This window comes from Lissotriton helveticus, chromosome 2_1 (genome assembly GCF_964261635.1).
Source record: "Lissotriton helveticus chromosome 2_1, aLisHel1.1, whole genome shotgun sequence".
NCBI lineage: Eukaryota > Metazoa > Chordata > Amphibia > Caudata > Salamandridae > Lissotriton > Lissotriton helveticus.
Genome location: NC_136059.1, coordinates 1,491,634,601 through 1,491,706,689, shown reverse-complemented (window position 1 = coordinate 1,491,706,689; position 72,089 = coordinate 1,491,634,601).

Sequence of the window (72,089 nt, the reverse complement as noted above, 5' to 3'; positions counted from 1 at the left end):
CACTTGAGATATTATCAGGGATGTCATCAGTGATGTCACTGACCATGTAATGAGTGATGAAATATGTGACGTCACCAGCAGTGCATTGCGGGGGCGTGAGTTATAGTTAGCTTAACTAACTATAACGGCTGAATTTCTCTGGTTTTCTATGAGTAAAATCTCCAACTAATTTAAACGTCCCTGAAACCTGTGGATTTTTTTCAGTGAATTTCTAAGGTTTTTTAAATGCTAATTTCTAACTATAACGTCCCTGAAACCTATGTTTTTTCAGTGAATTTCAACGCCTTTACGCCAATGAGGTCATTTTCTCAGTGGCCTACCCCCTTACTTCGCTGCCGGTGATAGTGGATGATCTGAAGGCCTTTAGCCAGGTCTCAGGCTTTAAAATAAATATGCAGAAGTCCCAAATGCTCAGTCTTACCGCTGCACAAGCGACAGTCGATACCTTGCAGGCACACTTTGCTTTTGACAGAGTGGCATAGGATATCACTTATCTCTTGCTGGTTCTTTACAAAAACCTGGATAAAACTGCAGAAGTGAACTATATGACTCTCCTCTCTCACATCCGCAAAGAGTTGACCCGCTCGTGGTGATTACCTTTGACGTGGTTTGGGAGGCTGGCTGCTGTTAAAATTAACGTACTTCTCGGGCCTTATATCTCTTTCAAATGCTTGCCTTACAGCCCCCGTTGCATTCGCTCCAACACATACAAGCTGAGATCGAACACTCCGATTTCTCCCCGCCTGCAGAAGTCCCTACTGCAGTGCCCTAGAAGGGAGGGCGGCCTCGCACTGTCCAACATTTCCCGCTATTTTCAGGCCTCACTGGTGGAGTACTTCATGGAGTGGAATTGTCCTATGACGGAGAAGTATTGGGTCTTCATGGACCAGACGGTAGCGGGCCACCATATCTGGAGGGAGGCTTGGCTGCTGCGGTCCGCCCGTACTTGGGGGCTATATTCCACACCGGTTACTCGCCCTACTCTGCTCGCCTGGGATAGGGATTCCTCAAGGACTAATCTCACCACTTTCCCCTCACCGATGACCCAGATCTTCTTAAACCCTTACTTCCCAACCGGGATGGATAGGAGGGTTGGCCAACATGGCCTGGAGGGTGGGTGTTACGCCTGGGACATCTGTTTGACATACAGGGCCTCATCCCTTTTAAATAGTTTCAAGTGAACTACAGCCTTACTGACTCTGATCTCTTTAATATACACAAATGGTTCACTGGGTATCCAGCACCATTACACGATCCTTGGCCATTAGACCTATGCTGCAGTTCAAGAAGGGGCTCCTTTACAAAAAGATGATCACAAACTTATCTCTGAAATATACTCGTTCCTCTTCATGAGCGCTGAGAAGACTCGCTCTGCAGGTCAGAGGCGCTGTGAAGGTGAGCTGGGACGCACATTATCAGACAAGGACTGGGAGCATGTCTTCTATAGGGCCCACCACGCCGCACACTCCATGGGGCATGCTGAAACTGCATTTGAAATTGTATCCTACAGGTATCACACCCGGCCCGCCTAGCCAGGTGGAACCCTCAATGTGATGGCCTCTGCTGGCGTGGCTGCGGTAGCCCTGGTACCCACCTCCACCTATTGCGCAACTGTCCAAAGCTCCCAAGATACTGGGAGAGTATACTTGATGACATAGATAGGGCCTTTGGCACCACCAATACTAGGTTTCCTGCTTATACCCTCTTAGGACTACCCAATGCTCTGACCTTCCCCTTGCGCTCTACCAGAGGTAAACAGATGGCGCTAGCACTGAATGCCGCACACCGGGTACTGTTAGCGGGGTTGAAATCAGACAGGATCCCAGAGCATACGCAATGGCTACATCAATTATGGTACCTTTTAGGCATGGAGACGCTGTCAATGGCTACCCTTGGGAATAAATCAGAGTATGCTAAGATCTGGGTCCCATTTATTTCCATTCTATCCACTGAATTCCGCAAACTGTCCTGCCCTAACCATCTCCGGATTCTGAAATTGATCCCAGAGAATGGTGTGGTAGCATAGTGCAGTCTATCGTTGAAGGGATTCATGACCATCTCTAGCAATGTGGGTTATCACATCCATTAGTTTACAGGCTTTCTTTTTATTTTTGCTCACTGAAGAGGGGTGGGGTGGGGGGTGTAGGGTGGACTTTGTTTTTTTCCTGATGTTCTTTTGTTCTCCTTTTTTAAATGCAGACCCACTAGCACTTAATGGTTTGTTTCAGGCTTTCGGTAGGCTGCTACTCATTCTCCCCACAGCGCATTGGACTCTGCTACTATCCACTTATTGTGGACATTAGGCATACCACTTATCTTTCTTTATAAATGCTGCAGGCCGTGCTTGGGTTGTAGGCGACATGTTGTGTATCAACCTGATAGGGTGAGTCTTGATCCCACTGTCTGCCCTCCTGGCTTGAATACGACTCTGCCGGCCCGCTGGGTTGTAGGTGATACTGTAATGTATTTTCACATTAAGTGTTCTGCTAATAAAAATTGAATTATTACTAAAACTGTCACTAGAGAAAACTTTGATCCATCGCCAGCAGGAAAATGATTCACCAGATATATCTTGACACTTTTATTGTTGCTGAAAATGTAGATCCTAGGTATCGCTTTGTTCGCCGTAAGTTGGCAGGGTATGGCCAGACGTGGGTCCCTAGCTCACTTCGCCACTGAATCCAAGCTAGCATGGCTAATGACGGCTGATTAGCCAGAAACCGGTCCCAGGATACTTGTTTCCACTCAAGGGAAGAGATTGCTTGGCAGTTCAGGCTGAACTGTTCCCTTGAGGCACAGGGTCAGACTGATTTGCATATGGCCATGTCTGAACTGGGTTGGTGGAGTGAGCTAAAGAATGATGATGGGTGAGCCCCAGATCAGTTGACTGGGGGTGAGTGTTTGATTTTTTCCATCATCCCTTTTGGTATTGCTTTGTTTGCCCTAAGTTGGCAGGGTATGCCCAGACGTGGGTCCCTTGCTCATTTTGCCACTGGATTCAAGCTAGCCTGGATGATGACGGCTGATTAGCAAGAAACCGGTCCCAGGATGCTTGTTTCCGGTCCAGGGAAGACATGGATTGGCAGTTCGGGCTGGACTGTTCCCATGAGGAACAGGGTCAGACTGATTTGCATATGGTCATGTCTGAACTGGGGTGGTGAAGTGAGCTAAAGAATGATGATGGATCAAACCCACATGAGTTGACTGGGGGTGAATGTTTGATTTGTTCCAACGCTCCGTTCATCATCCCCTTTGGTATAATGTTTAACACAAGGCAGCATTTCAAATTTAGTACATCAGATTATGATTACATCACAGCATTTATAAAAAGTGGCAGCTTTTAAGTAAACTTAAGAATATTTATGCCCTTCATCCCCCATCGCACCATGACGACAATGCTGTTAGTGTATTAAGAGGCAAAACAGCTATCATATGCGCACACTATATACATGGCAGGCGGGACCAAGCCTCCTATGTGCCTGTTAATAGCTGGAGAAAGAGACCCAATTCTGAAGCTGGAGTAGCTAGGCTATGAGCAATATCCAGCCATGGACGGCCCACAGCTGCAGCCCCTTTACCACAGCTAAGGCATGGATAGCACGCCCTCTGTTGTGTTCCCTGCCTCAGCAGGGCTCCGTATATATTTTTTATCTAGTGCGCAGGGCCATCCTTTGGCATGAGTGAGCTGGGCGTAGGGCACCATTCTCGGCGCCACCTGAGCAAGAGCCAGCATTGGATTTGCAGCACCAAGTACCTTCAAACGGAATATCACAAAATAGATAGTTTTAGCCATTGGTAATGCACCAAGGCATGGCAGCACTTATTGTGGATAGCTGTTGCTGGGGTGCTGGAGGAGTAGTCACAGACCAGCTGCTTGCCTGGCTTTCTGCACCGCTGGACAAGGTCCACGAACTAGAGGCCTTGCAGCGTGGTGATTAGGGGAGGCACGAGGGATGGACCTTTAGGTTGAAAGGAAAGGGAGTGCGGAGGTAGGCAAATACAATTTTACCAGGGCAGTCATTGGTAGCACATTGTGTGCTGCTACTGATTGAAGAAATGCGTTGCTACTGTTTTGAAAGCTTTATAACATTTAACATCACCTCTTAAGCTAGACCTAGTGTTACATTTTATCCCGCTTTCAGTAGCAGTAGAGTGCGGGTGTGAAGTGTTCCCCCGGGAGGCTGGAAACTTGCAGGTGGAGCCACCATCCGAGAGCAGCAGCATATTACAACCAGGCTTACTCTATGAGCCACATGACATCTTACAGGCAGGGAACTCTACGGACCTGATAAAATGTGCTAGGGGGCACTAGTTGATCCGCAGGTGGTTGTTTGGAAACCCCTGCCCTAGAAGAAGCAGATGACAAGATCATCATCAAAAACTTAAAAATCCTTGTGTATGATGGAATAAAGGAAGTGATAAAGCAAATCTCACAGACTTATACAATATCATACTGTGAAATCAAAGAAGCGATGCTGACAGTAGACTGTTCAAGATACATTTTCAATCAAGTGAAACATCAAGTTGGTAAAACTATGGATGATTTTGTTGAAAGACTTGACATGCTTATCAAACACTAAGCTTAATGAGTTTAATGACGAAGAAGCCATGCGCCTCAGAGTCATCAATGGCTGCCTTTCAGTCATTCAAAAGACGCATGTTGAGGGAGATGCTCAGTTAAGGGAAAATACTAATGGCTGAAAGGGCTGATGAAAGAGTGGATTGAAAAGCTGCTGACATGGAAGCTGGAAAGGCAAAGAGTGAATCTGCATTGATCATGAAAAGAAAGCACAAGGTAGACCCACGCAGGTCGATGTCCTCAAAGAAAAAAAAGTTATGTTTCCGATGAGGGGTTTTTGTTTCCCCAGGAGAGTAAATTCCCAGTCATAGGACAAAAATGCAAAGATTGCAGAAAAGAAACACATTTCATAACAGATTGCAAGGCGAAATAGAAACCAACTATGTCACAGAGGGAAGAGGACGCCAGGAGGTTCCAGAACCATTTTTGCCATGCCCACGAGGCCAAAAACAACATCAGTTGGGACAGTGAGAAACCAGAATAAGTCAATCATCACCAAGTTATCCTAAAAAGGCTCTTCGACGTCACTATCAAGCACAAATGAAGAGCATCAATGTGCAATGATTTTATTAACTAAAGAATGACATGCTCATGTAGGACTTTTTCCCGGCGCCACATCTGCGGACACAGACTGAGTGGGTGGTTAATGAAGGCCACTTGGATCCTTAACCCATTGGCCGCGGCGGTAATTCCGCCGCGGCGCTAGGGGGGAGGGGTCCATGCGGCGCTGCCATCCTCGTGACGGAACCACTCCGTCACGAGCCTCGGTGGCGCTGTCCTTATGACGGAATGGTTCCATCACAACCCCGCCCGCTGAATAGAACGCACCGTGCAGGCGCGAAATCAGCGCCACGCAGGCACGGCGGCCGGGCCGTGACGGAACCATTCCGTCACCAGCACAGCCCAACCGTGACTCGTGATGGAATGGTTCCGTCACGAGCATGCAATGGGTTAAAAGAGCCCAGGGAAGATGGCTGAAGTAGTGCGACAACTGAATAAAGCCCCTTTTATTTCATTCGCAAGGTTGCGGGGTTTGCTATGAAGAAGGTTAAGTAATGGCTAGTATGCAATAATATCATCTTCTCCTTTTAATGGCAAGCGAGGAGATCTATAAAAGCTTTATTTATATACAGTCAATTTGAGGAGGCAAGGATTTGCCACTGGCACTGAGTCTATGTATTTCCTCAGCAAGTCTGTAAAAGAATGGGGGCGGTGGCTTTAAAAATGATTCTGTTGAAATAGTTTTATTTCACGGTGAGAGGTGTGTGTGATGTAATTATGTATTTTTCAATGAGAACCCATCCAACTGAGACACTGTTCAAGATAAACGTTCACACGGTTAAACTTAAAAATTCCTTTCATCACAAAAAAACAGAGATGAAAAGTTCAATGCGATCGTTTTCCAGAAAACTACACTAAATGCAGAATAAGAGGGTATGAGACGCACTGACAAATCAGCCATCTGTTTGATGTCCCGCGGTGCTTTATATAACAGAGGTACGTGGTTCTTAATTAGATTTGTTATAGTTTGCGGACAAAGCATGTGAGCAAGAGTGCTGAGAAAAGATGTAAGGCGTTTCTGTAGTTTTACCACAATGTCAGTAAATGACCATAATATAAAAATGCAGAATGTTAATATTAGTGATATGCTAATTTTACACTAAACAGTTTTGCTAAATCTCGAGTAGTTTCATGACATTCAGCTAATGCTGCAACACTGAGCCACTCGACCATAGCTGCCAATTTATAATAGTATATTAATCTCTTTCTTCCTCTTATTCGATACGAGTCCCCCTGTCTTTTTAGTGGAGCTGCTTGGTCACTGGCTTCAGTTTTGGATACATGAAACTAAATGCACTTAAAAGGCAAGAGGGTGATGAGAAAAAAGGTAGCAGCTATATACAAATAATGGACAAGGAGCACATGAAGGTCCAGCATACATGCTCCAATTAGTAACTAAGAAACAAAAAGGGGTACGCATGTTCCTAAAGAAATTAACAAAAAGAACAAGGTCAGTGCTTAAGAGCTGAGAACCCAGATGGGGGCATTCGAATGCTTAGGAGCAAGAGCCCTCACACATCCAGATGGGTGTCATGCTTCATCATAGGTCCTGCACCTCTCAGGGTTGTCGCTGCTATGCCCAACGGGCTCCCACAAGGGGGCTCTTTGCCGTAGAGCTTCATTTTTGCAGTATGTGAAGCGAGGGTGCATGTGTTGGGGCTCTCGGGTGTAGATTGGTGTTGAAGTGAGTGAGTTCAAATAGGCTAATAAGGAGTACCTTATTAGTATTTTTATTTAGTGGGTCCCCTTGTCTAGGTTAATATCAAAAGTAATGGCAGTAACCCGAAGTGGTGGTCTGTATCAGCTCATAAATTAGTGCAAAGGTTGGTCAACATGTTACTTGCCATAGTAGTCGAAATTGATCAAGGGCCATTGATCAGGACCTTAATTTCTAATCTACACAGTGATTGAGAATATCATCTTGATTATTCATCAAATCACTACCATCAAATTGTAGCAAATAGATGATACCTTCACTATTGGTAAAACAGTGATCTATAATGGGAATATATAAATTAATTAAACAACTTTCAAATAGTCAAATTATAGGCATGCATAGCCAAAGGAATACAAGTGCTATTCATGAAACACACATACTTGCGAGCCCACCCTTGGTAGGGAAGGTGCATGGATCACAAGAGTGAAGTACAATCAAACCACAGAAACAAACAAACAAAGTGATACCACATGATAATTTAAACAAGCACTGCGTCTGTTAGTAAAACTCACCCAAATAGGAAAAACAGAGGGCCACCTTAGGTGGATGGGGAGACCAAGCTAAATTTTAGCTGGCTGGAAATACAACTCTAAAAAGTGTTGTAAATGTAGGAATTTGCTTGAGACAAATGACTGGAACAGCTTGAGAGAGACTTACAAGGGGAGAGAAGCAATCGTACTCACTATATCCTAACGTGAAGGTAGGATGAAAACCTATGGTGGATAAAATATGTTAACACTATTCGGGCAGCAATTGGCCTCCCTAATGAGCCTGCTAGCTTTCCACCACGGTACTAAAAGGACCAGCTAAAGCGTCAATATAGGCTATGGGTAGAACAGACCACCTATTCGAGGATTCGTCGTGGCTGCTTAACCTATGTTTTTTAGACATAAAATCCTCGAAATACCTTGAGAAATATCTTGATATTATCAAAGTGCCTGGGGACAGGAAATTGTATACCCAGTTTTGGTTTGGCTGCCTACCCATCAATGCCTTTACCAACCTTTGGCTAAACAACACCAGCCAGCCCAAGGGATGCCCCATCCTTTTTCAAACCAAACTAAACTGTGGGCCATTTCTTTTTTGCAATGCCAGCCTACGACAGACCAAGAAGGAAATGTTTAGTTCCCACTATGCAGACAGTTGGGGACCCATAGCCATCTTGACGCACTACAGATTTTAAGATCGGATACAAGACCATCCTTTGTATGTGCCATTGCAAAATTTCTTGGCTGGTTCTGGGTCATTAGGCGAAGGCTCCTGTGCCAGGGACCAGCTGTAGTAAAAATCTTACGACTCAAGGGTGCTTTAATCCCCAGGATCCTGTTGTTAACTTTCTTCTCAAAGTTTTTATCAAAATCTATTAAAATTGTGGGTATTGTTAGTCATTATTGCACTTTATTCCTGTGTTATCCTTTTTACTTAATTTTTAATTGAGTGCAAACATAGAAATGCTGCATCTTAGCGATTTCCTTCGTGTTTATAATTCTCATTACGTGATACTTGACCTTTTGAACCTGGTGTACTAAATATCTACTTTTACTTGTGTTAACTGTATCATGGGCTTCACTGCTACATTCCCAATTCAATATACGAAAATAAAAAAAAATAATGCTGAGGTTTGAAAATAACACACAGAAGAAAAGACGACAACACTGACAATATCACAAAGATCTAGCTGTGGGATAATCCTTTTTTAGGACAAACTCCCTCACCCACCGAAGGTAGCATGCTTCATCATTTGGGATTCCCTGTATGCCTCTCTCTCAGAGAGGGGGTTGTAGCCTTCAGAGGAACTAGGTTCCTCTGAGAGGAGAATCCCAAATTATGAAGCATGCCCCCTTCGGTGGGTGAGGGATTTCATCCTAAAAAGGGATTATCCAACAGCTAGATCTGTGTGATATTGTCATTGTCTTCGTCTTTTCTTCTGTGTGTTATTTTCAGACCCTAGGATTGTGCTTGGTATTTTCAACTTATTACTGGCACCATATTGGAAGGGGGTGAATGGACTGGGTCTCCATTGGGGAGGTTGTATAATGTGAACCTCCCTTCATCATTAAAAGGTCATGCAAAGTAACCTCCCGAAGTACATGGGAGGTCAGTGGGAGGGTTGCAAAGCGAAAGGTCATAATACATGGATTGCCATGGCCAGTGACCGGCGCCACATAGGGCAGTGAGTACGATGGGCGCCATCTTAAAAGGGGACAAACTAATGTGGGGGAGCCTCTAGAGAAAGTAATCTTGTGTAAAGCCTTACATGGAGAACTCGTTAGGCAGACATGAAAGGCTAAGTATCAATTCGCTGAATGGTAGGAGCTATGTCAATATGTCATAAGAGAACATGCTGTAGTAAACTTCATTGTATGCTAATAAATATAGTTATCATATGAGTTAAGGTACTAATGCTGGTGCAGGTGTGAAAGAGTAACCAAAGGAAGTTGTCAGTACAATGTACATAGGTATATTGTACTGACAACTTCCATAGGTATGTGGAGAGGAGGAAAGATGGTGGCCAGTCACTTGGCTGTGTGAGCTGGTGTTGCTTGCTCTCCTGGACAATTCCTCCTATTCAAGGTTGCTGTCGCCGCTGTGGGAGCTGAATCTGGAAAAAAGTGATTTAAATCTAATGCAGCAGAGAAGGTTTGTTATCCAATGACATGCTTTAGCGTTTGACTCAGCTACAGAAACGATTACCGGCAAAATATCCTGGCTCGGATTACCTCCAAACTGTTTTGGTCTCCTGTGTTCATCTCGGTGTCCACTTGGAATATTGGCTCCGAAAGTGCTGGTTAAGAACCTGAAAGCCTACGAACTGATAGCGTGAGCAGCCAGTCCCGGTAAAGGTGCCAGCGGGGCAAGGAGCTGCAAGCTGCCCGCGGAGTAGATGAGATGGCTGTAGGAGCAGCTCGAAATCTGCAATCGACTGTCGCTGGAGTAGTCAAAGGGAAGTAGTTGCTGCCCGCATTATTCAAGGTACAAGCGGGGAAAGTGAAGACCCCTGTGAGTGGGGAGGGGAACAAGCGGGAGCAACTGGCTGCATTCAAAACGGCAAGCGAAACGGTATCGAAAGTGACAGGCGCAGCTTCCATTTCTGCTGTATGCAGGGAGAGTCTATTTGTTCAACCTCTCCAGCGAAATGGGTCCCCGCATCAGGAGCAGGCTGGGGCTAGCGTATCGGTACCAAGCGGGGATGGCTCAAACAGTAGCATGATGACGGCTGGTGTTAGTGAAAACACTGTTGGAGAACTGTAGTCCCGCACTCGGTAGCTTTGGCCATTTGTGCTCAACAAAATCCTGAGTCGCCTAGCCAAAGTGCTGATTTTTTAAGTACAGCAGCTGAAGGGGCTTGTCCAAAGGATCCTTCTGACGGTAATGGGTTTGTAAAGGAGCCCGAAGGGTTAGACAAATTCTATTCTATGTCAGACCATACAGGGTCATCGGAGGATGAATGCCCGGACAAGGAATGGACGGATGACGACAATAATCTCGCTGATTGGTGGTGCAACAAAGCGTCAAAAGATGAAGTTTCACCCCAAGGGGTCCGTACAGTCCGCAAAGTTATGAAACTGAAAGATCAATGGGATCTTTTGTCAAGTAAGGACCCGGGGTCTCTGGGATCGATGATATGGGATTATTCCTTCTCTACGCAGCCTGGTCCAACTGGGAATGCTGCTGTTGCTGATGGAGCTAGTACAATAGACGCTGCTCAGATGTCTCCTGCAGAAATAACACTGTCAACTATTTATCAGACTATCATGGTGCACCATGAAGAGACGCATCAGGAAGAGTGCTCGTACACAGGGTGCATGTCGCAAGATGCAGAATTCAATCTGAAGAGTGGCCAAAACATGCTCGGATATTGCTGCCAGAATCATAGAAGCTGAAGAAAGGATCTCTACGTTGGAGGACGATTTAGCAATTCAGAAAGGCCTTACGGATTCAATTAAGGCACAAAGGGATGACATGTTGTGGAAATTCACAGATCTGGAAAACAGGTCCAGGGGGAATAATTTAAGAATCTTAGGAATTTCGAAAGGCAGACAGGGGTCGGACATCAGACAATTTGTCATGGAACTTTTTTCCGAAGCATTTTTGGACTTAAAGCAGTGGGACTGGCAGCTGGAGGTTCAACAAGCACATCGTTTTCCCTTCAAGCAAAGGCAGAAGTCTGGCTCAGCTGGGGATAAGCCTTGGGCAATATTAATTTGTCCAAATCATTTTTTGGCTAGGGAGAGAGTTAATGACCTAGCTAAGCCAGACAGGAAGAGGGTAGGGAAAGATTGTGAGTTTTTCCTTAGACCGGATTTATGTCCGGCAACAGTTGAGCTGAGGTGGCAGCTCCATCAGCTAATAGTGGCATTTCAAGCAAAGGGGGCGCAACCCTTGTTGCTCTACCATTCAAAGCTGAAAATAAGTCACCAGGGCCAGACAAGATTCTTTCTATCGGAAATCCAGGCGAAGGAGTTTTTGAATTCTATTTAGCTGAAAAGTCCAGCCTTGGTGGCTCACCATTGCAGGGGTCATTCGATTTCTCAGGAATTAAGACGGGGGCTGAGTTAATGAAAAGGTTTTTTTTCTTCTCTCATTTTGAATTTTTTTAGGTTGGTATTGGCTCAGATCCTCGGTGGTGTGCAATAATGGGAGGAAGGATCTAGGGGAGAGTGGGGGAAGCCAGCCTATCCCATCACAATGACCTAGGTCCTGTTGCCTCATAAGGGGGGTGAAGAGTTGGGGGGGCAGGGGTTGGGGTTGGGTATGGGCAAAGGGAGGGGGTTAAGCTTTGGCTGAAGAGGGGGGACTGGGAGGCTAGCAGGGTTTTGGTCTTAAAATATAGTTGTGACAACTTCAATAACATTTTTGGTGGTATGTTAGTGTTTGTGAGTAAAAATTGTATTTGTTCTGAGTTGAGATTAGGTCTTATGTTCTGTTTAAATGGGGCAGGATAGGTTGTGTACAAGTACATGGAATATTTGTGGCCTAAATGATGGTAAAAAACGAGCATTGCTATCCAAATTTTTACAAACCATGCAAGTTGATATTCTGTGTTTACAAGAAACACATATACCATGGGAGAAGCGGTAGCGTTTGAAAGTCCCTGGTTTTGATTTAGTTAGTAGCTTGCTCTAGACAGTCATCTATGATTAGAATTGTGGCCATACTGCTAAGGCGAGGACTTGGGCTCAATAAAAAAGCCAAAGAGGACAGTCCAGGCAGATGGGCAGTTGCCGAAATTATGATTAAAAGCAGACCCATTTCCATCTGCATGATATATGGCTCAAACTTAGACGATCCAGAAGTTATGAAATGTCTAAATCTTGAATTAGCAGCATGGCTGCACCCTATGGTTATGTGTGGGGATCTGAATATTCATTTGGTAGGCAACTTTAATCTTATAAGTGATAAAAAGTATCTGGGTAGGAAACCCAGAGTCTTTAAGGCTCTTCAGACTTTAGTCTCAGAACACAGATTGGTTGTCGTTTGCTACAGGCATAATAAAGATAATGATGGGTATACATACTATTCTGCCCCCCACAATAAAATGATCCGGTTGGACTATCTCTTTATGTCTGATCAGCTGGTATCGGAGGCCTCTGTTGAAGTACCCCCAAGAATTATATCTGATCATAACTCGCTGATAGAGGAGTGCCCGTGGTGTCGCTTGGTCAGAGCTCCCAGACCGTGGACATTTGAAAGAAAATTATTGTTTGACCAATCTTATCGAGATCACATGATTAAATGGATAGCGGAATTTTTGGGTATGAACAGAAAAACTGCTTCTGATTGTATAGTGTGGGACACATTCAATGCTGCAGTGCAGGGTGAGACTAGGAGCTTTGCAGCCTATCGTTGGAAGACTGTACAGGAGCAGACCAAGGTATGCGTTGAGGAGTTACGGGTTGCAGAGATGGAGTTAACGCGGAATATTACGGATGGCCTTAATATTGATCAGAGTCAACAGGCGGTGGCTATAATCAAGTCTAAATTATTGGAATTTTTTGGTGAAGATTTGGCTGCGAAGTATGTTCAATATTGTACGATGATGTATGAATTTGGGGAAAATCTGGGCAGCGTTCTTGCTAAAAGGCTACAACAGAGAAGTTTGGCAAATCAAATCACTAAAGTTCAGGATCAGCAAGGTTGTATTCAGGACACGCAGGAGGGGGTCATGGAAGTGTTTGAGAAGTTGTAAACATTGCTGTACAAGGAAGAGAGTACCAGATTGCACAGTGAGTCTTTTGCTGAGGGCTTTCTGCAGGATATTGATACTCCTAAAGTCAAAACAGGTCAGAATAAGGCTCTTTCTGCTCCAATTACTTGGGAGGAGGTTGAGCCGGCCATTCAGTCTTTGGCCAATGGAAAGGCTGCAGGCCTGGATGCTATTCCGCTGGAGTTCTATAGGGCATTTTCCCAAGAAATCCATCAAGACGTTTCATCAGTATTTAGGGCGGCACAGAAGGGTGTCATACCTGAATCTTGGCGGCAAACTACGATAGTACTTTTCAAGAAAAAATACAAGTCTGAGCTAAACACCTCATCTTATCGGCCTATCTCATTAATTAATACAGACATCAAAATATACTCTAAAATGTAGGCACTAGACTCGCGGAGGTTATTACTCCTTTAGTGTCCATATGGCAGCATGGGTTTATTCCCGGCAGGGTTACGCTCGACCATGTTCTGCGGGTCATTGCCCTGTTGGATTGGGCGCAGGTCATGGGGTCTCCCCTCGGAGTGATCCTGTTGGACACCGAGAAGGCGTTCAACAGGGTCTCCTGGGGGTTCTTATGGGCGGGGCTCCGCTGGAAGGGCTTTAATATCGAATTTATACAGGCAGTACAGGCATTGTATATTTCTCCAGCTGCAACAATTTGTATCTCAGGGCAGGAGACAGGTTATTTAGTATTGGCAGGGGTACCAGGCAAGGTTGTCCGTGTTCACCCTTGCACTTTGCTCTGTACATTGACCCTGTTCTTAGTAAAATCGAAGGGAATCCGAATATTTTGCTGGTTAGGGTCAATGGTACGGAGTATAAGACGCTGGCCTATGTGGACGATATTGTGCTTCTATCTAGAGATGTCGGTACTGCCTTTGCAGCTCTAAAGACTCTTGCTCAGCAATTTGGCCTACCATCAGGCTATAAGCTGAATGTTTATAAAACTCAGGGCATACAATCAGCCGCTATGTGTCCCTCTGATGTTCTTGTTGTTAAGGAAGCAATATATTTGGGGGTCAAAATCACTGCTTCAGTGGCCAATATCACCGACTTGAATATCCTTCCAGTGGTGGAGTCTGTTAATAATAAGTTAGAAAGATTAGATCATCTGCACCTTTCGTTGTATGGCTACTGCAACGTACTTAAAATGTTGGTCCTCCCAATTTTTTTTTCTTTCTTTAGAACTATCCAACTAGAGTTTTTGCAAGTGAGTCTGGGTAGGGCCGAGGGGATTTGTTTTAGATTCCTCTGGGGTTACCGTCGGTCAAGTAGGGCGGCCAAGTGTATGTGCCTCCCTAGAGACCGTGGGGGATGGGCGGTCCTTAATATTTTATTGTATTATTGGTCAACTATGCTGCAAAATTTTGGAGTATTGTTGGTAGGAGATAGGGCAGAGGTTCCGTTAGCCAACAAACCGATAATTTATGAGATAGGTTTGGGAGAGGCGGCTAAGGGTATTCTAATGTGGATACTTGAACCAAGTTACTTAAAAAAAACAAGGTTCATAGTAATCCGGGCTGTGTTTTGAATCTGCCGGAAAATTCGCCATAAATGGGCAATTCTAAATATTGATACCTACACGCCCTTTACAGCTGCTGGAGTTTTGCCATCTATTTTTCAGGACCAGGTTATATTTAGATGGTAGCTGCTTGGCCTGAAGGATATAGGCGGCCTATGTTCGGGTGGGCAAATGGCTTCCTTCTTCTTTTTAAGGGAGACGTTTCATTTAAATGCTCATGATTTTTTTTTAAATATCTCCAGATCAGAAGTTTCATTGATAAATACCATCATGATACTCCCACAATGTTTGAAAAGGTTATTTTAATCGAATTAGTTCGAGAATAGGTACAGTTTATCAACACCTGTTATCAGGTCTCCTGGACAATGTTGACGTACAGAATACTAAATGGGAGGGAACATTTTGTAAGACTGGGGTTGATATTAGGCCTTCATTGGGACTGGCAACCCATATTTTATCTCTCTGGTAGCTTACAGACTCAAAGCTATATGGCAATGTTTGATCTATACCACACACCGGCAAAGATTGCAAAGTGGGTGGGGGGGCGAAAGGGTGATAGTTGTCGTAGGTGTGGGCTTTGAGCGTCCATTGCTATAGGGGTGTTTTATTTGTGTCCAAATCTGAGGGAATTCCTCCAGGAAGTTGAGTATTTTATCAAGATGGCTCTGAAAATTCCAGTTGTAATCTCCCCTGAGCTGGTGATAATGGGGTGCGAGGATACCTGGATGGGTGAAAGATCTAGGTATGTTACCGCCTTCCTGTTTGCAGCGATGGCAATGATTCAGCTGTGTATTACATCTCAATGGATAAGTCTGGAAGCCCACTCATTTTTTTATTGGAGAGCTAGGATGTTGGCAACGTATAATTTTGAGTCCTTTGTTTTTCTTCTAAGGGGGAAAAGAAGGCGGAAGTTGGCCACTAGAATATGGGTCCCGTTAAAGGAGTGATCTAAGCGTTGAGGTATATCAAGGAGTTGGACCAAATGAAGTCTGTGTGGATGTGTAGATCTCTGCCTTAGTATGTCTGCTTTGCTGTCTTCATCCTGCCCATCTGGTCTCACAACTGATGTATAATTCCATGTTTTTTCTTTTTGCTTGTTTATACAGGACAACTCTCTGTAGTACCGCTTCTTCTGTATTTTTTTCCTTTTTATGTTTTTTATATTTCTGTATATTACGCTTGTCATGAATTGTGTTAACATTCAATTAAAGAAAATTAAGTTAAAAAACATTGCACATAGGTATAGTGTATATCGAATTCAAACTTGACATGAGATGTGATAGGTGTGCCAGTCTGTAGGTGGCCAAACAAAAGTTATCAAGGCGAGTAATGGAGCTAAAGATCAGTTCTCCAATTTACTTCACGGAATAACCTCATGGAGGCCAACTTTATGGGTCACAAGGCGGAATATCCAATTCTGCTCTCTACTGAGCAGCGAGTATCATCAGAGGTATGAATTAGAAGTGTGTGCTCAATTTTGTGGTCAGCTTTTTGCAGCAGATGCTGCTTCGTGATTTTCCATGATTCTTACCTTGAGGGTGATCTAGCAGACACTATTTTTTTAAATACAATTCATGTGTGTCTTTTGGACCCATGTGTTGGTTGCGTCATGTCTGATTTCCTTAGTGGGTTCAGTGAGTGGACACATCTAGGTAGATAGTCACTTCGTAGACCCCTGCATTACATTATACCTGCGCCAGGTATAATGTAGCGCAGGGCCACCGCCAGACCCCTAAATCTTTTAAAAATGTATGTCTTGACTTTGACTTATTGGAGTTTAGTCATTTTGGGCTTGTTTTGTTCAGAATTATATAATCAATTTTTCTAGACTGGTGTGGAGGAGTCAGTTACTGTTTTGATGTGTTCACAAATACTTTACACATTGCCTCTTAAGTTAAGCCTGCCTGCTCTGTGCCAAATTTCCAGATGGGTAAGCACAGGTTAGTTTTTGCAGTGTATCTAACTTACTTTAACTAGGATTGTAGTGTGTCATGGACTGATAATGTTTCACCTGCAATGATATTGCAGACTTTTGGTGTAGAGAACCAGGTGTTGTTGTATGGTTACGTTTTCTTTCCAGAGTTTTTTATAGCAGGAAACTTGCCCCAAAGGTATCGGGTATCAGAGCACTTTACATGAGCACCAGTTACTTACACAAGGACACATTCGTTTACGTTAGGTACGGAAGTTTAGGTGATTTGCCTAGAATCACAGGATGTTGAGCATCATTGCCAAGACTCAAATCTGGTTCCCGACTTTGAGATCAGCCACCCTAGTCATTAGGCTACATCCTCATTGCAGACTCATGTCAATGCAGTTCAGTAAACATGTATTAAATAAAATCCTTCTGACCATCCTTTTCAAAACCCAGGTTGATGAGTTCAGCCAAGCATACGGTGCTAGAGACTTCCTTATTTTGGGGGCCAAACCAGAGAAAGCATGAGCCTTTGTTAGTGATTTCTTAAATCTCATTGGTTCTAATAGGAGGGAGCTTGCGCTTCTAAGATTGTGACTACCTCCTGATAAACAGGAACGAGCACAACACCCTCATAAATCTAACGGACAAAGTACTAACGAAAGATCAAGAAGAAGTCCTTAACAAAGGCCTTGGTTACGTCCCAACACTAAACCTTGACACCTTCAAGATGAAATGTGAGATTGCAGAATTCTGCCGAAAGTTGAAGCTAAAAGCCTTCTTCAGCAACCAAGCTCCCCAAATACCGGATGGAGACACAACTCTACGAAATAAATCCGCATATTGCCCTTTGAATACACAGGTACCTATTGAGATACTTGCATTTGAACAAGCCATAATGAAAGAGATAGATGGCCTGAAAGACAGTACAAGCAAACCCTTCCAAAACGTGTCCCGAGCCGAACAACAGGCATTAAACGAACTGAAAAATGATGATGATATCATCATTAAACAAGCGGATAAAGGGGGAGGGGTAGTTCTCCTCTCGAAGGATGGCTACAATCAGCAATGTCTAGACCTACTCTCCGACCAAAAATTCTATAGACAGATCAACACTGACCCTACACCCAAATTACAGAGGACAATCACGTTAATGGTAAGTTAAGCAGAAACCAATGACTGGATCTCCAAAAAAGAGGCGGAGTTCTTGGAGACCACGAATCCACGGATACCCTATTTCTACTCCATGCCAAAAACGCATAAGGCACGTATCCCTCCTCCAGGCAGACCAATTGTCTCTGGCATTGGGTCAGTATTTGAACCTATGTCACAATTTGTGGACCAGTACCTCAAAGCTATAGTACAGAAAACCCCAACTTACTTGAAAGATACCAGAGATCTGCTGAACCTCCTAAAAGATCTCAACTACTCAGAGGAAAATATGATTCTTTTAGGACTCGATGTGGAGAGCCTCTATACAAGTCTCCCTCAACAAAAGACCCTAGAAACTCTGGAGACTATAGTCTTCAATAATGACTGGGATTACAAGACACCCAGACATTTTGTCTTAGAATGCTGTAGGATGGCTCTTACTGAAAACTATTTCAAGTACAACGACACCATGTACCAACAATTCCATGGGACCTCCATGGGGAGTATGTTTGCTCCAAGTGTAGCAGGACTATACGTGAGCAATTTTGAGGTGGAACACATTAACAATCCCGTCAATCCTTACCAAGAACAGATATTATTCTGGCGTCGATATATCGACGATGTCATCCTAATCTGGGAAGGAGATATGGAAAGCCTCGTTAACTTCCACACCTGGATCAACACACGTGATGAGTGGCTCAAGTTTACCTATACAGCCAACAAAAAACAATTAGATTTTCTAGACATCACCATATATGCGGAGGGCCAGACTCTACAAACAAGGACGTATTATAAACCAATGTCAAAAAATAGCCTACTTTCGTACCAAAATTTTCACCCCAGACCATTAAGGGAGAACCTCCCTTACAGTCAATTCCTGAGGCTACGCAGGAATTGTAGCAAGGTTACTGAATACAAACAACAGGCCAACGACCTTGGTGGAAAGCTTGAGGAAAGGAACTATCCATAAAGAATCTTTAAAAAATGCAAAAAGAGAGCTCGGAACCAAAACAGAGACGGACTCCTAGAACCCACACTACGAGAGCAAGAACCCGACGTTTTAACTTGTGTAACTACCTACGGTCCTGCCAGCAACAAACTGAAGAAGATTGTCACCAAAAACTGGAGAATCCTGACTTCAGCTAACATACAGTGGCCTAAACCCAGGTTTGCGAACAGAAGAACTCAAAACCTAAAGGATATATTGGTCCACACAAGACCTCCCCCTAAAAAAGCACTAGCAGTTATGAACTCACCGTGGGACGCCCGCCCGGTCGTTGGACATTACCCATGTGGGTCATGTTCAGTGTGTTATCTGACTAAAGTCACCAAAGAAATACAATTATTGCCAGACTTCAGATGGAAACTTGTAAACCATACAAATTGCAATACTAGCCATGTGATCTACATGATCACATGCCCATGTGGTAAACGTTACATAGGCATGACATGCAGAAAGATCAAGCAGCGCCTATGTGAACATCGAAGTAATGTCAAGTGCAAGAAAATGACGACGAAAATGTCTAACCATTACTTAGAAGCAGGACACACAGTCAATGATCTCAATTGGATAGTTTTGGAAACTTTGAATAAAAAAGAATACATTGCAGAAAGGATTCTTTTTGAAAAAGAACAACGGTGGGTGCATAGACTTGGAACAGATCAAGAGGGACTCAATGATAATATTCCGTGGGGGAATATTTATAAATAAACAGTCATCTAAGTAAATGCACCAACAATTCACATCAGCAACTTGCTACTAATGAAAATGATAAAACGGAAATGATTGTCTCCTAAAAAAGTAAAACGTAAAAAGGATCCGGATAAAATTGGGACCTTCTATTTAATATAATTGACTCCAAGTAAACCTCTAAAAATGGTGTTAATTTACCAAATTGAAACTACCATATCTTATAATAATTGATTCTCAAGAACATCAAGATAGTTTCTCTAAACTCAAGCGCACGAAGAATAAAGGAGCATTGTAGTCTCTGACAGAAAGAATGATCCAGAACTTCCACTTTTCGAGGTCAGCATCTACATTGTTGCAAATTAATATATTTTCATTTTGAGGTTCAAGCGCATATATTGCAATTTTTTTAAATAATTGGGCACTTTCATAAATTAAAAAACAGACCTCCATCTACCACTAATAGTCTGTCTACACTGACGTCTTCACAACATAAATGCGTGATCCTGAACCAAACACGTTTCCGGGACCAGAAGTGGCAGAGTCAGAACAAGTCAAGAGACGGAGTGACCGAAGGTAGCAGGACAAGCAGTATCTACAAAACCGTAACGTATCCTAAAACTTTGAAATGTGTACTGAACTATTACCCATTGTTGTAGCAGGCCTCCCTGACCCACATGGATCCTGATGAGATTTACCTAAACCGCGAACGAAGCTATGTGATATGCGACCTCCTGGGTTTTCTGTTTGCCTTGCAATAACTATCATTGAACTGGGCACATAGTTTTAACATTAGTTTTAACCTTAGAGACGCTATGTCGCCCACTTATTACTCAGGTTTCCATTAATCCCTTTGTTTTTCTATAAGGTTCACAAGGGCGCAAAGAGGAATAATAAATAGACACCATTTTTCAAGTCAAACCAGAACAGTTACGCATCTAAGCCACACCAGAATCATGAATCACATTTCTATTCTGTGATCGTTTTCGATATATATACAGAGGAATAATGTGAGATATACTATAGTGTCTCCATGTACTTAAGAGCCAGGTACACGCTATCCTTCGTGATAGAATCCTAAAGAGCCATTAATGGGTTTCGCTAACTCCCCACTTATTTGTCACCGTACAACAGGTGGCCAGACAATATACAAGGGGAAAAAAACCCTCCCTACTCCTGATAACAACAGTGTTTTGAATTGATAATCTGCCAACTATGAGAGAGTCGACCCTAACCAAGAATTAGGGAGGTCAGTTTGAAGTATTGCCATTTTTTAGTTGCTACGCCATTGCGCGTTATTTATGTTCCTGGTATTTGCAAACCAGTTGACTAGTCTTGTGTGAACCCAAAAACCCTTTCCCTTTGTCTAGTTTGTCTTTTCTTTTCACAGGTACCAAGTGACCTTTTAGGAACAGCACAAAGTTATGTTCCTTTAACATTTATACACTGTAAAAACTTAGTTGGACATCTCACAGATAGAGATGTGAGAGGTCTCTATACACTTCACACCCTGGTCCTGAAGAAAGCCCACCCGACCGACTGGCGACTGAGGGCTGAAACATGTCGATCTAGATCACGTCTTCATTGTGAAAGAGTCATAATCACTCAGAGTTACCTACATTATTTTTTATTTGCCTCCAGAAACCAGAACTATTAAAATATTTGTCTGGGAAAGAGAGGCTTTTAACAATTTTCACTACACCACGTCACAGTCACTATCACTGGTCACTACTGTTTTTACCAAAGGGTATTACCTCCTGGTGGAGGTTGCATAACCACTAAACCCTATGATTATGCAGACACGTGTGAGGGCCAGCAAAGAATCAAGATATACCGCTTGACGTTACCATCAACCAACACGTGCATGAGGGTTTTTTATTGGGACTAGAAAGAACCATTCCCACATACCCGATGTTATGCAGGACAAGTGCTCCTTCTCATTTGCTTAGATGGTACCTCCTGATAAAGTCAGAATGTGGGTTAGGTCCCGAGGTGTACCACACTGCAGGGCTTTGAGTGCCAGGCAGGCTATCTTGAGGATGTTCCAAGCTTCAACTGGTAGCATTGTAGGGATTTTATTGATGGTGTGAAATGGTCAAAGTGTCTCAGTCTTGCTGCTGGAGTCCTAAAGTTAGGAGTCCTAACTTTACTCCTACTAAACTGAGAAAAATCCTAATTTTAAGACTTTCGGTATTCACAGAAGGCATTTAGGAGTCCTAAAGTAAGGAGTCTTAACTTTACTACTCCTAAACTGAGAAAAATCCTAATTTTAAGATTTTCTGTATTCACAGAAGGCATTTAGGAGTCCTAAAGTTAGGACTCCTAACTTCTGTGAATACCCAAATGAGTAAGTGACTTCTGTGAATACCAAAATAGTAAGTGCCTTTTGTGAAAACCAAAATGGTAGTAAGTTTAGGATGTTGTCTTAAGTTAGTTCTGTAAATCAGGCCCTATATCATTAATTTTTTAGTATATTGGAAAGCTATGTCCTTTTTACCTTATTTTATGCTGGGTGAAGGCAACATACACTGTCTAGCTTTAGGAATTAGCTGATCTGGGATGTATTTATTCACAGCCCTGATTAAGTCAGAGGCTAATACGAAACTATGAAAAAACATGTGTTGGCTGTAATAAAATGTGACTTGGCTAGTTATACTGGTGCGTGAATTTAAAGAAGTGCCTGTGGATTCAATAAAGAGACTGGAATGATAAAATTCCTAATTTGTACAATCCTACCTTGCAACATATCTGAGTGCTCAGGGTAATTTGTATTTGTTGAACCTTTTCCATTCTATAAGGGTTCTTTGGTTGCCATCCCTCACCCTTGAGCACCTTGCCTGGTCACCATGTGTTGGATATACAATAGAACAAGATGGCTTTCCTAAAAACCTTGGGGCAGATTTACAAGCCCCTTGCGCCTCTTTTACGCCGCAGTTGCATCACTTTTGTGATGCAGCGGTGGCGCAATAGATGTGTCATGGTGCGGGGTATTTACAACGTGACGCATCTGGGAGATGCGTCACGTTGTAAAGCCCTGCTCCAAAAGTAGGCGTTCCTGCGCGGGGGGAGGCGTTCCGGCGCAGAAGCGCCTCCTAAAAGTGGCTGAGGGAAATCTACAAGATTTCACTCAGTCACTTTTGGGCCAATGTTGCATCGAAACCCTGCACCTGCTTGAAGCAGGCATAAGGATTGACGCAGCATTGTACAGATAGGGCACCCCGTAGCATTGCTGGAGCAACTCCAGCAATGCGCCGCCTTTACGGTACAGATGCGTCAGGCACATTGTAAATGTGGCGCATCCATGGTGGTGGAGCCGCAGCGTCCAATAACTGGTTCATCCTTGCTGATATGCAGGGATGCGCCAGTTATTGTAAATCTGCCCCCTTATGTGTTAGTAAAATCAAATGACCTAGCTAACACCAGACCCAATAAAGTTAACAATGTCAAATAGTAATAAACAAATTGGAAAGTGCTGCTTGTGTGAATAAATGCATAACTGAAACAAAGAGGTAGTGTGTGAATTCTAAGAGAGGAGCTACCAGAACAAATCAATTGAAGGCGCTATGCACTGCTAGGTAAATGTCAGTTGATAATTACAGTTGCCAGACTTCAAAACAACGCACAAAAAATGTGCATGTCCTTAAATGACCAAAACAAACCAAGTGATGCTTGTCATGCATAACACAGAGAAATAACAGGATGCACTCTGCTTCACTATGCACATAATAAACTACATTACAAGTTCTACAGGAGACAGTTGTTTTCTAAAGGTTTTCTTAAAAGAGTAAACTTACCATCGCAAACTGCTGTTTCAAACTCTACGGGGACATAAAAGAGAAAATGTCAATGCTTGCATGAATATATAGTTTGAGAAGCGAATATGTTCTACTTTAATGAGAAAAGCTATTACATTTGCTTTATTGTGTGCCTAGAAGAACAATTTCAACTTCCATCTGTAACTCAGGGTTCATTCAAGGGCAAATAGTTTGATTATAGTATATTTAAAAGAAAATACATTTCCTATTATTGACACATTACTTTTTAACGCATAAATGACTTACAAAGTAATACGGAACATAATAAAATTAATTGCTTGAGGTGAGGAAATAATGATATTTGCTTCCCTTGACTCTACCTGGCGGTTAATATGGAGAGGTCCATATATATTTAAACTGCTATTTTAATAAATATGAATAACTGGGCATGAAATATAAGAAAAAGATAAGTGCTAGGTCCTGGAGCCGCCAGTAGAGAAGCAGAGCACCAGCAGCAGCCACAGCCAGGGGAGGACTCCAAGCCCCACAAAGCTGAGTACCAGGAGTCGCTGCCGTCACCGTGTCCGTGCCCGGGAAGCTTTAAAATTACATTGTGGCCCCTGCAGCGCGGGAGCCGCCAGTAGAGAAGCAGAGCACCAGCAGCAGCCACAGCCAGGGGAGGACTCCAAGCCCCAAAAAGCTGACTGCCAGGAGGCGCTGCCGTCACCGTGTCCACGCCGGGAGGCACTTCAAAAGTACATTGCGGCCCCCGCAGAGCAGGACCCGCCTGTGGAAAAGCAGAGCACCAGCAGCAGCCACAGCCAGGGGGGGACTCCAAGCAGTAGACTAGTGGACCAGTGATTCTCATTTAAGGGAGGAATGACATGACTGGGCTGCCCACTGTTGATTGGGAAAGCATAAAGGAGCATGCAGGAAGTGGCTATCGACGAAGCCCATTTGAGTACTTTTTGTTTGTGTGCATCCTCTCCAATGTTCCCTCTAATTTTTTCCCTCTGTGTGCGGCAGTATAAGGTCTCTGTGTGCTGCAACAAAGGCTATGTGCGCCGGGAACCAGACAGCGTATGTGTGCAGCGCCAAATTTCACACCGAACCTTTGCTTAAAAAAGTGAAAAGAGAGTGCATTTCTACACAAGTAGCGCCACATTAAGTGTCTTAAGGCAGGTTTTCAATTTAGATATACACGCAATTACATGAATTGGTCACACAGGCAAGTACACTTTGGGTTTAGAAAAGCACAGGACTCCAATGGGGGTATCATAATAATATTTTACTGAAGATCCTCAGCTCAAGGACTGTTCATAGGGTGGGGAATGTTGTGAACCTATACAGGTTCACATATATACACAATTACATAACATATTTACAATTACACGTGCAAGCTACGGAGTAATGTCTGGATATCCCGTCAGAGATAGTTTGTCCCGATGCATCATCCAGAGAGGTCTGCTAGATGCCACAACCCTCACGCATTGTGAGACCGGAGCCTGAGAAGACATGCCTCGATATTCTCTGAACTCGCTGGCTCCCCCTGTCTGAGAAGATTGCTTTAGTCAGTCAGGCCTGCCCGTATTGATTCTTAAGGCCGGAATTAAACTTTGTTGCATGGTGACTAGCATGGACCATGTCTGAAAATCACCTTAATTGTCAAATGGGGAATAACCAGCCCTGTTCGATGGGAAAGGGGCACTGGGACAGCGCTCAGGACAACACTAGTTTGTAGATTTTAAGAGACTATATAATATTTAGTGTGCTGTTGATGTACTGTATGTGCTTTTTTGAAATGCTACGTTTATCACCAAAGTTATTATTTGACCGGAAAAAAAGGGATCGGAAGGGTGAACAGAGAGTCAACACACAGGGCAAGGGCGAGAACTCAAGAAAACACATGTGCTCACTCCTGTGTAGTGCTAAAAATAATAATAATTTCATCATCTGAATGTGAGCTGTGGAAGGATACAAGTCATCCAATCAAAAGGGTGGTAGAGAAACTATGGTTCAGGAGAAGAAAAAACACAAGAAGAGCGACAAAAGCCATCCAATAAGAAACTAGCTAACTAGATTGACTTTATAGCCAACCAATTAAAAACAATTTCCTAACCCAAAGCTCACCTCGTGTTAATCCAGATACAACATTAAGTTGCATTTACCATTTTTGGAGTCAGAAGAGGACTGTGCCAATTATTTCCTTGTTTATTGTCAGTTTTTAGCTGTTATTTTTTGCTGTCGACAGGCTCACTAATTTACTTTAAACAAATATATATATATATATATATATATATATATATATATATACATATATATATATATATATATATATTCACTGAAAAAACCATAGGTTATAGACCATATATGGTTAGGAATTAGCATTTACAAAACCTTGAAAATTCACTGAAAAAACCATAGGTTATAGACCATATATAGTTAGGAATTAGCATTTACAAAACCTTATTTTACTCACACAAAACCATTGAAATTCGCATATATAGTTAGTTGCACTAACTATATATCGCGCACCCGCAATCCACTGCTGATCATGTCACATATTACATCATTCATGACATGGTCAGTGACATCACTGATGACATCACTGATGACATCTCAAATGACATCACTGATGACATCATTGATGACATCTCAAATGACATCACTGATGACATCACTGATGACATCTCAAATGACATCACTGATGACATCTCATTTGACATTACTGATCACATCACTGATGACATCATTCATGTGATAATACGATGAACCTCTTCAGACTCTAATATAACCTTAGATACACTCAGTGTAAACAGACACTCACAGACTGTCACTCATCCATGGAGTTACTCACACACCTAGTCAGTCATGCAAAGAATCAATCACACCTCCATTTCCTCAACTATACAGTTATACACACCTTACTTATTCAAACATATACTAACACATATTTACTCTCTTATACAATCCCTGATACAAGTTCACAATGATCCATACAGCCATTCACACATTCACTGGCTCTTATGCACAGTTATTTATATATGTCAACTCTCACATGTACTGTGTTTTACATATGTACTTACTTTGACATGTAGCACTGAGATATCCATTCACTCACCGATACACTCATGCACACAGTCAACCGCCCATACAGCTGTTTCCACATGCACTTTTGAACCCATACATCTAGTGAATCAACTGCTCACACATCTATGCACAGAGTCATACACCTCCCAGCCACCCACACACACACTCAGTCTCCCATACAAATACTTGGGCAACCAATCAATAACCCATATAGTTACTCATATAGCTACTGATCAACACATGCAGCAGTTTACAGAACAACAGACATAATGATGCACAAATTAAGACAGTTTAGTCACTAACCCAGGCACTCAGTGAGACACATTTAATCACTCACTCATACAGTCATGCACCTACTAAATCCTTCATCCAGACACTTATACATCCACTCATTCTTCAATATGTAAGACATATTTTAACTTTACAGAAACATACAGTCACTGGATGTTGTCATCAGTGATGTCATCAGTGATGTCATTTTGAGATGTCATCAGTGATGTCATCAGTGATGTCACTGAACATGTCATGAATGATGTAATATGTGACATGATCAGCAGTGGATTGCGGGTGCGCGATATATAGTTAGTGCAACTAACTATATATGCGAATTTCAATGGTTTTGTGTGAGTAAAATAAGGTTTTGTAAATGCTAATTCCTAACTATATATGGTCTATAACCTATGGTTTTTTCAGTGAATTTTCAAGGTTTTGTAAATGCTAATTCCTAACTATATATGGTCTATAACCTATGGTTTTTTCAGTGAATTTCAATGGTTTTTTAATAGCAAATATCAAAAGCTGTAAAATGTATTCTTCTTTTAAAGGAAAAATATATTTTATATGTATTTAATATAATTTTTTTATGTATATACATTTTTTGAGGGAACGAATTTATCAACTATCATGCTGAAGAAGAGTGTGGGGAAAAAAACCAAAGAGGAGGACTAAGAGGAAAGAACAATCAGTTCAAAAATACAATTGCTTTAAAGCATGAAGTGCTTTTCCACACATTTACATTTAAATAACCCATATTAGAACATACAAAATATCTACAGAGGAGACGGTGTACATTGAATTTTAGACTCTTCACTGGTACCTACATGTTGGTACTTACATCACCCACACAACACAACAGCTCTATTCAGAGCTACCCTACCTCAAAGCACTCTAAAATATTATTTTACTATTTCCCTTGGTTTTCCCCTTGTTACGCTTTCCGGAACGCTACCCGGTGTGCGGACCGGGCGCCAACCGTGCGAAAATTTGGAAAAAAAAGGGTTGTTTTTTTACATATATGGGCCTCCTCAGCCACCCTCAGAAAACCTAGGGGGTCAGGATATGTCTCCCGTGCCCCCTTATACCCATTCCCAACATTGTTTATCCTCCATCTTGTGACTAAATTCGTCCGAAACACAAGATGGCGGACTCCCGTTACGCTACCGGTGAGCTACCCGGTTCGCGTACCGGGTAGCGCTTCCACCGCGAAAAATCGAAAAAATGTATTTTAGTTTTTTTGCCCCGCGAAGCCCTTTAATTGCCCCCACATCAATCCTAGGGGGTCAGGAGGGGTCTACCTTGCCCCTTTCATTCATTTCCCCCTTCATTTATTTCCACCTCTTGTCTATCGATCCTACCGAGAGACAAGATGGCGGCCGCTCCGGACTGTTTAGAATGTTGAGAGTCACCGGAGAGCCAATCCGCTTCTCCTCGCGAAGTTCTGTTACGCGTCTGGTACGCGAACCGGGGCGCTAACCGGGACGCTGTCACAGATATATATATTTTTTTGAACGTTAATTTCTCAAAATCCACTGGAGCACATATCTTGAGACCTAGCAAAGGCACATCGGGCAAACAGTCTCTACAATTTTGCCAAGTTTCATAGAAATCCATTCAGCCGTTCAAGCTAAAAGTGAGTCCAACTGCCCTATGGAAAACTCAATGTTAAAAACACGTTTTGGGACCCCCCTTTTTTCTCGGCCCCCGCTTGACGAAACCCCCCCAAACTTTTAGGGGACGCTCAGAAACGAAATGTGCCATTTTCCTGAAAATTTCAGCCAATTCCGTCCATCAACGCCAAAGTTATTCAACATAGAATTTTCAGAAATCGCTATTAAAAAAAATCCTAACTATATATACCTACTGGCGACCACCAGTAGGTAATATATATATATATATATATATATATATATATATATATAACATGGCAAAATGAAACCCCTCATTTTGTTCCTTTGCAAATTAAATGTTTTAAGTGTTAACACTTTATTCCAATCAAGATGACTTCAGGTGTGCCATACTTTTGTCATAAGTAAGACTGTTAGCGCTCTAGTTGTTCTTTAGAATCTGGGACATTTTGTCACTGGGCTATAGTTGGGCTACATCTGGCTGATATTTGGGCTACATTTGTTTTTTTTTGTCTCTGGTGGCCATCTTTGGGCTACATTGGGCTACATTGGGCTACATTTGGGCTCTAACATATATATATAGCCCAATGTAGCCCAATATATATTTTTCAAAGTTAATTTTTGAAAAAACCACTGGAGCATATATCTTGAGACATAGCAAAGGCACATCGGGCTACCAGTCCCTACAATTTTGCCAAGTTTTGTGGAAATCCATTCAGCCGTTCGAGCTAAAAGTGAGTCCAACCACCCTATGGAAAACTCAATGTTAAAAACACGTTTTGGGACCCCCTTTTTTATCGGCCCCCGCTTGACGAAACCCCCCCAAACTTTAAGGGGACGCTCAGAAACAAAATGTGCCATTTTCCTGAAAATTTCAGCCAATTCCGTCCATCAACGCCAAAGTTATTCAACATAGAATTTTCAGAAATCCCTATTCAAAAAAATCCTAACTATATATACCTACTGGCGACCGCCAGTAGGTAATATATATATATATATATATATATATATATATATATATATATATATATATATATATATCGATACACGCTCGCTTTTTCAAAAGAAAGCAGACGGCACTCCAAGCTGGTGGTATTTCGGTGGATTTATTGGCAGACCCCCTACCCCATACGAAGACAAACGCGTTTCGCCGTAAAACGGCTTCCTCAGTGTCAAAGTGAATAAACATGTACGCCATTTTATCTCCACCTCTTCATTTCCATCGAAAGAGGACTAAGCCAAAACATTGGTTAAAATTGTGGCAGACATCTTGTAATATGCAAGTATATTATTTTTAACATAAATACACGGAGAATGGCGATTCATAAAGTGCTCATGCATTTAAAAACAGAGGAAAAAACCCCCATGTGGATTGATTGTTGAATACTTGACTTGCTCGAAGAGAGAAAAATTATTCATATAATAAAAGCAATTGGTTCATATATATACACACATTGTTCTTCCTAGTGCATAGAAAAAATTACATTCTTTTTATATAAATAAGAATTATAAAAATGTCAGGAGTTAGCATAAAGTGCAAATATAATGCAAATATTTTATATAACTCTTTATATCGATCGTCACATATTTCGACATTTATATGTAAAAGTGTCCATCAACAATCTATTTATATACACCGTGTGTTTAAGATGTCTCTCTCTGTATAATTATACTTATTACGGGCAAGTCACTTTTTTCTTAAGCCCATAATGGGCATATTTTCATGTTTTTTTCAAAATCTAGCCCTGTATGGGCATAGGCCTCCCTAATTCAATTGTATTGGTTTCATAATCATATATACACAAAAGCTTTTGGGAGAGGTAGCAGAAGATTAGTGTCCTGGTTTCATTTTTAGATGTTTCCTATTCATTTCTTTACAGTTAACCTCACTATGGTTTTAGTCCAAGTGTACCCAGAGTTCTTCATCATTATTTAGACCCACCGGCTTCATAGTTTGGAGGTCGATAATATATCTCGACTCCATTGCCCTGAGAGTTCTGACTTTATCCCCACCTCTTTCCTGTCTCTCCAATTGATCTATTAAATAGAAGGACAGTAAGTCTCTGTTGCTGTTATGGTGGGTTTCGAAATGGCGCGCCACCGGATAATTTTTGTCCTTATTAGTGATGGCACGCATGTGCTCCAGGATGCGCTTTTTTGCTGGATTGATCGTACTTCCAACGTACCTCTTGGAGCACGGGCAAACAAGACAATATACCACAAATTCCGAATTGCAGTTCAGGAATTTGTTAATATTTCTTGTAGGTCGGGGGTCATTGGGTCTACCCTCATACTTGGTCTTCTTCTGACTGTATTTACATGCTTTACAGTGCATGCAGGGGTAGAAACCCTGGATTGGTTTGGATCTGGATGGTTTTGGTGGGTCCCTGTAATGGCTCCTTGTTAGATGGTCACCTAAGGATTGACAACGTCTATATGTAATTGTTGGTCTAGGCGATATTCTATTCTTTAGAACATTGTCTGTTTTTAGAATATGCCAGTTGTTGTTAAAAATCTGGACCACCTCCTTTGATCTCATATTATAGGTCGTTATCATTCTGGTTACAGGTTTTGTTTTCTCTGGTTTTCTCAGGTTTTTGTTCACCAGCAGATCTTTTCTGTTTACAAGTTCCACTTTTTTTGAGGCCTCTGAAAGTGATTTTCTCGAATAGCCTCGTTCCAGAAATCTAGAGAATGCTGCTTTCTGTGCCTGTAGGAAATCGCTGTGTTCTGAGCAATTCCGTTTCAGGCGCAAAAATTCACCATAAGGAATGTTTTTTACCATGGATCTAGGATGGTGACTGGCAGCGTGCAGGACGGCATTTCCTGCCGTCGGCTTGCGGTAGAGCTTAGTTTGAATAATGCCATCTTCCGCAAAAACCTCAAGATCGAGATAGTGGACTGCTTTATCACTAATCTCACTGGTGAATCTTAAATTGAGATTGTTGTCGTTTAGCGTCGCCACAAAACCTCTCAGCCGAGGGTCTGTCTCCCCGCCAGACGACAAACAAATCGTCAATGTATCTAGTCCAAACCATGATATGGTCCAGCCAGTGTTCATTGGTCCCCCCCCAGGCCACGTGCTTCTCCCACCAGCCCACGAACAGGTTCGCATAGCTGGGGGCGAAGCACGTGCCCATGGCGGTCCCCCTGATCTGACGATACATTGTGCCTGAGAAAAGAAAGATGTTATTAAAAAGACAGAACTCTGTCATTTTTAAGAGCATGCGATTATGTTGATGAAAATGCATGCTTTTCTTTTTTTAAAACCATTCAGTAGCTTGGAGTCCATCTTGATGCCCAATGCAGGTGTACAAATTGGCGACATCTAGAGTAATGAGAAGCATGTCATTATCCCATTGTATGTAGTCAATAATCCTAAGGAAGTCCTGAGTATCTCTTACGAAAGATGGAAGATCTTTGACATAAGGGGATAGATAGTTATCAATGAATCTGGAAGTTGCTTCTAAAAGACTTCCTATAGACGAGACAATTGGTCTCCCTGGTGGGTGCTTAATGTTCTTGTGCACCTTTGGCAGGTGGTAAAAAGTGGGGATGATTGGATGTTCGCAATGCAGGTATTCATGTTCACTTTTGCTCAGCATGCCTTCATCCAACCATGTCTTTAGGAGTCCGTGATATTCCAAGATGCATTTCTCAAATTCATTCCTGGTGATCACCTCATAGCATTCTTTGTTCGCTAATTGTCTTAATGCTTCCAGTTTGTATTGGTCCTTATCAAAAATAACAATATTTCCCCCCTTGTCCGAGGATTTTATCTCTATCGAACTGTCTTCCTTAAGTGACTTAATGGCTTGCCATTCCATACTGGAGATGTTGGAATTGTTTTTTGTAATTTCCATTTTCTTGGTGGTCCAGATCTTGTAAGATTGCATCGTTGAAGACATCGATGGCGTCATGTGTTGCGTGCGGTAGGAATCTAGATTTCTTTTTTAAGTTACTAGGATCTCTTCTCTGTGTAATTTCTTCTCTCCTAAGTACTTCACCTGAGCTTGGCAAATTCTCTGTGCCTGCTAGTGAATGTGTGATTTGAAGAAGAGATAAATCATCATCAATGAGATCGTTAGTCGTTTCATCAGTTGTTCCAATGTTAGTTGTCAATTCAGATTGGGGACGATTGGCAAAAATCTTAACTCTATATACCTATATATACCTATGGCAAAATGAAACCCCTCATTTTGTTCCTTAGCAAATTAAATGTTTTAAGTGTTAACACTTTATTCCAATCAAGATGACTTCAGGTGTGCCATACTTTTGTCATAAGTAAGACTGTTAGCGCTCTAGTTGTTCTTTAGAATCTGGGACATTTTGTCACTGGGCTATAGTTGGGCTACATCTGGCTGATATTTGGGCTACATTTGTTTTTTTTTGTCTCTGGTGGCCATCTTTGGGCTGCATTGGGCTACATTGGGCTACATTGGGCTCCATTTGGGCTCTAACATATATATAGCCCAATGTAGCCCAATACACATTTTTCAAAGGTAATTTTCGTAAAAACCACTGGAGCATATATCTTGAGACATAGCAAAGGCACATCGGGCTACCAGTCCCTACAATTTTGCCAAGTTTTGTGGAAATCCATTCAGCCGTTCGAGCTAAAAGTGAGTCCAACCGCCCTATGGGAAACTCAATGTTAAAAACAAGTTTTGGGACCCCCCTTTTTTCTCGGCCCCCGCTTGACGAAACCCCTCCAAACTTTCAGGGGACGCTCAGAAACAAAATGTGCCATTTTTCTGAAAATTTCTGCCAATTCCGTCCATCAACGCCAAAGTTATTCAACATAGAATTTTCAGAAATCCCTATTCAAAAAAATCCTAACTATATATACCTACTGGCGACCACCAGTAGGTAATATATACACATATATATATACATATATATATATATATATATATATATATATATATATATATATATATATATATATATATATATATATTCTCAGCTATTCTAGAAAACAAAAGTGAAAAAGGTGGGCAAGTTGATTTATTTACAATATTTTAATTAGTATTTCTAAAACAATGGCTGTTATTAAAGTCTCTTTTGCTGTATTCAAATCGTTGTTCACAAGTAAATTAAAAGACCAGTGGTTTTTTTGGGGGGGTTATTGTGGAACAGAACTGATCGTCTATGACCAGCCAGCCTTTATCCCACTTACTGTTGCATATCTATCTCCTTTCTTCTTCGTTCACCTGCTCCTTTTTTATGCACATACTAGCTAGCACAACAGCTTCAGTTGTCAACACATATTAGGAAGGCCCAGCAAACAAATGGATAAAATATGAGTTTGTTTCTAAGGCCATCTTTGGTCCCTAATTTATGTTTAATTCTGATATATTAAATATACATATCTAGCTAGATTCAAAGGTGAAATCTGATGGCGAAAAAATTAATATAAGTTTCGGAATCACAAATGCTTATGTGCCTTTAAGTTCAAAGTAGATGTGGAAAAAGATCATTAGGTCAGGCCAGAGCAAGTTTCTGATTTACAGAAAAACGAGTTGTGAATTCACCCGTCCACTGTAATTTGCTCACATCAAAATGTTGCCTGTAAGGTGAAATTTCTGTGCAATGAAACTCTACTAGTAATGGTAGAATTGTGGCTGTTTCAGTGGTGGCCCTTCTGTATTGGTGGTGAACATCTTCAAACTCCTGATTAGCGGGTGCTCGCATAGAGTTTAAAAGTAGGTTCCCACCTAAAAAGCACTGAAAAGTGAACTCCTATCAAGGGCAGGAGTAAATATTTTTCTGGGTGCAATGGGCAAGGGAAAATACTAAATTAAACTGAAGCGTATGGAAAGGGGGGAAATAGGAACGTTTTCAGGTGAAGTAGTACATATGTATAACATTTCTGCTTACACCTTAATTAGTTCCTTGTTTGGAAATATTTACATATGCAAGTACACCTGGTAATCCACAATTTTATCAGATTTATTTTTTATAAGGTTTTTATATAGCGCGAACTTGACCCAAATTGGGTATCAGAGCGTTTTACATAGCACCAGTTACATTACATGAGGACACACATTCATTTTTGCTAGGCACGTGGAGATTAAGTGGTTTGCCCAGAATCACAGGATTTTTTTTTGGAGTCGGTACCGATACTCGAACCCAGATCCCCAAGTCCGAAGTCGAGGGCCCAAGCCGTTAGTCAAACTCCTCTCCCTTAACTCTTGACATTCCTTAGGAAGGAACGCAATGGGACAAAATGTATGACTTTTTCTGAAACTTTTGCCAGCCTGACTCAATGTAAGGACGCTGGAGCAATCCGGTACTGCATATTGTATCTTCCAACACTTTGAATTTTTTTCCCGTTTATTGACTTAGAATGTAATACATGCAAGGTCTAAATGCAGTTTTGAACAAAATGTTCTATACTTCTTTTATGTGATTATCGGTATCTTCCAAAACCAACTAATTGAAAAGGTCACACGAAGCCCATATGAGGATTGGTCGTTACTGTCCTCAGAATAGAAAACTACATTGGGCAATTAGTTTAAGATTGTTGTGCAATTATATTAATGGCTCAGTCAATATCTTTGTAGTTATTCTAAGTGGATTTCTGCCAAAATCCAAATCAGGCCCCTCGTATTCCATCTGAGCAAAGTGACCTGTCCCTGTGCTTTGATGGTGCAGTCACACGACTTCTCAGCATAGATCTCTGGCCCGTTGACACTTACCAGCATTTGAGTCTTGGCAGCTGTTAAAAGCCCCTGCCAATAGCTCTCGATGGCCACGCAGTGTGTCTGTTTAGGAATCGTATTGCAGGAAACATCCCATTAAAGTTGCAAGCAGTGATGAAATATTTGCACCATATTCCTTTAGCAAAAGGTATTTCTAGTCTTCTTATAGCTAGAATCTCAACAGCTTGCTGGTGAGGTTTTGATAACTGTGGGACTAATAGCTGTCCTTTTGGATGTTTTCACGGCTACTGTTTCCAATCTCCCCCCACCTCCGCCTCTCTTTGTTGTAGCCCCCCCCCCCTTCCCGATACAGTAGAAAGCTCTGGCATCTGACAACACATTTAAGGCCGCTTTGAAGCATTTGTAAACTGTGTATGTAAGCGGAACAGGCACAAGACACATCATGCAGTTTAATAATCCTGATGAACAAGTTACTCAATTACATTTTAACGTGTCTGGTTGTACTCCAGATTATGGCTACAAGTGAACCCCAGTTCAACCAATCGCCCCCTTAATTTACCACCGCAGAACCACCACAAATATTTCAGCCTAACTGGCCATGACTAAACGTGATTATGTGAAGCTTTTTGATGCAAGAAGACCAAAAGGCACCATAGGCACGTTTTAGGACTAAGTGCTCCAGAGCCGAAGCGTAAATGCCAAGGTCCTCGCCCTCTGCACAGGAAGTCCAGTAGGCAGTAGGAAGTGTCGAGATTGCAGGGGCGAAAAAAAGACAAAGTTAATTTACATGCAAATGGTCTTTTAAAGACCCGTGAAGTACTTCGTGCGGCAGTTGTGTGCCCGGGAAGCTGTCTTAGCTGACACATGAGAAGGTGTGGAGGGCTGAAGCAGAAGCTCTTTCAGCACAATGGGCTTTGCGCGCCTGAGAGCACCATGTCTCTCCCTCTGCTTCACACGTAGATTTCACGCCGCTCGCATTTAAAAAGCAGCGGCGCGAAAGGTCTTGTAGGGATGTCTCACAGTGTGCGTGCTAAATCCAGGACACTGCGCACGCCGGGTGACCAGCGTGCGCACGCGCCCACCCGCGCACGTTAGTGGGAACAGTGATCCTTTCTGTTTACGCCCGGTGTATAGAGGAGGGTTTGGGTGACTGAAGGATCAAGCACACCATGGGAAGAGGAAAGAGGCCCCCACATGTTCAAAACAGGATTTAAGTAAAGGTACTATTTACTCCTTTCTGATAAAAGCAGTGAGGGTAATTTCTAAAGAAATTGACAAAGCAGAGAGGAGGCTTTCTCTGGACAGGGCTGGATTAGCAGCACCGCGCTTGGATGGGAGCATTGCCCAGGCGGTTGAAGAGGTAGCAGAGGATGATCAAGGCCAGAGGCAAGTAGAGGAAGTAGAAGAGGTAGGGGGCCCTAACATATTAGCCTGAGTAACAACGCGGCTGGCCAGATCACACTTCGCTCATCACTCATTGTGCAGACCTAAGTGGTCCCCCGGCCCCGAAGAAACAACGGAAAGTGCACAAGAAAAAAATTCCTAAGCAGTTGGGGGTGGGCACTAAAGGCCCAGACACTAACGTTGCTAATGACTCTGAAGACCTGTGGAGGTCCTGAAACAAAAATTTTGGAGACAATGTTGTGTCTTTTGAACGATTTTTTTAATGAATTCTCGAAAACTTCTATTGACATAAGGGCAACGCTCTCCAAAATGGAAAATTCATTGCCATCTTCCGCCCAACTCACGCAGATTGCAGCCTCTAATACTAAAGTTGCTCATCAATTAAATCCTTCTGTTGCTTCCTCTGTAGTGGCACGCATCGAGACCCAGACCCTCTAGTAACCACAGGTGTGACACGAGGGACAAGCTACGGGGCACCTACGCCGACTCGACAGGCTGCCCCAACCAGTGAGCCATATAAAAGGGGCATCCCGGGGGGACATCAACTCCATGATTTTCTGAGGGATAGAATCGATTTTCTGCATTTATTGTAATCTTTTGTTAGCATGATGTATCTATCTATATACATAATTTACCTACGTTTATCGTAGTTTAGAATAATTCGTTACATCAATACAGGAATTCCTTTTCCACTCTTGCATTGTATTCCTCTGTACTCGAACTGAGAACCAAACAGACGCCATTTTGTTGTACATGTATTAGACTCGGGCAGTGGTCACGTGCTGTCCTCCAGCAGTCGAGTAGGCCACAGTTAGTTGAGTTACACAAGGCAGCTGAATTCATCCTATTCTTTCTTGTTCTAAGACCCAAGGTTGCATCTGGCTTCAGATGTGATAAGCACATTCCTGGAGGCGCAGTGCCTGTGCTCCCAGGCACCGAGATGAAAGGGAGTCACCCCTCCTGACCCGCCCCAATAATAGCAGAAGCAGACTTCTAAACGAGCTTTGTGTGCCATATATGGTCTTTCCCTTTAAGCTACTGTGCCAACCAGTATTTTTCCATATACGGTGATCACATGTAACGCAATGAAAGCATATATGCCATGTATTGAGTGTGAATTGGCAGGCTTCTCTGCGCACTGGCTGGGTGACGTTGGAGAGGCTCCTCTTTAGAGTATTATTGGTTTAATAAACAATTTACTTTTCTTCACTGCCAACTGACTGATTATTTGGTAAAACGAGATTTGGGGCCTATTGGTAGGTATAGCTCCATAGATTATTTTTGTAATACCACAGTTGGCGACTGTGGTGGGACGCCGCATTTGGGGTCGTCCTCCCGTAATACGGGATGAGAAAGGACAAATGAAGGGGAACTCTGGTCGAGGGGGTGGACCGACTAATGATTCTGGCTGAACTCCGCTCTCGCGATCAGAGAGCCTCAGCTGTTAGTGACCCCTCGCCGGAGTCCGACGGGCGTAACCCAGGAGCTGACCGTGTTGTTCTTCAGGATTTGGCAGTGGAGAACATGCAATTGTACCTGTGTGCACCAGGTGAGTGTATTAATTTGGTGTTTTAGATTACGCTGTTTGAACGGCGTCTTGGAAACAGTTAACTGTATTTGGTTTGGTGGTCTTTGGGTAGCCTTTTCAACACATCTGAAGTGGTGCTAAGGCAGCGGGCTCAGTACGAATAGTCCTGAAGGTGAACCAGGAAGATCACAGGATGGTCTGTAGGCCGGTCTGTGATTAACTCCCGTCTGATGGCCTCTTGGTAGTCTTTGGACTGCCTGTTTTTGGTATTTGTTGGTCTGGTGTTCTAAAATCTGCGACCTCTCCACGAGCGAGAGTCGACGGGCTCCGTTCTTTGGTTTCTGGTTCTGGAGAAAGACATGTCAAGGTAAAATATTGTACTTTTGTTCATCTGTTCTGTGTGTATGACTCTGTTTGAGGAAAGATTGAGCATGAGTGAACATGGCCATGTTTGAGTGTTTGTACTATTTGTGAGCGGGTGTATTGTTGATAACCAAAATGTTGTGTTTTAGTAAACTGTGTTTCAGGTGTTGTTGCCGCCGTAAGAGCGGACAATTGAATGAAAGCAAGCCTGCCCCGCCAGAAGGCAGCCCAAATTTTGATCTGTATGTAAAACATGGCCTTTCGCCTATACTGTTTAATAATTTATGGCACAAATACACAAAAGATAATGTGGAGTTGCAGTGACCCTTAACTGGATCATTCAATGAGAAAAAGATACAGTATTTACAGGATCGATTGTTCGCCAAAAGAAGCCGGCCGGAAATGTTCAATTCTTTAAAGCTATGGCAGAAACAGGCAAAACGCCGTCGTATAAGGGAAGAAAAGTTGCTCAAAATAAAAAATGGTCTGACCATAACTCAGAAGGCTGTCGCATACAATAAGGGGCAAACTGAGAAAAACATTGAATGTATAGACAGACAGTTTAGGTTACAAGTAGATAAAAGTTACATACCTCGAACTGAATCGCAAGATGAAATAGAGGACCTATTGGATGCATGTCCTCCGCCTCCTTATGCCCAGCAACAAGTATACCTCGTGATACCTCTTGTAATGGCCCCCGCCTCGTCCGCCCCACAAGCTACGCCTCGGCCGTTACTACAGCCCCCGCCCCTACGGGACTGACTTTTACTCCTGCTTCCCCAGTACCAGTCATGGCTACAATATTGACTGGCACCCTGTCACCCCCCACTATGTCTTTGGTAACATTAGTCTCGCCGGCCTCGGCTAGGCCATCTGTGTCGGCCACTTCGACGCCTGCTATGATCGATTCAACCCCCTCCCATGCCTCCGGAACTCTTGGTGCCCGACGGTTGTATATTCGCGCTACGGTGGGTTACCGGGAAAAGAAGATGGTTTTAGATCAAGCATCCCAATGGGTATGGAATGCCATCTATACTGTTCCAGATATATGGGGGACCATGAAGGATTACGAACCAGTTATGCAGCAATATTTATTTATTTATTTATTAATGACACTTATAGAGCGCGTACAATTACCCGTGGGCGTCTCGGCGCAATATGCTTTAGAAACCATGGCAAATCGTTAATTTCACTATGGGAACAGTGTTTCGTGGATGGGAGAGCCCCGCAGGTCCTATATGACATTATAGTAGTAGTAAAAGGCTTTATTTTGATAAAACATATCTTTAAAAGCAAAACATAGTATATCTGCATAAAAACCACAACAAGCACAATATACATTCAAAACAATTATATATAAATAAAGATGTCCATATTAAATTAGATTAAAAAACTCTAAAAAAGGTCTAACTATAATGACCATAATTAAACAATTTCATTACGCCTTTTCGATCTAATAGACCAAGCCCATCTTAAAAATATAGACAGACCACACACAAACAAGGGCCGAGTGTCGGACATCGGAATTCGCATTGCAACATCGTAGTGTTTGGTGCCTAATTCTCTGCATATTGGTTTAAGCCAACTTTTTCTCTGTACTTTGTATGCCGGGCATTCAAATAAAAGTGAGCAACAGACTCTACTCTAGATGTGCAAAATAAGCAAAAGGGTGAGGTTTGGAAAGGGATCTTCCACTGTGCGGTCAATTCACCAACTGGTAGGGTTCCTACTCTAAATTTGAAGTACAAGGCCCGATCAAAAGGTTTTAGGATAATGTCGAGATAAGGTTCCCGAAATGCCAAGTCTTTGACCCTAAGGAACTCAACAGTAGCTCTACTTTGTTTTGAGTCGGAACAGTATTTACTTGAATCCCATCTCCAGTAGAGATTCTTGAGTACAGCTTTGGGGGGAGCAGATCTAGAAGCCCAGGCATCCCCAAGCCCCAATTCTACAAGCAAAGATTTTACATCTTTAAGCCACTTGATTTTGGACCAACCTGGCATTGACATTACTTCCGACAACCCATCCGCATAGTTGGCTAGTTCTGGGACTCGCCATAGACGGGCCCATAGTAATATCGGACAGATTTGTGCCTGGTCTTTAATCGAGCAACACCCCATATCAAGTAGGACAGGTAGCGTCGGGGTACTCTGAGGAAGGGCCAGCAGATCCTTCAAAAATTTATTTTCAGACCAGGATAACTGGTCTAGATTATAAGTACCCCAGAGTTCTGCCCCATAGAGGGCCACGCTAACTGCTCTCGCCTTGTATATATCTATAACCGGTGCCATAGGTTTAGTTGAGGAAGAGCGCTGTTCCTTTAAGAGTGCCCCCACTACCCTTTTGTGACTCAACAGCATCTTCTGGAGATGTGGGTTCCACTGCATTTTATCTGATATACGGATACCTAAATAATCAAATTCCACCACCCTTTCCAGGGGCACAAGGTTCAAGGCCGGAGGATGCCCAAGATTCGTGGGGGGATTCAGCACCAAGTATTTCGTCTTGTCAGTATTGATTATGAGCCCTCAACAGGTACAAAAAGATTGAAAACCATCCAAAAGGCTCTGGAGGCCCACAGGGGTCTTAGAGATGAGGAGGGTGTCGTCAGCGAAGAGGAGAGTTGGTATCCGCTTGCCCACCAGGGAAGGAGCGTCAGATGGATTTTTCAACAAGTGCTCCACCACTACGTTCACATAAAGGGAAAACAGAGTGGGGGCAAGGACGCAACCCTGGCGGACACCCCTATTCACAGGAATTCGTTTGGTCTTCTGACCCTGGGCACCCCAACTCACCTGAGCAAAATTGCCAGTATGGAACCTTAACAATAAGGACAGGATGTATGCAGGCATCCCCATTTCGGATAATACCCCCCACAGACGGTCCCAGGGCACTAGGTCAAAGGCAGTCTTCAGGTCGATAAAGGCGAGATACAGACTGCCTTTGCCTAGTATGACCACCTTCCAAAAACAAGAGCAGTAATCTAAAGGCCTGCTCTATAGTTCCTGTACCGGTCATAAAACCTTCTTGAAAATCCGAAAGGATTTTGTTATCATCCACCCACTGCAGCACTCTCCCAAGGACCACCTTTCCAGCAACCTTCTGGGTTGAATCAATTAGACTTATCGGGCGGCAATTGGCAGGGTCGTCCTGACACCCCTTTTGAAGATCGGGACAACCTCTGCCCCTTCCATGATTCCGGGATTACCGCACCGTTATTGATGGCATTATGAAGAGTTGAAATACGTCTCCCCTATTCAGTGAGGTTGAGATGGAGCAGGTCCCCCGGTATCCCGTCTGGGCCTGCTGCTTTATGAGGTACTAAGGATTTTATCACATTTTCCACTTCTTTGGGTGTAAAGGAGTGGGCTACGCTCTCTCCAAGGGGGGCCGTTAAAGCTGGTAAGGACAACCCCTGCCCAACATCCAAGTCGGTGGTATATAGAAGCGAAAAATGATCAAACCATGGTTGGTTGACCGGCAATGTTACATGTGATGAGGGTACTATCGGGCCTATTCCTAGCCCTTACTAACTTCCAGAAACCACTATATGACATTATAGATCGGGCACATAAATTCAAATTAGGTTTAGACGATGTATATGGGAATCTCATGACTATAATGAAGTACCGAGACCGGTTGTTCACCAAATGCCCAAATTGGGACTCTCAGCATCCCATGCGGGAAGCTCATCTCATTTACCATCCCGAAATCCCCGAGCTCAGGGTTGGTGGGAATCAAATCATTCAAGCCAGCGTTGAAGCCCGGTTCCAAGAGCAATGGGTTTACACCACTTGGAAAAGGAGTGAGGTTCTTTCCTTGAAATCGCAGCTACCTGACCCTCGAAAGAATCCCACTGCTTATTATAAAGAACTTACTGAGGCCGCTTCATAGGCTGTGATGACCTTAGCCGATATAGAATTATTTTTTGGTTTACTGGTCGACGTATGGCGACAGGTGCATGATCATCCTCAGGTTAACGAGTTTGGAGGAACTTGGGACCAAATTAAAGATTGGGACAAGGACTGGAAACCTGGAGATAAACCGAGACCAGAAATTCTAGCCTTGCCGGGTCGGATTATCACATATATGCATTCTTTAATCCCACCCCGGAAGGTGGATTGGGATAAATGAACTGTTTGAAAACAGAAGAAGGATGAGAGTGTGTCCGATTTTGTTACTCAATTTGAGGGGGTGTTCATTGATTTTAGTGGGCAAGATTAGTCGGTGGAAGGTGGGATAAGATTATTCGTTAATCGTTTTGTGACTAATCTATTGCCCAAAATATCTGCCCGGCTTCAGGCAGCAGAAAGTACTTGGACAACCTCCACTCCTTCTGTCATTTTAAGTATGGCCCTATATTATGAGCATAGGGAAAACAAGAGCAAAGATAAGTCCGATAAGAAGACGAAGGATCTTAAGACACGAGTACTATTACAGCAAGTAGCTAGAGGATGAGGCAGAGACGGAGTGGGAAGAGGGTTTGTCCTGAGAGGGGCAGGAGCAGGATGAGGAGGAGGTCCAGCTGTTACTTTGGGAGCAAACCAATGTGCTTCCTGTAAACAGGAAGGGCATTGGCGAGCTCAGTGTCCTTTGTTCCTCGCACAAAATGGAGCAGTAAGAGGCAGAGGAAGGGGACGAGGAGGAGTTGACCGGAGTGACATGAGAAGAGAAGAGGTGATACAAGGTGAGGCAGGGGGAATTTGTTTTGATAATTCGAGAGGGAGGCAGTACTATAATGACGATTATGGAACTGACAGGACAGATAGGCATAGTTACGCATAGGACAGCCACGGACAGAGTAGGAGCCAAGTGTCAGTACCCGTTGATCAGAGAGGGCCTTATGTTAAAGGACAATTAATGGGAACTGTCAAGGATTTTCTAGTAGACACGGGGGCAATGAATAGTTTGATTGCTCGTTCACTGGTCCCAGGGGCTGCTCTGTCCGGGCAAACAATGTCTCAGACGGGTTTTTTGGAATCCCGGTAGTGAGCCCCATTTCTAAACCTCTTCCACTTACCATAGGTCCAGTTATGGTGGATTCCCCATTTCTGTTGACGTCACATTGTGGGAAAAATGTATTGGGATTGGACCTACTAAAGAAATTGCATGCAAAGATTTATTGTTCTCCCAATGGAGCGTATTTGACTATTCAATCACCTGGTCAGCATACTCGGCAGTGTTTTGCGAAAAATGAACCCCTCCCTCCTGAGTTTGCTACCATTCCATCTACACTGTGGGCGTCTGGTGATACGGTCGTTGGCCTTTTAAATATTCTGCCGGTCTCTATCACCTTAAAACCAAATGCTCGTTTGCCAAGTATTCCGCAGTATATGATCTCACCGGCTGGTGAGAAAGCATTGTTAGCGATCATACAGGATTTAATTGACAAAGGCGTAGTGTAAGAAACGGTTTCAAATACCTGTAATAGCCCTATATTACCAATTTTGAAAAAGGCCCCTACAGGGAGTGGCCCTGATTATGCTGATACTTATCGTTAATCAACAAAGTAGTAGTACCCCAATATCCAGTGGTTTCAGACATTACTACGATTCTCACCATGATTCCCCCAACAGCTAAGTTTTTCTCTGTTATAGACCTGAAGAATGCTTTCTTTAGCATCCCAATACACCCTGATAGACGTAATATTTTCTCTTATCGTTATCTGGGCGGAGCTTTAGATTTTGTCGCGCTCCACAAGGCTTTACGTAGAGTCCTAGCATTTATAGTCAAGCTCTGAAAGTAATTTTAGACTAATTGACTTTGCCCCTAGGAAACGTCCTCCTTCAGTACGTGGATGACTTATTAGTGGCATCAGACACTGAGGAAGGTTGTAAGGAAGCCATGGTTAAATTATTGTCCCATTTAGCAGCCAACGGTAACAAAGTGTTTCTTTCTAAGTTTCAATATTGTCAACAGGAGGTGACCTATCTTGGTCATCTACTGTCGAAAGAGGGGAGGAAACTAACTCCTGAACGTGTGTCTACTATTTTTAACATGCCTGTTCCTCGTACTCAATGTGATGTTCGTGCATTCCTTGGCATAACCTCTTACTGTCACCAGTGGATTACTAATTTTTCTCTTCTTACTAAACCTAACCACTAAGGATCTGCATGAACCTTTTCCTTGGACTGATGAATGTCAGAAGGCTTTTGAGTCTTTAAAAACTGCTCTTTGGTCTTCACCTGTCCTTGGAACCCCAGACTACCGAAAGCCTTCTGTGCTTTATGTACACGAGGTGGACGGTTGTTCACTTTCTGTATTAACACAAGGATTTGGTGGTAAGCAAAGGCCTTGTGCTTATTTTTCAGCAGTGTTAGATTATGTCGCCAGAGCACTTCCTAGCTGTTTGAGGGCTACCGCTGAGGTGGCGGTGTCCATCTGACAGTCGGAAGGACTCGCTTTGAACTCTGACCTCACAGTGATGGTACCGCATGATGTGGATACGCTCCTGAAGAAAACAAAAACTCGGCACCCTACGAGTGCACGTCTTACTGGATATGAATTGACTTTATTCGCTCCCCATATCACTATCAAAAGGTGTGCCACTCTGAACCCAGCCACGTGACTACCCCTCCCTTCGGACGAGCCAAACAATGACATAGATGATTGTATATTTCGGACTGAGGAAGAGACAAAGGGACGGGTGGACCTCACAGACATACCTCTATCTGACCCCCAAGTGGAGTTGTATGTGGATGGCTCCTGTTTCAAGTTACCAGATGGCACAGCGACAGCTGCATACGCAATTACCACTCTCCGCACTGTAGTTGAGACTTCTCGAGTTCCCTATCATTCAGTGCAAGCAGCTGAGTTAATAGCATTGTTGCGAGCCTGTGAGTTAAGTGAGGGATTGAGGGTGAACATTTACACTGAAAGCCAGTACGCCCTCAGCGTGGCTCAGAGTTTCGGAAAATTGTGGGCAGAAAGGGGATTCCTCACCTCACATGGCCAGCGAATACAACATGGCCCTTTGATCTTAAGGTTGTTAACTGCTTTAACTCTGCCCCAAAAGGTAGCAATAGTGAAGTGTAGTGCACACAAGGCAATAGTGGATACTGTGGGAGAAGAGAATGCTTTTTCTGATCAAATAGCAAAGGAAACTGACAGATCTAAAATGTCTCCCATGTATGTGAGTTCGGCCAGATGGGTCTAGGAGACTGATATGTTTGATAACACCATAGAGAGTGTCTGAGAAATACAGAAAGAAGCTACCCGTGCTAAACTGTTCCGTTGGGATAATGAGGTGAGGAGGTTGGATGATAATGGCTGCTGTCTTAAGTGAGAAACAAAGGTCGATGCTTCCCAATACATTTGTCAATGCTGTAGTGACTATGGCTCATGGAACAGCGCATGTTGGAGCAAAGGGCATTTGTGCCTTGTTAGATCCGGGCATTTGTGCCTTGTTAGATCCAGTCTGGAATAATCCTAATATTTCCAAAACTGCAGCTCATTTAGTTCAGCATTGCATGGTTTGCTTACGACATAATCCAGGGGGACGGGAACCTGTTCTTAGTGGAAACTTTGCACCCCCGTCTTTACCTTTTGAAGTACTCCAGATGGATTATATTCAGTTAGAAAGAGTGAATAATTTGAAATACGTTTTGGGGGTGGTTTGTGCTTTCAGTAAATGGGTAGAAGCCTACCCCACCAATGAAAACACTGCTCTAGCGACAGCCAAAGCCTTGATCAAGGAGTTTTTCCCTAGATATGGATTACCTAGAGTGATTTGGTCAGACAAAGGGGGGCACTTTAATGCAGATCTTATCAAGCATATTTGTAATGGTCTGCACATAAAACAGACACTTCATGCTGCTCGGCATCCCCAGTCCGCAGGGTTGGTTGGAAAATATAATGGAATTCTGAAACTGGAAATGGCCAAAATTCAGGAAAGCACCGGGTTGAAATGGCCCGACGTTTTGCCTTTAGCTTTAATGTCTTTACATATCACCCCCCATTCCCGATTAGGATTGTCACCATATGAGGTTATTTTTGGGCGCCAGCTAATGTTTGGGGCGTTCCACATCCAAGAAATTTCTGAGAGATTGATTATCCAATGATGACAGATTACCTGTATGCTTTGACTAAAGACCTTTGTTCTATCCATCAACAGGTGTCAGATACGCTTCAGCCCCTGCCGGAGGGTCCTGGACATTGTTTGGAACCCTGCCAGTGGGTGTTGGTGAGGAATTATCAACGGAAATCTAGCCTGGAGCCTAGGTGGACCGAACCAGTCCAAATTGTACTGGCTACTCGGACAGCGGTGAAGGTGATTGGTCGTAAACATTGGATCCATGTTTCCCATCTAAATAAAATACCTTTTGTGCTTCCTTTTGATCAACAAAACCCGCAAGGAGTTTTGACCCAGGAGAGTGAGAGGGCTCCTTGTGTTGTTCCTTTTTCCGACGCCCAGGGAATAGAGAAAAGGCAAGATGAAGGAGCATCGAGCACGGAAGGGATCTCATCATCAACAGTGGAATTGGCCCAGGAATCGGTTGCCCCTATTGTTGCACGAGGTATTCATGATCAGTCAGGTATCAGGAATGTCACTTCATCTGTTTTGTTTTCCGACCAGGAGTTGCCTGGTCATGTTCGATACAACCTGCGGCCCAGAAAACAACACGGTACCCCCAATGAACATGGTAGGAGATAGTGAGAGACTTAAATAATAGAGCATTGCTAGACTAGTTTGGGGGTACTGAGCGAGACACTGGACTGAACACGTTGAGAGCTGGAACATTATATTGCTCTGTTCAGAAAGAAAGACTAAGAAAACGAAAAGGGGGCCCAGGTTGCAACTGTATGGAAAAGTCAACACAATGATCTGTTTCCTTTTTGATGAACGATAGGAGCCTGCCTGTGAGGCTCTATACAGACACGGGAAAGAATTACCCTCTGGCAGGTTGGACTGCGTCCCTTAGTGTAGTTTGGACTTTTAGTTAGAATGTACCCCTTTGGTCGTTTTATTCCTGAAGAGGAATGCCCCCTCGCTCCTCGATATATGCCTACTTATGTATCCATGTTTTCTTCTTGGATAACCCGTATGAAAGTTGCTTTTGTGATTACTATTGCAGTTCTTTTCATCATAATAATGGGTGTATTTTTATATTTAGAATTTCATCATCCCATGCATACTGTACTTAGGTACTCCTACCCCACCGACTGAGCATTTCTTCCTTACTTTGGCCTCTCATAAGGAAAGGCATCGCCAGACCTATGTTAAAAAGGTATTTGTAGAAATGTTGCATCACACACATAGCGCTACCAATACGACAAATTGTTTTATTTATTTATGTTTTTTTTTTTATGTCCTCATATTTGCAACCAGATGGAATGACTCTAGTTGGAAACTCTCGATTCTGCCAACACAATACTTAACTGTGTGCCCTGGAGTGTTCTTGTTATTGCGTTTAGCTTTCAAGAAGTCTCCCAGAGGTAGGTTCTCTACCAGTCCAACTCCCCAGATCAACGTGTCTGTACCTTGTCTTATCTTGGGATGGACCGGACCACAAACCCCTGGCATAATCATTGGACGTTTGTTGTCTAACTGTCCGACCATCTTATCAGTGGAGCCCAGATCTTTGCCGCCTCCTCCCCTCCACACGATAGGTCTATTTTGCTAATAGTCATAACATTTTTTAGACAATCTGCAAACCTAGGGGGGATTGGGGATTTCCATTCTCTACATATCTCCCTCCTGGCAATAATAATTACGTAGAATATAAACTGGGTGATGCTGTCTCTAATATCATATTCCTCTGGCAAACCCATCAATATCAGTCTAAGGTTACACATGACTGATCTGGACAATACCTCCTCTAAAAAGGTGCAGACCGATGAATGAAATGAAATGAAATGAAATGAAAAGCGTTTTTATTGAGCGCAACAGCTGCCCTGAGGCGTCCAGGCGCTATAACTAGAACAGAGTCTTCCAAGTAGACGAGCCAGGGAAGGTCAGAGATTAATTAAACAGAAAGGTCTTGAGTTGCTTATGAAAGCTCATCAGATTGGGATTGCTTCTTAGATGACAGGGAAGGGTATTCCATAGATTGGAAGCATTATAGGCAAAAGAGCGGCCTCCTGATCTAGCTCTCTGAATCCTAGGGACTTTAGCCAAAAAGGCATTTGATGAGCGGAGCGATTTATTAGGTTGGTAAGGTAGAATCAGGGGGTGATTAATCTCTGGACCGGTTTTCCAAAAGGCTTGGTGGGCGATACACAATGTTTTAAACTTAATTCTGTCCCTAATGGGGAGCCAGTGCAGAGTTCTTAGACCAGACTTTATCGAAACTCTACGTGAGACTCCCAGCAAAGTGCGGGCTGCATAGGTTTGTGTTCGCTGTAGTTTTTGCAGACTGTACTCCGGGGCCCCGAGGTATAGGGAGTTGCTGAAATCAAGGCGAGATTGAATTAAACCTTGTATCACTATCTGCTTGGCCTCAAAGGGAAGAAGAGGAAGGATTATTTTGATCGTCCTAAGGAGGCCAATGCAGACTGCCGATACCTTGGTTGCCTGTGTGATGACCAATAGTTCTTGATCTTTATGCAGTCTGCAAAAATATGTACATCGTCTGCCTCTATATTTTTACATCTGGGACAGAGGTATGGTATTCCCGATATTTTTGAAAGCTTGGAGGGAGTCCAATAGACCCTGTATGCCGTGTATAGGTGATTTCTTCTGAGGTTAGCAGGTTTCACTATTTTTTGAGATGTTGCAAATGAGTCTAACCAAACCTCCGATTGTTTCTCCGGGTTATCTCCTATTGTATCCCCCCAAAGTTTCGAAATCTCTTCCTCCTGCCTATCATTTGCCCCAATTAGTGTGTTATACCATGCTGAAACCTCACCCTTCCACCCTTCTTGTCTATTAACTAGATCTAAAAATTCGCAACCCACTGTTTCTGACACCCAATTTTGGCTTCCCCACCATGATGATATTTGATAGTATTTAAACTTCGCTAGGGACCCTCCCGTCAGATTAGATATAGATGTCCAATCCATTAGCTCTTAATTAACCTGGACATCTCCCCATCGTTTTAAGCCAGCCTCTCTCAAGGGAAGGGAGAGTCGATCTAGTAAACATTCAGGTGTTCCGGGGGAGTCCCAGATTGGTGCCAAGCAGTTATAGTAGGGGATTTTCCAAATTTTGCAGGCTGCTTGCCACAGTTTTAAGGCTGTTAGCAGAATTTTATGGCACACTTTTTTGTAAAATTTTTGGGCGCCAAATTTAAACAAAAAATATTCAAGGCCCTTAGGAAGGTTGGATAACAAAGCTTGAAACAAACGACCGTGTGATGATGAGTCTAACTTATTGGCTAGGAGTCTAAAAATTTTCAACTGAAATGCATAACAGTAAAATAACAAGTCTGGGAGAGCTAGTCCTCCTCTTTTTAGCCCCCTCCTTAACTTCTTCCATGCTATTCTTGGTGACTTAGATGCCCAGATAAATGAGCCGATTTTTCCCTGGAGATTTGAAATGTCTTTGTTACAAAATGTTAGTGGAATGCTATTAAATAAGAAAGTCACTTTGGGTAATACTACCATTTTAATTAAATTAACTCTTCCATAGATACTGAGAGGAAGGTTTGACCATCTTTGGAGAAGCTTAGTTATCTCTTTTACCACGATCTGCCAGGATACTTTAGGTGTCTCCTGTAGTTTCTGAGTGATGTGTATACCCAGATACCTAATCTTTGTTTTTGTATCTGGTATTGGAACGGGACTATTCCAACTCATTACATCTGTTTTATTTTTGTTAATACCATAACCTGAGACTGCTCCAAATTCCTCTGCTAGATTAAATAACTTCGGGATGGCCTCTAAAGGGTTAATGGTGTAAAGCAACAGATCATCAGCGTATAATGCCGTCTTTAACTCCAGCCCACCCATATTAAAAGGAAAAATTGTTGGATCAGTACGTATCGCTATCACAAAAGGCTCAATATAAAGGTCAAAAAGGAGAGGAGACAGGGGGCAACCCTGCCTCGTCCCTCTTGATATCTCGAACCACTCTGACAAGATCCCATTAATTAAAACCTTAGCTCGAGGACGCCCGTATAGATTTTTGACAGCCTGAATAAAGAATGGTGGAAAGCCGAACCTTGTAAGGGTGTCCCACAGAAACACCCAGTTAACTTGGTCAAAAGCCTTCGCGGCATCTATTGCCACAATGGTAAGTGGCAATCCCTTAACTTCGGCATAATCGATTGCACCGATGACCTGAAAAGTCAACTCGTTCAGTTGTCGTCCAGGGATAAAGCCCCTTTGATCAGGGTGAATGACAGATCTGATAACTTTGGATAGTCTCTCAGCCAAAATCCCCGAGAATATTTTAAGGTCCGAATTTAAGAGGGATATAGGTCTATATGACTCTATGTTCCTTGGGTCCTTATTTGGTTTTGCTATTAAGGTGATGGTTGCCTCAAACCAGGAGGGTGGAATATCTCCTCTTTGATGATAAATATTATTAAAGAAGGACAATAGGTGTGAAATAGTCACCTCTTCATTATCTTTATAAATCTCGGTTGGCAAACCATCGGGGCCTGGCGCTTTATTCCTACTCATCTTTTTTAACTGGACTCTAATTTCCCCCTCAGTAATGTCTCTCAACAAGGTATTTTTATCTTCTTCATTCAATTGGGGTAAAGTCCTTTGGTAGTACCACCATTTCTCCAAGTCTTCTATTCCAACCTTGATGTTTTCTCGATACAGTTCTTCCATAAATCCTCTGGCTTCCTCCCTGATCTCTTCTTCCTCGGTTAACTGCTTTCCGGAGGACCTTTGGTTTAGAGTTTCGATGTTGTTTCTGGTCCTGTCTGCTCAGGCCTTCCACGCTAACAGTGCCCCGCACCTCTCTCCATATTCAAAGTTTTTTAATTTACTAATCTCCCATCTATCATGGGTCTGTTTGTCAGCTCTAACTTTAAGACTCAGCTGTAATCTTTGAAGCTCCTTTTCTAATTCTGGATTCTTCTCCCTTTCCTCCAAGGCTGCGTGTTGGACCTCCAGCTCTTTCTTTTTAATAGAATCTAGTGGTTTAGTTTCAATATCTTTTATCTCTCTTCTTTTTAACCTCATGTGATATCACAATAGCCCTCTAAGAAAGGCCTTAAATGATTCCCAAACAACCTGCTCTAGTGCTGAGCCCTCATTAAATGAAAAAAATTCCCTTATACTATTTTTGATTTTAACTCCAATATTGTCATCTAAGAGAATAGTTCTATCTAGGGTCCATCTTCGTTCAGTAGCGATATTTGTGAAATTAATATTAAGTTGTACTACTGAGTGATCAGAAAGGCCCACAGGAATGTGAGTGACAGATGTCAAAACTGTTTTCAAAGACTGATCTATCAAAAATAAGTCGATTCTCGAAAATTGCTTGTATCTCTTACTGTAGAAGGAATATCCTCTAAGGTTGCCGTTCTTAGTTCTCCAGGCATCCAACAGGTTGTATTCTTTCATTATATTTTTAAGAGCAAAGAGGCATTTTTGGGGCAAGATGTATTTTGCTCTAGAGATGCGATCCAGTTGGATATCTAAAATAAGATTGAAGTCCCCCCCAAGAATCAGAGGTGCCCTGCTCGGAATTAAGGCCCTTTCAAGTTTGCCCAGGAAAATGTAATTGTCCTCATTCGGGCCGTAGAATACTGCAAGAGTGTATGGTGAGCTCGGCTATCAACCACCTCCCGGTCTGGTCTGTATCCCATCTCTGAACTTTAATGCCCTTGTTTGCTCTGATGATTATTGCGACTCCTCTGGATATTCCCTTTTGCCTTGAACAAAGAATGTCCTGAACCCAATGCCTTTTCTCAAAAACCTTTTTACACGCTTTTTCTTCCAGATGTGTCTCTTGAGGTAAGTATATACTGGCTTCGAGATTCTTTAAAAAGTCACATATTCTCTGTTGTTTCTTGAAGCTTCCTATTCCATTAAGATTCCAGGAGATAATCTTACTACTTGTATAGGGATTTACTGCCATGGCCAAATTTTACTCTCCAGATTACTCTCCAGGGTATTGGATACTTGTATATCCATGTTTGTCTATATGTATAAATGTTAATTTTAGAGTTTCTATGCAAAAATGAGGACTTTTTTTCCCCTCCCCCTCCCCCTCCCCTCCCTCTCCCCTCCCTCCCCCAAGGAACCCTCCCTTCATCTTGGGCGTTTGTCCTGCCCCTATGGAGCTCTCCACCTTACAGCACCATGTCTACCTACTTGTCCCTTGCCTCGTTTAGCTATATCTGCCATCATCAGCGTGAATTAGTATACATTAGTGTATTTTTAGTACCTCCCCTCTTCCCTTCTCCTCGCCTACCTTCTCCCCCCCAAAAAAAAAATATATATTTTTTTTAAATCTTTACTTTATTTTATATTTAACTCCCTCCAATGTGATGTGCGAGCCCCATTGTTGTGTGTGAGTATTTTTTTTTCTCTTCTTTTTTATTATACATCGTACAGTTTAATGTACAGGTTTTATGCTTCTCCTAAATATCTAAGTCGCTAAATTGGATCTTAACTAACCTACTCCCTTACCTACTCCGTCATTTTCTGTAGCAGGTCGTCTACCTCCTCCGGCTGGTTATAAGTAAATGTTTTGTTATTCCACATAACCTTAAGCAGGGCTGGAAACTTCATCTGTACTTTTGCTCCCAGTGATCTTAGCTCCGGCATTCTTGATCCCAGTTCCCATTGTCTCTGAGCCGTTCTACCTCCTATGTCAGACCTGATCTGATATGGGTTGGCCCTATAATGGAGAGAGGCACTTGCTAGAGATCTACTCAGTATCAGCTCTTTAACGGTGTAGGTCTGGAAATAGACCAATATTTTCCTGGGCCCTTTACGGTCTTGGTGTATTCTAAAAGGATCTCTGTGGACTCTCTGGACCTCCGCTTCGAGGTCTATATCTGGGCGGTCTTTCAATACCCCCTCCCTTAGGAGTCTGCAGACAAAGGTTTTTATATCCCCTACTTCCTCTCCTTCAGGGATCTTCAAAATGCGAATATTGTTCCTTCTCGAATGGGTTTCCAGTCTTTCCATGTCCATCCTTAAGGCCTTATTCTGTTTCTTTAAGGTATTTAATTCCTCACTATTTTCTGTTATAGAGTCTGAAAGGGTAGAGACCTTTTTCTCCAAGGTAGCTGTACGCGCTTCCATCCCTTCTAATCTGGTTTCCAGTAGATCAAACCTGTCGTGTAATCTTTTCTGATTTGTCTCAGAAGTTTCAAACTTCTCCATCAGGTCGCTTCTTAAAGAACAGAGTAGAAGGCCAATCTTGTCAAACTCCTGGGAGGGAGTGGAGATCAAACCAGTGTCTTTCTCTGTGGTTTCTTCTGACGCAACATGTATTATAGGGGCGATTGTAAATGCACTTTTGAGGATTTCCAGAGTCAATATTACTACTTCCCGCTTTCTCTAGCGTCTGTATATTCAGAGAATCTTGATGAAGAGGAGGATTCTCAGAGGGACTATTAGTCTTATTACAGGTTATTAGAATGTCGTTGTCTATATCAGCTGGACTCTCTAGGTCTTCAAGATTTTCCTCAGTTTGAATCTCAGCTAATGGACTATACCTGTTGACTAAGACTGGACCTGGTGAGGAGGGGGGTGCCGTAATCTGGATGGGCTGCCGGGCATCTCCCATATTAGCTCCTTTTTCCAAAGAATTCATTTTCTCTAACACCTTGAAGTAACTTTTAAGAGAAGGAGTACTTTTTTGCGTTGAAATCTGCTGGGGAGGTTTACTACTAATGGCTTTCTTAGAACTAATTTTCTTCTTACTTTTATGTGGAATTAAAGGTGAGGGCCTCACCTTCTCACCGAGTTCGGCTGAATCTAGGACCCCCTGCTGTTTTAGCTCTAGTTTTGACCTCAGCTGGTATCTATTCTTGACTACCTCTCCTCGGCTCTTCGCCTGCTTATTATTTGCCCGGTCTCTCCCCTTGAACTCTAAGACTCTAGTGGCTTTGGATAAGTGTGGTTCTGCTTGCGTGGGAGTTTCAGTATCAGACACAAAATCCGTGCTCCCGTCCCTCTGGTTCATCAGAACTGGCACTACTTCTTCTGCTACAGGTGAAGCTACAGGTAAAGCTGCCTCCATACGAGCTCTATCCTTAGCAGGAGTGACTGGAGTGACTGGAGAAACTAGGGAAAAGTGCTTATTAATTGAAAAATGCCCCCAACAGAATGGACCTCGGTAATGATGCAGTGAAAAAACGCTTCTCCTGCGCTGCCAAATGTCCCACTTCCAAGTAACCCCCTCCTGAATCCCACCACAGCGTCTTAGTTTGGCACTTATCTCAGAATTGCAGGGGTGCTTTAAACAAACTCCCACGTTTGTTGCAGACTCCGCCGAGTCTCCCCGGTCAGCTCTTGCCGTTCTCGCCACCTCGTCTCTCCCGTCCTGCTTCCGCCCTTCCTCCGCGTCCTCCCAGCTTGTGCCTGCTGCAACCATCCCTCTACTCCAGGGTCCTAGCGCCGGCCGCAGCCTCCGTAGGTTTCCTCCGTAGATTTCCACCGGTTCAGTTCTCCTCGTCCGCTAGTGGCAAGTAAGTGCAAAAGAAAAACCTAATTTTCCTGCTGAAATCTTACACGCAGACTTTGCGCTACCTGTTCTCACCGTAGAGGCTCTATCGGGACATCCTTTTCGTCAGTCCGGTGGGCTCAGGTGAAGAGCTCCGCGACAGCCGCTCGCCTGCCGCCGCCATGTTCCTCCCCAACTAAATTCAATACGACAAATTGTTGGGTTTGTGGCCTTGACATGATCTTTTTATTTCACTGCCTTTATCTTATTTGGGAAGCTGTGAGGCCTGGTTTAAATTGTTGTCAATGATGTACATGCATTACACAATAGATTCATCTTGGTATTCCGAAAAGGACTACGAGATGATTATGGCCTATATAGAAGTACATCAGGGGTTCGACCCACAGGGAAACAACGGACCAAATGCTTGTATGAATTTATATACAGACTATGAAAATGTCACATGGCTGAAAAGTGAAATTTTAGACTTTGCAGAATTTAATTTCACTCAGTACTTCCAGCAATTTCAAGATCGAAACATTACTGATGACAAAACTATCCCGTTGCCTATATTGAATAGTACTTCTGCATTCTGTGTACAACGGGCTGGACATCTTTCAGTGGGAGACAGTCGTTGTAATTATACTTATCGACTACGTACCTTTAGTAGTCCACCTTTGTTGACCCCTCCGAATGTTTATTTTGTATGTGGCGAGAATGCCTACACATGGCTTTCCCAGGGATGGACAGGTCGTTGTTATTTATCCTTTCTGTATCCACCCGTTTATATAGCACCCTCCAATTATTATAAGGATCACCTGTTAGATGGACAAAGTTTGCCTGTAATACGAGATAAAAGAGTACTTGATACATCTGAAATAGATCAGACTGATACTGCAGAGCAGCACTTTATTGACATTGTGAAGGGAGTATTTCCTATTTGGGGGCCCATTATCACTAGTAAGGAAGTAAGGCGCCTGTCTAGAGGAGTAGAGAGAGTTATAAATACCACAGCTGGTATATTAACTAATTTGACTGTGGAGCTTCAGGCTACGAGACTCATTTCTCTTCAGAACCGTATGGTGCTTGACGTTATCTTAGCAGATCGAGGAGGAGATTGCCGAGTGATCAGCAGCTCCTGTTGCGTATATATATCCCTGACTCCGTCCCATCTGTCCATTGGGCTATTCAAAAACTGCACCGTCTAGCATCTGAAATACATGCAGATACTTGTACTTGGTCCCTTTCTTGATGGTTTTGGGGTTTATTGTCTGCCTGGGATTGGAAGATCCTGATGATATTAGCTGGTATAGCGGGAATTATTTTTACCTGCTGCCTCTGCATGCATTGTGGACCTGCATGTTACTCTTATTGTGCTGCAAAAATCACTTCCTCTGAGACAAAGCCATCCCCAACTAAGGTAAAAGCTCATATGGTTCAACAAGAAATACGAGAGATGATGCAGATTGACAAGGGTATTTTCGAGGACTCATTCTCTTGATTAGCTACATCATGCTAAAAGAGTGGTTCTGAGGGATAGAATCGATTTTCTGCATTTATTGTAATCTTTTGTTAGCATGATGTATCTATCTATATACATAAGGTATCTACGTTTAGAGTAGTTTAGAATAATTAGTTACATAAATAAAGGAATTCCTTTTCCGCTCTTGCATTGTATTCCTCTGTTCTCGAACTGAGACCCAAACAGACGCCATTTTGTTGTACATGTATTAGACTCGGGCAGCAGTCACATGCTGTCCTCCAGCAGTCGAGTAGGCCACAGTTAGTTGAGTTACACAAGGCAGCTGAATTCATACTATTCTTTCTTGTTCTAAGACCCAAGGTCGCATCTGGCTTCAGAGGTGATAAGCACATTCCTGGAGGCGCCGTGCCTGTGCTCCCAGGCACCTAGACGAAAGGGAGTCACCCCTCCCCGACCCTCCCCAATAATAGCAGAAGCAGACTTCTAAACGAGCTTTGTGTGCCATATATAGTCTTTCCTTTAAGCTACTGTGCCAACCAGTATTTTTCCATGTACGGTGATCTCATGTAACGCAATGAAAGTATATATACCATGTATTGAGTGTGAATTGGCAGTATTCTCTGCGCACTGGCTGGGTGACGTCGGAGAGGCTCCTCTATAGAGTATTATTGGTTTAATAAACGATTGACTTTTCTTCACTGCCAACTGACTGATTATTTATATAAGATGAGATTTGGGGCCTATTGGTAGGTATAGCTCCATAGATTATTTTTGTAATACGACACGGTGCTTAGTGGGGTCACTCAGTTTGCCCCTAATACCCTGAATTAGCCAATCATAGATCTCCCTCCAGCAAGCTTTCTTTATACTGTGGTTCTGGTGGGGTCCCAGGACGAGATAGCTCAGGGGATGAGTCATCCGTCCAGCTGATTAATAAAGTCACCCACTGGTTAGGTAAACATGTTGGGTTTAATATCTCTGAGCAAACACACATACTGATGGCTAGAAGGGTGGCATGGATTGGTAGGTCCAAGAAAATATTCCATGGGGATAGTGTAATTGTCACCCTCAGGTACCCTGAACTGATTCATAAGATTTTACATCCCCGTTCACAGTCATCCCCAGTAGAGTCTGGGATTAAACCACTACCACTGGGTTTTTTCTACAGACCCCGTCTAATCCCTCAGCTTTTCAAGGTTCTACTATGCAGGAATTGGGCTCTTTTCCGGACAGGGCCTCCTAAAATTGACAAATGCTTCTGCACCATTGAGGGACCTGAATGATATAGATTGACTATTAGAAGGGGTGAGTAAAGGGAGAGCAGTGAATAATGGGGCTGAACCCTCTGATGAATTATGTGGAAGGGTGGAGAATATTGTTGGTGCAACACCAGAATCCACCTATAAATATATGGATCAAACTGAAGGGGGATTGGCAAGTGTAGAGAGGGCTACCATCACCCCTTCCTGTTCACAGGAGGGGCAAACTCTGGCTGATCTAAAAATAGTTTTGTGGAACATAGCAGGCTGAGCTAGCAAGTTCCGGGATGAGCATTGGCTCCATTATATTAGGTACTTTCACATAATATGTTTTCAGGAGACATGGGAGCCAGTTAACAATTTCTTTTTAGAAGACTATAAAACCTGTTTGCCCAACTCCAAGGTCCAGCGTAGGGAGAGCAAGTGGGGGTTAATCATGTTTATAGATATATGGATACTGGGGAGGTGGAAGCTATGTTGTGGGACTCGGATGTAGCACAAGGACTCATTTTCTTTAGGTAAGACTTATCGACTGGCACTAATTAATTTCTACAATGCACAGTTGCAGGCACAGGAAGCGAACTGCCTCGATGAACTAATGACACGATTGGAGGATCTGCAAAGTGAAGGTCTAGCACAGTCACATTTAATTGTGGTTGGGGACTTTAACTGCCATCTGTGTCCCAACTTGAGGGTGACTTTTTGTGACTGGTTGACCTGCACGTTAAAAAGGGACCACACATGGAACACACACAGGAAGAGAGGAAGTTGAGTGTCTTGCTAAATACCTTTAGCCTAACCCATACCATGGACTTGATTGCCACCGACATAGGTACAACTGTGCCCCCGACGAACAAAGGTAGATGCTGTTTGCCAGAGGGAGGATGAAACACAGGCTCTAACTATTCTCCAGAGAACGGACCCCATTACCTTCACTTTAGATGAGGTGAGATCAGGCAATGAAGGTCTTTCACGGAACAAAGCTCCAGGACCAGATGGGATCCCACCTGATCTCTTTCGAAGAAACTCAGAGGTATGGGTAATGCAGCAGTTGCAACAGAAATGTCCTCATCATGGCCAACGGCCACGATAGTCCCGATATTTAAGAAAGGAGATAGGGATAGCCCACAGTGTTATCTCCCGATATCCCTCATTGATGTGACACTGAAAGTCCTGGGCCGGGTGGTATTAAATAGGCTGACTGATTGGGCATAGACCAATCGAATAATAATGGACGTGCAATATGGGTTCCAATCGAATAATAATGGACGTGCAATATGGGTTCCGCCCTGGCAAATCCACGTCAGACCAATGCCTTAACCTCTATCTCGTTATTGCTAAGTACACCAAAGCCAAGTCAGGGTCACTCTATTTAGCCTTTATGGACCTCACCGCAGCTTTTGATCAAGTACATCGCCACAAACTTTGGACTCTTCTGGAAGAGCTGAGGGTGGACAAAGCATTAATTAACATCCTAATGGTACTACACATGAACACTACTGCTGCAGTAAGATACACGCACAAGGGGAGGATCACACATCATTTTAAATGTTCGAGCAGGGTTAGACAGGGCTGCATATTAGCACCATTCCTGTTTACATTAAATATCAACAGCCTTCATTCCACCCAGACCACACTATAAGTAGATATCCAAAGGATAGACTCACAAACGGTTCCAGTCTTGCTTTAAGAGTACAATGTGATTCTCCTTGCTCGCACACCAACGGGCTTACAGCTTTTATTAGATGGGTTTGTGGCATTTATGAAAGAGATGGACCTGTCCCCAAACCTATCAAAATCCTATATAAAGGAAGTGGGTAAGAAGTTCAGGAAGTCTAATAGCTATACAGTTGGCACACACACTCTAGGTAAAGTACCAGACTTTTCATATTTAAGTATTTTATTTGATGATAAATTGAGTTTTAAACATTTATTAGAGGTTAAGTGCCTGGGTCTGAGAAAGTCCACTGGAGCAAGTGCAAGCTTCGCCCATAGATGAAGGAAATGGCCACTTGGGACACTTTTAAAGTTATACAACTCTTTCTGCTGCTCCAAAGTTTTATATGGAAGGGAGGTTTGGGGATTCATGATGACCAACACAAAGTGAAGAAGATGGCTATTTTAGACGCCTGCTGAAAGCCCCTCATAGCACCCACGCGTTTACTGTCCATGAGGAATTGAGGTTGAAGTACATCTCAGATATGGTGGCTGTGAAACACCTATTGTGTTGGTTGAACATTTGGTCCAACGAGGAGGCAGGATTTAATAGGCTGGTAATCCAGGACTGTCTCTCCTTGGACCATGCGTTAAAAATGTATGCGCTGAAATATGTAAAGGACACCCTCACTACGGTATGCCGATCATATTTGTTCCTAAATCATGATAAGGAGGGAGCACAAGAAAAACATTTTATTAAAGATCTGTTTTTTAAACATGCCATGGCACAAAGGGAGGAAAGGCAGCTGAAAAAACCCACGGTGAGAGAGAGCATACCTTAGTAGTGTCGGTACAAGGCATTGAACCTTATTTATCCCTTATATCCAGTCCACATGATAGATTTTTATTTACACGTTTTAGGCTGAACCTATTTCACCATCTATTGGCTGCACCTGCTGGCTTTACGGCATTTATGTAGAACAAAAAGGTCCATGTGGCTTCTACAATAGGTCTCCAGAGCATACCGTACACTTTTTTCTACTATGCCCGTACTATTCATACCCGAGAAAAGTGTTCCTCAAGGGGCTTTTAAGGAAACTAAGATTTAAATAGGCCTGTGTTGCTTTTTTGTTTTCAAAAGCTGTCCTCAGATGTTTTTATGTTCTTTTGTGTCTCAAACTTTTTAAGATCAGCCCTAAAGCTAAGAACTACTAGGGGTACGTAAAGGCCTATGACTCCCTGTTAACCACTGTATTTTGCACATAGTTACTTTGGCTCTTTTATGAGTTTATGAGTCCAAAAAGGACAACAGTCTTGTCATGATTTGGCACATTCTTATCTTTTTTTCTTTTTATGTCTCACTGACTGTTTTTATGAATACTATCTTCATTGTTATGCTCCTGATAATGTCTCTCTCATGGTAATATTTTTATATGTCGAATAAAGATTATTATTATTATTAGTAATATTGTGACTGATCTTTTTACATCTAAGCCAATGAGTTTGAGACCGTTTCTACTTCTGTTTTACAAGATCACATATTTTCCACTCTTGGCAAGCTATTATCGCTTATCCAAAGTAGTTTGCAGTTCCTGAGGAGGGAGAAGGGGAAGAAAAGGGCATGGGGTGTGTTAAGTAGGAGAAGGACACAGGTAGGGAAGGGGGGAGCTCCAAAAGGAGCAAGGGCCCTCACACACCCTGAGGGGTGTCATGCTTCTTCATAGGGCAGCTCCTTGTTGGGCCGGCACTGCAATGCCAAACCAGCCGCGCAAGGGGGCTCTTTGCCGGATTTCTTTTGTGTTTGTAAATCGGTAGGCCCTGTGTGATGAGGCAAGTGGGCAGTGAGATGGTAAGTAGAGTGGTGTCAGTGGTGTGTTAAAAATAGCTGTTGGTGTCCCAAAAGTACTTTAATGACTGGATACTAATGCTATGGCTAAAAAGGGGCTACCTGAGGTAATGTTGGCAAGGAAAATTATACCTGCTGCAGCGCAGTGTGTGTGATGTGGAGTGAAAGTGGTTGGAAGGTCTAGTTAAAAGGTCGACATGTTAAACGCCTATATTCTCTTAACGGATGAGTGGCATTTCTTCAGGACTGGGGTGAAGGGGTACTTAATATACTCTAGAGGGAACAGTCAACATGTATTCCTAAGGTATACCGTCCCTTTGGTATGGATTCCGAGAATCTCCAAAAAAGTGGCCAATATGCCGGGTTGGGAGTAACCATCCTTCTCGTGAACCTCTAAATTCTGGAAGAAGGGCTTCAGACTGTGCGTCCAAACAAACCGCAGCAGCGACGGAAGGCGGTAGCCTCCAATTTGGAGCTCCACGGAGTGGGACCTACCCACATCCGGACACCAGAGACTATGATCGACCCATGATTGTTGTAGTGAAGGTTATGTTGGGACAGTTGAAGATATAGTTTTGAAAGATTATTATTTCTGATCTCAAGAAATATATTACTTATGAAATCTCACCTATGCATCATATTCGTTAACTTGAAATCAGATTTGGTAATCAAACCCAAAATAAGCTTTGTAAATACCTTCATGACATAGGGATTCTTGTAGGCTTATTGCATAGCTTGCTGCAATTAGATGTAGATACTTGTGTGAAGGGTAGGTGTGGTAATCTGTGTGAGACTTACATTGTTTCCTGTAACAAATTTTGTCTGCCAGGGCTGCGTCTTGACTCTCTGTCTGTTTTCACTGCATGTTAATGGGGTCATCGTCTACTGGTCTACATGTGACGATGAAGCAAAAACCCTTTATGGTCTAAAGATACCTTCATTATTCTTTGCTGATGTGAACCTTCTAATCTCATATAAACCAATAGTCTTCAAAACCTACTAAATAGCATGTTTCAATATTTTGATCACTTCTAATTCTTACTATGAAAGCACAACTAGATTGTCAGCTTCAAGTAAACATTGATCATATATCATTTCATTCATATGGTACTAGATGATTTGAGAGTAAATATTTGGGGCACAAAAGTATCTTTAAGCTATAGGAAAATAAAAATAAATACTTCCTGATAGTCTTCCTGGAACTCCTATGTGGCACTTCAGCTGTTGTTCTTCATCTTGAATGAGCATCACTAAGACTAAATAATGTTTTATAGGGGCTTACACATATTTTGGAACTGCATCTCACAACAGGGTCTAAAATAGGAGAAGTTATAACCATTCACAGCATCACTCCACTATATATCATCTCACAAAGGATAACCGAATGGTATAGAACTTCATGTGTGTAGAAAAAATGTGAATTGTGAAAAAAGCATTTGCCTTTAAAGACGAGAACCCTCCCTCACCACGCAGGTGACATGCTTCATCATTGGGTTCCCTCTTGCACACAGTGGCCGCAAGGCTAACTGTGTGGGCTACAACTCTCCCGCAGGAGAGGAGAGTGAGGTGTTTTCTACTCCAAAGTGATATGAGAGTGTGGGGCAGAGTGCAAAAATTATAACATAAAGTGATTTAAAATAATCTCAACTAGGGAAAATATCTTTAATCTGTATCCCTAATGGATTAAATAAAAAGCCAGTGTAACAATAGGAATAAAATATAACCTATCTGACTAGGTCAACTTGTTTTTGCCAGGTATATAATTTGCGGAATTCATCGGGACCACTGTCATGTCACTCTGATGTACTTTGTGATAAACAAAACATACTTATGTGAACTCTATAAGGACAAGCTTCCATCTAGTCTTGTTTCTGTAAAAACAAAATATCTTCAGTAATACAATAATAGTTCTAAACATACATAAAAACATGTGAGTGTGCCCCCAGTGTCCATGTCAAGTGCCAACACACCATCATTGTGAACACACGCACCCGTAAAGCTCAATGTCTCACCTATAAGCAGAGCAAATTCTGCCTCTACCTTACATAGGTCCTTTGTGTAAGTGCGGGTACCTACAGAGAAAATGAAATATATACAAACACCAGAAATAAAATTACCAGCATGTATAAATGTTGTATGCAAATGTCTAATGAGAATAGGGAAAAGAGACCAATCCGAAATAAATCTGTGCTTATTGTCTCATTACATACATGTCACCCAATCTCGAAGAATTATATGCACACCATGCTTGGTATTACATCTTAATTGTCCTCTAAACACTGTCCACACTATGTGTTCCAAATTATTCTCAACCGCTCTAAATAGTCTCAATGTACGAGCGGAACTCAAACAGAATTTCACCCCATTTTTAACATAAACAGACAAGGCAAAACACGTCATCAGAGGTCTCAGTTGTCTCTAACCTAACCCGATAAACCATCTTTTCAGATGGAATAGGGCGCCGTTCACCTTAGACGCCGTCACTGTATCCGTGTATACAAACAAAGGCCAAAGCTGGAGGGCCTCCGCAGATAGCCCGCGTCTTAACGCGGAACTCACGTACCATGTCCTGGAAGTACTAAAAACCACTTCCGGTTCGTGGACACGACCGGCAAATCAGGGTGGAGCCAAGCGGTATACACTTGCCAAGGTACCAGCAGAAAATGCGCTTTGAAACTGGAAGCACTATTCGTCACAGCTATCCCAACAAAACGGCCATGCAATAACAACATCAGAGCACTGGCTTTTGGGGCATGTAGTCTATATATAGAAACTCATCATCACACACTCTCCATAAACAAGCTCAATATGGAAACTTGTCTCCATCACACCCAATAAGCACCATGTGGAGTCAAAAAGGCAGCCGCCTCTTTAGGATGGTATACAGCACTTACAACACAACTTTTACGACTCAGTGCCATTACAACGCAACTATTACAACGCATGCCATTACAACGCATAGCGCTTTGGGGCGATCTGACATAGGGAATGGGTAGTGAATAGGTTAATTTACTATCCAATAAACTTCCCTAGTGTCCACGGGGACTGGAGTTGGAATAGTAAATTAAACTACTCACTATCCAGCACCCAAAGCACTATGCGTTGTAAAAATTGCGTGGTAACAGCATGCGTTGTAAAAGCATGCATTATAATGTCATACATCCCTTTAGGATAGTCTTTAGATATACATTAAGACCATAGCCATACTTAGAAAATATACATCCAAACGCGCTGTATATTCTCCTGTCTACCTCAATGTGCGATATTCAATGAGACCTAGTTTCATATCTAGGTTATGGTGGCCGTTTTGTTGGGATAGCTGTGACGAATAGTGCTTCCAGTTTCAAAGCGCATTTTCTGCTGGCACCTTGGTAAGAGTATACCGCTTGGCTCCACCCCGATTTGCCGGTCGCGTCCATGAACCGGAAGTCGTTTTTAGTACTTCCAGGGCATGGTACACGAGTTCCGCGTTAAGACGAGGGCTATCGGCGGAGGCCTTCCCCCTTTGGCCTTTGTTTGTATACACAGATACAGTGATGGCGTCTAAGGTGAGTGGCGCCCTATTCCATCTGAAAAGACGGTATATCGGGGTAGGTTAGAGAAAACTGAGACCTCTGAAAACGTTGTGTTTTGCCTTGTCCGTTTATGTTAAAAATGGGGTGAAATACTGTTTGAGTTCCGCTCGTACATTGAGACTATTTAGAGCGGTCGAGAATAATTTGGAACACATAGTGTGGACAGTGTTTAGAGGACAATTAAGATTTAATACCAAGCATGGTGTGCATATAATTCTAGGATATTAAGTGACATGTATGTAATGAGACCATAAGCACAGATTCATTTTGGGATTGGTCTCTTTTCCCTACTCTCATTAGACATTTGCATACAACATTTATACATGCTGGTAATTTTATTTCTGTTGTTTGCATATATTTTATTTTCTCTGAAGGTACCCGCACTTAGACAAAGGACCTCTGTAAGGTAGAGGCAGAATTTTCTCTGTTTATAGGTGAGACATTGAGCTTTACGGGTGTATGTGTTCACAATGATGGTGTGTTGGTACTTGACACGGACACTGGGGGAACACTCACGTGTGTTATGTGTGTTTAGAACTATTATTGTATTACTGAAGATATGCTTTTGTTTTTACAGAGACAAGACCAGATGGAAGCTTGTGTATGTGTTGTCTATCACGAAGCACAGCAGAGTGACATGACAGTAGTCCTGATGAATGCCGCAAATTATATACCTGGCAGAAACATGTTGACCATGTCAGATAGGTTATATATTATTCCTATCGTTACACTGACTTTTTATTTCATCCATTAGGGATACAGATTAAAGATATTTTCCCTAGTTGAGATGATTTTAAATCACTTTATGTTATAATTTTTGCACTCTGCCCCTCACTCTCATATCACATTGGGGTAGAAAACACCTCACGCTCTTCCCCTGCGCGAGAGTTGTAGCTCACTCAGTTAGCCTTGCGGCCACTGTGTGCAAGAGTGACCCCAATTATGAAGCATGTCACCTGCGTGGTGAGTGAGGGTTCTCGTCTTTAAAGGCAAATGCTTGTTTCACATTTTTTGGTAAGCCAGCTCAGGAATGTATGCAATGAGAAATGTTAAGACACCACCGTGGCTCTAATTTTTTAATGACATTTTTGTTTCATTTGGGTTGAAAGCAGTTTGATAAAATCCTTTTTCCAAGTCTAGGCCAGCAATAGTGATAGGGGTAATTTAGAAATTTGTGAAATGGTGCTTCTGCCTGAAAATGCAACATGCACAATTCTTTCAAATGTGCATTACACCTGGACAATTTACTGGTGGAGAATAACTAGGTTCCTGTTGGCCAAGTTTCAGGTGGCTCTGCCAGCATAAACTCTTAACTTGGAAGTGCATTCACCAACAGGTTGTAAATATTGTTGCACTACCACATTTATATTAGGGGCAACAGGCACTTGTTTTCACTATCGGGAGCTGACAGGCATGAATCCTAGGTATGGAAAGCAAACAATGACATCCACAGACTTGGGGAAACTCCTCAGGTGTCGGGAACCTTGGTTTTTAATCTGCTAGAACTAGCTTCTGCTTTTGTGTTTGTACTTACAGAACAATATATTTAGCCAAATAGGCACATCAATCATGGAACCTGCTCAGCAAAGACTCGGTGCCTTCAATAGCACTACCACATGGCCAGGTTCATTGATGGCTCTGAGATCCCTGGGAGACTAGATGGATCTCTCCATCTGTTGGGAGATCCTGCTCAAGGTGAATAGAGGCTGTAGCCTCTGCTGAACTGTTGGGCAAGTGGATCACCTTCTAGGGCCTATATTACTGTTTGTAGTTCTAAAATGGAAATATTTACCCAAACAGGTCCGTCTCCTAACAACACTGTCACGTTTGGGAGTAATTTCGAATGTATTGATCCTCCCCGAGCACAAACTCTGTTAGTTTACATTTGGAACCCTGTCTTTAACAATATTGCCTTAAATTGGTGCTTTTTAAGAATCCAATCTAAACACTACTTAACCTGTCCTGAGACCAAAAAAATACGAAACTCATATTATACTTTGTACATTGTATTTGAAACAGCAGAAAAGATTGATAGCTCTAATGTTACTCAAATATGGGAATACAGATTATGGGTTTAATTTACAAGGAAAACTTAAACCAATGAGTAATTTTTTAGTAAGTTTTCTACTTTTTGCTACTCACTAAATTTGAATGCAAGTTATTATTAAAAAAATACCAGCACGTTCTGTACCATACATGTTCAACCATTTATGCTGCAACACCCATCCCATAGAAAAGAATGGAGGTAGGGAATTAGATTGAAAACCCCATAGGAAATAACATTACATCAAATTGAATCATTTTAAATAGAGAAAATATATAAATAAATATAATTTAACATATAAATATAAACACAGTCTATGTTGATTCTTTTATGATAAAACATAAATACCATATTTTGAAAGTAAAAATGATTGTAACAATAATGTTAATGTTAATTTAGTTTAAGGTTTAACAAAACAATATGTTAATATTTATTATACAGTTATAAAAAACTTGTATTTTTCCAATGCTTTACCATGCAGAGATCTCCACCCTACTCATAATGTACAGTCCCTATCTGCATTATTTACTTTATGAGGCGCTGATGTATCAATGGTTGGCCATGCGTTGTGCTGTATTTACTATTGCTTTTGGTTCAGTAATAATTTGCACTTGGATTTTGTGAATAGCCAAAATGGACTAAAACGGTAAATTACTCAACAGTTTAAGTTACCTTTATGACCCAGCCCCAAAAAGTTGCATTTCAGATTATACGTTACTACTAATATTTTCTATAATCAGATATATTCAATCTACATGATACGTTCATTGTAGAATGTTAGAGTTTATAGCTGTATTTTAAATTGCGTCTTCTCATTGAGTAATGAATATGATCAACAAGCAAATGAATCACAATGTATCTGGTTGCCAGCTAAATAACAGAGATAACACGGGATTTGAATGACAGCCATAGCAATAAAAAAAACCCCGGTCACTATTCATCCAGGAACTAGGCTCATGGCATGGATTATGTTCTATGTCAGTGGCATTCAGTAAAAACAAAAATTAAACTTTTCAACATATACTGGCTAACTCAAATACTTGAGTTTCTGTCAGATTTGGCTGGTTCCATGCAAATAGAAAACTTTATTCTTGGACAGCAGCTGCTATTCAGCCAAGGACTAGAAAATAAGTGTAGTGTTTCTTCTATATAATTGGCCACTAGATGAATAGCAGAGATAATATACTACTTGGTGAAAGCAAATATAAACATTTACTTTTTGTTCCTACTCCTGGCCCAAACCGCAATGGCCATTAGACAAATAATACAAAACGTCTGCTTTTCAGCTGGCTACTGGTAAATAGTGGGGTTCCATGACTCTTTGCTCAAGCACCAACCATACAGTGCAGAATTTCTGCTACTTACCTTGTCATACACTACTGCTTAAGAGTACAAAATCTCTTATTTATGCAGGCGCCTTTACCTGATCATTAATTATCTGGCTACTAATTAAATAGTGGCTTTTCTCTGTAATTGCAATTGTAAATGTAATTGCATTTTAATATTTCTTTGTGACAAATCTATGATAGTGAGCCAGCAGCCAGTCATACAACAGACATTCTGTTCTACTTAGCCAATAGCTAAGAACTCAGATAAAACTCTGATAGAGCAAGTTTTTTTACTCTCAAATCTCTCCTCCAGTGGTGGTACGGACGTTTGATTGTGGACTTGGAGTGTAAGAAAGGAGCTAACATTGGCAATACATTTCAATATATTTCAAATACAGTGAAACCCTTTTTGGCTTCACAAGAATGTCAGAGAGGATGGTGCCCAAACCTTAAGGGTTTTTATTAACAATTGAATTCAGGTTACAAGTTAAATTAGTCAACAAAATTTCTGAAAATATATTGCGAAATCATACAAATGTAAATGATCATGCAGTATGAATCTGCATATTATAAGGAAAAATATGCGGAATCAATTTGCATTCAATAGGCATAATATCAACCAAGCAGGTTCCATAAAAGAGCGTTCCTACTCTTAAAAAAAAGTATAGAAAGTGGCAAAGGGAAATTCTATGAGGAAGATGTCAGCATTAGATAAACCAAGTTTAAGGTTCAATGGGTAAAGTATGAATGGTAAAGCATGAAGCTCAACACGCTGAGGAGGGGAAATCAGCAGAGTCGAGAAGAAGGCTTCTTTCAGCAAAGTCAGGACAAGGTCCGATCTGCTATTCTAAAGAGAACTACATAGCTGCCAAGGTTTCAGATTGCTACGTGTGACATTTTCATAATTTCACTGTAATTATGAGTGAACTTTCTATGACTATGAGTGACATTTTGTTGTGAGAAAAATCATGTAGTGAAGACGAGGCAAACATAAATATCAGAATTTACACCCATTTGAGGAACGAGAAACTCTAAGATCTTAAAACTAATGAAAAACACCAGAATTATGGAAAGCGAGGCACACATTATAGCCAACCAGGACACTATTAGCCTTGACCATAGTACTGCTTGTTTAACCCTAATACAGGTGATTACCAGCACTGCTGAGTGGTGTCTGCTTCAGTTGGAGCATCAGTGCCTGCTGCCCAGCCCCGAAACACCAGATCTACCAGTGGGCTGTGAGTGCGGCTGTCACAGAGCACTAAATACACCAGGTTCTTGACTTACTAAAGTAAGTGACACCGGCCGTGCTGAAAGTTGACAGGCACCGGTGTGGTCACTGCACGCTGGCACTGTCTGCACTGATTAGGGTTGCCTGGGGCTCCAGAGCTCTCTTGGTCCTGGGAGAAGGTATCTCAGGCCAGTTCTCCAGTAGTCGATGTGTTGTCCGAGCATCCAACAGCGGCTCGGGAGATTATGCCTAGCGGTTTTGTTGCATGGCAGGATATGTTGGCCGAGTAAGTGGAGTGCATCACTCCCTGCTGCCCAGCCCACAGTAGGCTGTCACAAGATCATTGCAAACTGAACACTGGGCTCTTAGCTAACGCCGCAGCAGGCGAGCAGGGGGTTAGACTGGGGTTGGTCTGGTTGCCGCATGCTGGCATTACTGTTACTTTGTGTGGCTGCGGCAACTGCTCCAGTGGAAAGCGCAAGCCCGGCTATGTTTCTGGGCCTGGCTCGGCAACTCTGGCTCCATTTCTGTGTGAACTTGTGCTCTAAGAACCTACTCACTCAGACGCCAGCGCCTCGGACGGCTCCCTTCGTTCACATTGCTGGATTATTTTAACACAATTCATGCAGTATGCAAGCAGCAGCGCTGCCATTGCCAGCGTAGTCGCTGTTTGCCTAAACTTTTCAATTAAACATCCCCTGATTGTGCAGCCGTGGCAGTAGGACATCACGTGTAGTCACCTCTGCCTGTTTTGAGCCACAAACCTCAACCCGAGGCTACGGCAGTAGCCAATGAATCTGGGCACACAGACTCACTGCTGTTTTATGTATCCAAATATATGCAGTGGCCAACGATGTGGGGAGGGAATCATCCTATATTGCAATTAACATTAACAACTACTAGAGCTGCGGACTTGGCGCCCGCAGCCGCTCCAGTTTCGCTGCTTGATTGTGGTGATTTACTAGAGTTCCTTGACAGCTCTGGAGGCGCTAATATGCGTGACTTTGCATTTCAGTGCAGTGATGCGGACCACCACACTGAAATGCGTTAGTCTAACGCCTGATTCGTGGCACTTGGCACGACTCAAAGCATGGAAGAAGATTCTAGAAGGCCTCTCCGTAACAGTTTTCACCAAACAAACCAGTCCGAAAACAGTGTTCTCTGGTAGCAGGTAGACTTCCTAGTTTCCCAGCTCTCAACAAAGGAACAAACATCTGGGCAATCTTGGATGTAACATCAATCTGATCTGCCTGGTACAGGAGGAACCCTCTGCACCAGTTTCCATATCCGAGGCTAAATTCTAATCAAGGTTCAGCTGTCTATCAGTCTAAATAATCAATGAGTCTATTTTAACTTAATGAATGGGATGATAAGACACTTGAAAAGGAGAGAAAAATAAACAGGACACTCTCAAACATTTATAAAAATGCCATTTGTGCACTTCGGGCCTGGGTAAAAGTTAGGCCAGTGTTAGATTTGAAAATAGTTCCTAAGCAAATACAGTTCATGCATAAATGTTATGATTACTTTCCAATGATTTGTATAGCCTTTACTTATTATAAATGTAGCCACCGACTAATGATCAATTAATAGAATGCACAGAGAACCTTACTGTATATCAAGTGTGTATAACGCACAAGCACATAAAGCACAAAAATTACGTTGGACCCTACCATACCTATATGGGGACAGTGTGACGAGACAACTTTTACTGGCAACACATTTTCCCGTAGTGGCCTGTGAAAGACAATTGAAAGGGATTGGATGGTATGGGAAAACCATCAGATAAAAACAACAGGTGGTGTGGAAATGACTCCCAGAGATGGGGAAATTGCAGGGCTTGGGTTCTTGAAACCTGCTGGGCATATCCATAGTGAGGGATTTGTTGACGGGAGGTGATATTATGCTGTTTGTGTTGCTTCAGAGGGAATATGAGATGAACTCTAATCAGTTCCCATGCACAAATACAATATGCCTGGCGTGCGGAGAGGCTTCCAGGAGAGGGCGTCCAGGAATGGACCCCGCTTAGGCACCGGCTCCTGACCAAGTAGCTGGGTAAAGGGGCGATCTCCCTGACCTACAAGATGCTTAACAACATGCCTGATACACTCCGCAAGTTCAGGAAAGTCTGGGAAAAGGATCTTGGGAGATTAGAGGACATTGATTGGTAAACCGCACTGATGTATCCAAGGGAGGTGGCAATCAAATCTCTACTGCGCCTAATACAATTTAGGATACTGCACAGAGAGAGAGAGAGAGAAACTTGTTTATTTAGACCATGGTCTTTTAAACAATACAAAGCAAAACTCAATCAGAATCTAAAAAGTACGAACAGACACAATTCTACTACATCATAAATAGTTAAAATTCAACACATATTAAAAAAGAAGGTTAAAAGAGGGTAGCACCCTCAGACATACAGTTCATTAAACCCAAATTTTATGGAAGTTCTCACATATATAGAGGAATTAAAAAACAGATTTAGACTTTATAAAAAGGCTTAAAATCAGTGTCCCTCCTTCAATAGCTCCCTTCCAAAATCTTTTATGGCCTTCAGGAATTTACCCAATCCAAATGCAATTTCTAACGAATGCATATCTGTAAGTAAGCATATCGCCTGGGCACGTGAAATTATCTTATGTGATAGGAATATAGGACGTAAAAGCAATTTCCTTAAATCATGTACAAATGTGCAATCAAGCAATATGTGCAACATATCATTTCTTAGGCCACGCTCACAGTTGCAATTACCTTCTGGGCCTATCAGTACGGACTTTAGTTTCCCGTCTATCTTCCAGGGGTTAATCCCAACCCGGAACCTTAGTATTTCATGTCTTAACCCTTGGTTAGGCAATATATTCAGATACGGGAACCAACCTTCATTTACCCAGGAGTTCTTTAACCACTGGACCGATTTATTCTCCTGCTTGTAATCTAGGTCCTGTGCCCTTGAGAATGACTGGCCTTGTTCCCTAAGTGTTCTCTTTGTAAAGTCACCTATCAGGGCGTTCTGGGTGGATCTCACATTAAGGCGCCATGATACTTTCTGGAGAGTTTTTCTCACATCCTTTGCCCAGCCGATATTACTTATT